The 63,790-nt window shown below is 48.2% G+C and overlaps 1 protein-coding gene across 5 annotated transcripts; it reads right to left on the reverse strand.

Moving 5' to 3' along the window:
- Positions 1-4,677: 4,677 nt before the first annotated feature.
- ARHGEF37 (Rho guanine nucleotide exchange factor 37) lies at positions 4,678-60,652 on the reverse strand. Of its 5 annotated transcripts, none has more exons than XM_025867269.2 (13): positions 59,830-60,111; positions 43,189-43,385; positions 41,854-41,977; positions 40,287-40,434; positions 32,426-32,625; positions 30,966-31,096; positions 30,185-30,289; positions 28,347-28,457; positions 27,217-27,546; positions 24,598-24,726; positions 21,620-21,815; positions 19,868-20,025; positions 4,678-4,959 (listed from the first exon to the last, which is right to left on the reverse strand). In XM_025867269.2, exons 2-13 carry the CDS (start codon positions 43,372-43,374, stop codon positions 4,951-4,953), a joined length of 1,827 nt encoding a protein of 608 aa, XP_025723054.1. In that variant the 5' UTR covers positions 43,375-43,385; positions 59,830-60,111; the 3' UTR covers positions 4,678-4,950. The 5 variants fall into 5 exon arrangements, with proteins under 5 accessions (XP_025723054.1, XP_025723053.1, XP_025723050.1 ...); XM_025867268.2 differs by lacking the exons at positions 4,678-4,959; positions 59,830-60,111 and adding exons at positions 14,421-17,318; positions 60,377-60,652; XM_025867265.2 differs by lacking the exons at positions 4,678-4,959; positions 59,830-60,111 and adding exons at positions 14,421-17,318; positions 60,129-60,320.
- Positions 60,653-63,790: the final 3,138 nt, after the last annotated feature.

Here is a 63,790-nt window from a genome sequence, read left to right on the forward strand (position 1 = left end):
TCCACGCTCGGCGGGTTCTGCTTCAGATTCTCTTTCCCTCCCCCTCTATCCCTCACCCTCTCTTTCTGCCCTTCCCCCTGCTCCCACACGAGTCTCTCTCTCAAATAAATTTAAAAAATCTTAAAAAAAAAAAAGAAGAGATCAATAGAGTCCAGGTGCCATGACACCCTCGTACCCCCTGAATCCAGCCAAGCCCAACTCTAGACCTAAGTGTTTCAGCTACAGGAACCAATCAATTCTTTTTCACTTAAGCTAGTTGGAGGTGGGGGGTTTGCCACATGTAGCTCAAGAAGTGCCAAAACATGGGACATCTAAAGAGCCTTCTTACCCAGAGTGGGATTCCAGCGTTCTTTCCTGGGTGCTGCTTCCATCAGGCAATGACCTTCAAAAACGCTCCAGAACTGAACAGCAGAGTTCGTCATTTAGTTCCCATCTTCTGCTTGTTGATGTGGGGTGACCTGGGGGCCAAGACGGGCGAGGACTGGTCCTGAGTCATGCTTACAACAAGCCAACGGGATATCAGCCCTTGGCTCTGTCAATAAATCCACTCATACCAGTGGGATGATAACAGCCAGCAGTGCCAAGATGCTGACCGAGTCCCCTGCTCAAGGGCACCCACACCAGGACAGGGTTCGCTCCTTCAGCACCAGAAAGGGCTTCTTTGCCCTTTGCTCAGGGTCTCGGTTTCTCTGCCATTGAACAAACACACGCATGAGTGTTGTTGTCATGATAAAAACCATAAATGGAGTGTATGGACATAGGAAACGATTTTTCAGGAGACAAAGATGAGCTGAAAGCGGAAAATGAAGCCTCCGGTAATCACCACCCCGCACTACCGGCGACAACATTTGGGGAGCATATTCTTTTCTGTTTGTTTGCTTCTTCTATGAGGATTTCTATGAGGCAAGGTGGGGACCTGTCCTGGGGGACCCAAACTACCCTCTGAGGAAGGAATGGGGGTGAGTCTTGGAAGAGAAAGTCCATCCTTGGGGGTTGTGTCAGACAGGGCTGCTGGAGCAAGCACCAGAATTTAGAGAATAGGAGCTTTTGGGGGGAAGGCCGCTGGAAGCTTATACAACAGATGAAAGACTAGAAGAGCAGGTTTGGGTTAGCGGGAATTAAGGGAACTCGGAGGGCCAAGAAGCAGGAAGTAGGAAAAGCAGCCATTGCCTTTCATCGGGACAGGGGCATGGATGTTTTCGGTGACCCCAGCACTGCCTCTGCCCAAGTAAACTATTCCCTTGCCCTTGTCAGAGCCAAAGTCCAGAGAAAGAGCATTTTAGATGGTATGTTCCCCACTGATTCACCCAGGTGAGTGAATCCCTTTGACTTTAACTGGAGGAGGAAATGGTAGGAGGATGGAGCCAAGAATCCCCCTGCCCAAGACAGCCAGGGAGAGACAACTTCCCTTAATGAAACCAGGGAGGGAAAGGGTTTCCCAGTCTCCAGGCTCAGCTACAAACCAAGAGCTACCCTCTAGTGAGCCTAGAGAGGGCAAGAGCCTGGAGCTGCTATTTCTAGGCACAGTTTGTAGCTGAGCCTGGAAACTGGCTCCAATCCGGCTACCCTAGAGCACTGTTGGCATACCTGGGAAAATAAATCAGTTGCGTTTGAGTATCTGTGCATAAATAAATAGCTGCAACACTGGATGTCCGGGTCTTTGTGTCATGGAGCGGCCATAGGTGTGTGAGAGATGTCTTTTCCCTTCCCCAGTCCCCTTGAGAAACACCAGCAGGACCAGCCAAATGGAATGCACCTTGATCAAGAAAGTGGTCTTGTTAGGGAGTAGGGACTGCATCTGGGGCTGGGCCTATAGTTCTGTTGACTGTGTTTCCAGGCTCCTGCCGATGGTAGTAGAGCCCTGACACCCCACCTCAGAAGTAGGGCAAGATTTTTGATTCATGGACTCTTGAAAAGGAGTTGAGGGTGGAGGAGTTCTCCCCAGGTGGGAGACGGTTTAGAGGACTTGAGGGGACTGGGGGAATATAATATAGTGGCAGCATATGATATCCATTTAAATGCGAAATATAATGTGCTGTCACCAAAATGAGTACAATTTCAGGCTGCATTAATAGAAGTAGGTCTTGTGGAAAGAGGGAGGAGAAGTCCTTTGCTCTACTCTGGCCAGCCCATGTCCTATTCCAGGCAATTTAACAGGGATGTAGACACAATCGCTGGCATCCCCAGACCTTCTCATCAGCTGTACTGGGTTTCTCCTCACCCTCATCATCCCTGGCCCCTAGAAGCTGCTGCTAATCCTCAACAGTTCCTTTCTTCCAAGCATTTTCAATTATGCAGAACTCTCCCAACTGTCCCCTGGTGAGAGTGTGCCTGGAGGATGAGTCCTGTATAGGTCAAGAATCCTGCTTTATCAGAAGCTGCAAAAACATCAACCTGTTCCCGAGGGCAAAGCTTAGCCTGTTTGGCAACTCCTGGGATCACCTGGCCTCGGGAGATCCTGCATCCCCCAGTGGTCGCAGAGACTGGGTGGCTGGTCTCAATGTCTTCAAGCCCCGTGCGATGGTGTCTCTGGCCAAATTTCCCAACTTCATCTCCCATTACTCCCCTTGACACACATATGACTCAGCCAAAGGCAAGCACAGTTCAGCTTTTCAAAAACACACGCTGTATTAGCTGGTTTTTTTTTTTTTTTTTTTTTTTTTTTTTATTACAAGGGGCAGAATGCCCATTGAGACCAGGTTGACCAAGAAAGGAAAGGGAGATGTACATGGTTGTCTGGCACCAGGCCCAGTTGGATCCAGCAGCTTAGGGTCTCTTGGTTTCCATCTCTTGGCCTTGTGTTCGGTTCATCCTCAGGCAGCTTTCCCCTAGGAAGTTGCAAAATGGTTGCTGAAAGCTTGCAGCTCAACAACTCTGGTAGAAATAAAATTTCTCTTGCCTCAAGGGTTAGAGCCCAAGGCCCAGGAATTGACTTTCATGGAGCAGACTGGGGTTATTGTCCATCCTAAATCAAGTCCTGTGGCAAGAGGCATTGAATACAGTGATTGGACAGGCCTGAGTCTCCTGCCCCAGGATGCAGGGGAAGAGGCGTCCTAAGAGCTGGAGTTAGCGCAAGGATCAGCATAGCTTACACCACATAGCTTGGGAGTGGGAGGGGGTGGGTCCCTAAGGAACAATGTGCATTCTGTAATTAGAAGCAGGGGAAACGGGGGACGGGCAGGCAATAGCACTTGCCCACCAGTACACATGCCCTATCCATCCTCCCAGCAACCCAGCCAGCTGGTATCAGTCCAGCAGAAAGCCAGGGAAGTAAAGCCAGGCAGAGCAGCTCTGGGTATTGGAGGGAAAGTCCTGTGTTTCCTCAGAACGTCTTATTGGCTGTGGGGGAGGACAGGAAGAATGGACGGGGAAGCCACGTGGAGGATTTTGAACTTTGAAAATTGTTCCTGTAAGGATCATGCCTAATGAAAAGACAGATGCTTCTGGAGCATTCTGGAGCATTCTGGGCTTAGAATCAGGAAGGGAGACCCAGCGAGCGGGAGAGGAATTGTGTGGCAAACACTGCTCAACACCCTTTGTCTCCTTCTTTCCTTCTGGAAGAGCCCTGTATTGTTCAGGTGTCTGCTCAGCCCAGCTTCAGGGTGACTCGTGATTGGTCCACGCCCATTGTGATGCTCCCACCCCTCCTGCCAACCAATGGACTAGGTATAAACATGTGACGCAATTCTGACCAATGATAGGAGGGGTTTTTGGGGAACCATTTTTTTTCACTGATGAAAGGACCCACAGAAGAGACAGACCATCTACCTGTGCTGGTCATTGTCATGTTTTTTGTTTTTTCTTTTTTGAACATTTTATATTTATTTGAGAGAGAGAGAAAGAGCACGGGGGTGGGGGGCGGAGGGGCAGAGGGAGAAGCAGACTCCCGGGTGAACAGGGAGCCCAACCTGGGGCTCGATCCCAGGACCCTGTGAACATGACCTGAGCTGAAGGTGGCGACTTAACCAACTGAGCCACCCAGGCACCCCCGGCATTGTCATGTCTTGAAGTGTAGCAACTATCTTGTAAACAAGAAGAAAGCCAGCTTGAAGGACAGTCGACACTGAAGAGAACAGAGCAGAAAAATGCAAAGAACCCGAATTCTTGATTATGACACCGAGTCACCAAATTAACCTGGATCCATCCTACTTTGGGGCATCTTAGAGTGTTGCCTGAGTGGCTCGGTCAGTTAAGCGTCTGCCTTCAGCTCAGGTCATGATCCCAGGACCCTGGGATCGAGCCGCACATCAGGCTCTCCGCTCAACGGGGAGTTCTCTTCTCCCTCTCCCTCTGCCCCTCCCCCCGGCTCGTGCGCGCGCGCGCGCTCTCTCTCTCATGCTCTCTCTCTCCAATAACTAAATGAAATCTTAAAAAAAAATGCAGTGTAATAAATTTCCCTTACTGTTTAGGTCAGTCACATTGGAGTCCCCTCCTATTGTAGCCATACACTAAGTGACTCAAATAGGCTTTGCTTATAATGAAGAGAGAGGACATTTTCAACACCAGCTGTTGAGGCTCTAGGCAAGCTGAATAACTATTCTGGGGAAGTGTGGAATCCTGGAGAGAGGATAAGCCTCAGCTGCGTGCCCTTGAACACTTACACTCACCCCTCTCAGCCTCAGTGTTTTCATCTGTAAAATGGGAAGAACGACACATTCATTTGTCACTGAGGTGTGGTGAGGATTGAGACCACATATACCATTCTGACATACAATTACAATGGCTATTTATGGAAGAATCACTTTTATCTGTGCATCACTGGACCAGGATCTCAATGATGTCCAAACAATGACTTATAAGGTGGTGACACTTTATCAGAATTCCTTTACAAGCCTTTTTGAAAAATCTGGATTCCTGGAATCCATCCAGGGAGCTCATGATTCAGTAGATCTGAGATCGGGGTCTGTGTAGTAGGCAGGACTCTCCATTGCAAGAAGCAGAAAACCCAACTCAAACTGGCTAAAGCAAAAAAAAAAAAAAAAAGCAATTTACTGGCTCATGTATATGAATAGACCAGGGGGATAAACTTCAGACATGGCTGGATCCAGGTGCTCATAACATGCCACTAGGAATGTTTGTCTGTCTCTCTCTGGTCCTTTGTCATCATGGTCTGCCTCTGTGTTGGCTTTATTCTTAGCCAGCAGTTCCAAGCTGACAGCTACAGCCTAGGGACTCCGAGAAAAGAGAACATCTCTTGCCCTATGGCTCAGCCAAAATCCTGGGGCTGCCAGAGCAGCCATGCTTTGACCTGGGCTGACCACTGTCTCTATTGGCTAGGGAATATGCTCACCCCTGGAGACCCAGGGGAGTCTCCACCCAAACCACACAGGGTTGCATGTGGGGTAGGGATGGCTCTCTAAGGTGACATTGGAGCTCTCCTTGTGGAAAGAGAGAATGGGTGCTGAGTGGGCAAACATGCGATAAGGGTCAGAATCTGTATTTCTGACCAAATCACCCAATCGGTTTGGATTCACGGGGAGGTTTGCTAATGACTGCTGGATAGATTGCTGGCTTTAGGCCTTATTAGAGTCACGGAATCCCTTTCTTCCTAGGAACTCTTAAACAGGAGCCAATAAACAAGGTTGACCCAAAAACGGCCCTGTCCTAGCGGAAGGAGGGGTTTAGAAGCCTCCGGTTATTCCCCAAGCAGCCCCTAAGGCACTCCAGGGGCTCCCCTAAGCGCCCTCATTTCTTTGCTCTCTGAGGTCCCTTTGGCTCTGATTCTCCAGCCCTGCATTTGATGCAATGGGGGGACGGGTTAGGGGAGAGTCTCAAAGAGCTCACCTAATGCAGAGTCCCCACCTCCAGCCCCTGCACCTGTGTTAGAAGCCAATGCCCAAGGAGCAAATCAGGACAGGAGAGGCCAGGGGCTGGCTCAGAAGGTGCGTCAGACATGCCACATCGGATGCTTCTGGCTTTGAAAGCCTCTCCTGGCCCGAGGCCAAACAGCCTCCTGGGCTCTGCAGAGCACTGGGCCCTGGGGCTGCGTGGGTGTGTGGCCCGCCTGCCTGCCGGGGACAGAGGGGCTGCAGACGGTGCCGCACCCATTGCAGCCGACCGAGACGCCACGGGGACACACTGGCTGGGGAGACGTGGTGGAGGATGAAGCCAATTTCACACTTTATTAGTCAGTTCGGGGCCAATTAAGGCCATCCGGAAACGGGGCTGAGGCCTCTTCTCTGCCTCCTCCCTTCGCCAAGAAGAAAGGCCTGGATGGCCTGAAACGCTTCTTGTTGAAGGAGCACAATTTTTTTTTCGACTCAAACCCCCCACAGTATTCAAACCAGGAGTCGAGATCCCTCTTACTTTGCCAGAGACTGCAAAGCAGGAGAGGTGAACAAATACAGTGTGTGTTGGGTGCAGGGGCGGGGGGGGGTGGGCGGTGGAGAAGGGGAGAGGAGTTGAGTCATGTTGTTTATTACTTCATTTATTCATCCGGCATCCTTTCAACGATGTGTAGTGGGAGCCTACTATGTGCCGGCAAACTGAGCTTGGCGCTTAGTGTAATCAACCGTAACGTCCTCAGGGAAGCCTCATTCATTCCCGTGCTTTTCACTGAGCACCAACCCTGTACCCTTTGCCAGGCTCCAGGGGTGCGGTGCGAATAGGCGGACGTGGCCTCTGCCCTTGTGGAGCTGACCCAGTGGGGGAGACCCTCAAGTAAAGAGGCAATTTCAACAGGGAGGGGGAAGGACCCCAGTTAGAGGTACACATGGGAGAAGCACCTGAACCGAGCAAGGAAGGCTTCATGGAGGAAGAACGTGTCCCTGAGACTTGAAGAAGGACTTAGCAGGGTGAAGGGGATGGGGAAGGGTGTATCACCCAGAAGAAAGAGCGAGTGCCAAGGAAGCCAGAGAGGGCAACGGATCCAGTTCAGGGAGAGTGCAGAGGTCAGGGAGGGGGAGGGACAAACAGGGGCCACACCATGAAGCCATGGTCGGGAACCTACCCGGGAAGGCCCTTCCAAAGCTTGGCTTCAGGTCTGTGTTTCTGAAAGCTGGCCCCGGCAGCAGCCTTGTGAAGAAGAGAGGGAAGGCAGGAGGAAGTGGAGGCGGGAGCCACAGTCAGAGGCTGTTACAAGATGGCAAGTGAGCACGTGGGGGCCCCCCAGGGGCAGTGTTCAATGGCAGTGGGGCTGGTGAAAAGTGGGTGATTTGGGGAGATGCATACTCTATGGGGATTCTCGGTAGGTCAGAGGGTGAGTTCAGGGAACAGGGACGGGACTGGGAGTCAGATGAAGCTAGGTATAGAACCTGCTCTGTTCTTAACGTCTATGTGGCCCTCAGCAAATCCCTGTACTTTTCCTCTCTTCCCTTCACGAGCTTCATTCTCATGGAATCATGTTCCCAAGATGTGGGACCATGGGCCTCAAGTAGGGTTACCAGCTAAAACACAGGGCGTCTAGTTAAATTTGATTTGCATCTAAACATGAATAACTTTTTAGTGTAAGAATATCCCATTTGGGACATACTAACACATACTTTGATTTAGGATTGAATAAGACCGATAAAATCCCTACCTTTGAGGAACTTTCTTTTTTTAAGATTTTTTTTTTTATCCCCTGAAAAGTATGCATTTTTTTTCCAGCAAAATTGCGTTGGGGGTTATGTTATTGAGGAATGAACTGAGATGAATATGTGGAACTTTTATTTAATGGCATACTATACTAGAAATCTGAAGACCTGCAGGAGACTTAAAATTCCAACTCTTGTTATAACTTTTTAAAAGATGGTGAAGTTATAAAAATGCACATGAATCAAGTTTTAATATACTGTATGATGGGTGGGTGAGGCTGTCCATTGTACCATTTCTTTCTTTGAATTCTCAGGCATGGTTTGGCAGTGCAAGAACTCTGTAACATTAACAAATTCAATAAAAAGTAAATATATGGGAAAAAAGATTTTTTTTTTTAATTTTTAAGTAATCTCTACACAGGGCTCGAATTTACAATCTCAAGATCAAGAGCCATGTGCTCTACAGACTGAGACAGCTAGGCATCCCAAGGAACTTACTTTTTAATGGGGGGAATCAGACAACAAACAAACAAATAAACCAGAAAATAAGAGGGAGTGATAGAGTCTGTCATGATGGTAAGATGCGGTGATGCAGGAGTGAGGGATGGGGTTGGGGTGGGGAGCGCTGGAGGCCCCCCAGAAGGAGTGGTCAGCAAAGGTATCACTGAGGAGCTGCCCTTCCTGGCAAGAAGTTAAGCCTGGGGCAGATCTGGGGGAAGAGTGGCCAGAGGAGGGAAGGGCCAGTGCAGAGGCCCTGAGTCAGGAATGAGCTTAGAGTAACCGAGGGATAGAAAGAAGGAAAGCAAGCGCGGCCTTGTGCAGTGACCAAAGGGCAGGGAGGTCCGTGATGCGGTGGGAAGGGGGCAGGGGGCCATCACCCGGGCCTTTTAGGTCAGAGTAAGGAGTTGGGACTTTGTTCACTTTTAAGCAGGGGCATGCCATTCTCTAATTTACTGTTTTGAAGAATCACTCTGACTGCTCCGGGGAGAGTGGGCCGAGGGCAAAGACAAGGGTGGCAACGGAGTGGCCATCAGGAGGCTCCTGCAGGGGTCCAGCTCCCGGCGTCACTGGGAGAGCAGGCGGTGGAGACTGGAAGAGGAGCGACTGCAGGAAGGTTGCCTGGCCTCGCTGAGGGGTGGAACGTGAGGGGCTGAGCGGAAGAGGAAGCAGAGGGCATACCCGGTACTGGGCTCGAACAACCGAACGGCCAGGGGTGCCATTTCCCGGGAGCAGAAGGCTGTGGCCTTTGGGGTGGTGGTTGCAGGCTAGGTACTTGTTGCTGCTGTACTTCATAAGGAGGCAAAGAAGTATGACAGTCTCTTGGGGAGGAAGTGATATAATTCAAATTCCATATTCAATTTTATGAAAAATAACGTGATACCCACATATGGTGGTACATTAACAAAAAGCACATTATCATTGCATTACGACTGCAGAAAGGAAATGTGCACCAAGAGTTTTTTGGCTGGTGGCTGTGACTCTCCAGGTGGGGGTGGGACCACAGGACTCCCAAGGGGTGTGTCATTGCTTGGAATCTCTGTCCTGGGAGGTGGCCAGGGGTGTGAAATAAAGGAGAAGACAGATGTTGAGAGCTTTTTCCCAAGAGTGTGTGTGTGTATGTGTGTGTGTCATTGTGTTTGTATTTTTATTTTATGCTTGCTGGTCTGTCCCGTAGCTTTTTTGGGGGGTGAGGGGAGGAGTGTGAAAAAGAATGTGAGGTAAAAACATTTAGGAATTTGAAAAAAAAGGGGGCAGGCATACTCGCCAGCGCTGGCTTTATCTATATCGGCAAGGCTATCTGCCACGGCTCCCACCGGCTGCTGGGGAAGCCTCCCCGCAGCATGAAGGAATTCAAGATGGCTGACTCCAATCACCAGAGAGTATCTGAGGATGTGGTCCCAATTACCTTCCCTGGGGAACAACCTTTGGCCTCTTAAGGCATCCACTTGTTTTCAGTTTTGAAAGTGCTCACACTATGAGGAGATATTTTTCAGAGTTGGAGGTGGTGAAGGGTCAGGAAGACAGACATTAGAGGAAAGGTGAAGGCACAGGGAGTGTGAGCCCAGAGAAAAGAAAACTTGGGCGCAAGGTCACTGCCTGCCAAGTTTGGGAGGGATCCCATGGAGGGGGTGGCTGGTGTGCTCAGGGATCCATCACTTATTCAGCACTCAAGACAGCGCATCATCAGATACAGTGCCAGATGCTTCCATGTCAATATCCCAACATCCCTTTGAGGTAGGACCATTTCCTCATTTGCCCACAAAGAGGAAAGTGAGGTTTTAGAGGGATGGAGTAACTTGTTCGTGGAGGTCACACAGCTGTTCGAGCCGGGATTTGAACTCGGGCATTTTGCAACAGGAAGCCTGGGCCCCTGACCACCACCACCTCTTTCTCCTTGGTCCAGTCCACTGTGCTCGCTAGGTCCGATTCTGCCCTCAGATAGGGGGGTTTCAAGCAGCTCTAGTCCAGACCCCAGGGTTCAACATCAAGTCCCAGGTGCTGCAATCTTCGGACCTTGAGCCCAGCTCTTAGTCCTGTCTCCTGCCGGGATCTCTGTATCCTTATCTGGCCTGATCACTGAGTTCCCACAGCCTGGGACTCGAACCTCAACCCAAAGACTAGGCCCCTACTACCCCCATCTCTGACCTGACCTTGATCTCTTTCCTGCCTGGGCACTAGGAGATCGCTGTCCTCAAGTGCCCCCATGGAGGCTCTCAGCGCCTGCTGCACACCTGAGGCCTCACCCACATCCCCCATGGAGTGTGCCCTCCCACCCTCACAACTCCTTCACCCAATTCAACCCTCTTTCTTGGCCTGGCAGCTGGATCTGTGCTCCAGCCCTGGCTCTGTCCCAGGAGAGGAGCTCGGGGCTCAATCCTAACTAGGACACCAGTATGTCTTACGAAATGCCTACAGAATGAGTTCTTCAGTGATGGCTGCTGGTGAGATTTGTGTTTGTGTTTGTTTGTTTGTTTGTATGTTTTTAGCCTGCAGCACTTGAGAGCTTGCTATGTGCCAGGCACTGAATTAATCATGTCAAATCGATTCCCTCATGGAACCCTCTAGCAGCCCTGTGAGTCGTGAATAGACACTGCGCAGATTACTATTCATGCCCTGGTCCTTCCCCAGGCCAGAGGCTCTGCTGATATACTCAGAAGCCTTGAGACCCCAGAATCAAGATAAGCAGCCTCTTCCCTGGCCACGAGCCCCACCTCCACTTCCTATCTCCCTGACTTGGGGCTCACTGCCCCTCTTGAGCCAGGACCGGACTCCAGGCACTGTGGCTGGAGGGAGGTGACCCTCTCCTGCCCGTAGCCTGGCTTTGCTCTCATACAGCTAGGTGCCTTTGGGTCTCTGTCTGCCTAGGGCCCTGCAGGAACACCCTCAGCTGGCCAGGACCAGGGGCGGCCCAGCAGATTCTTACAGCTACTGACCCTGTGCATTGCCCACTCAGCTGCTGTCTGCTGCTGAGGACACTTCCAAGAGCTCCAAGGAGGAGGGCCGGATAGCCTCCTGAGCCGGGGAAGGTGCGGCAGGCCTGGTGATGGGCCCCATCCTCCCTGAGGGGCAGGGGCACCTGGGAGCCCAGTATTTCCACTGCCCTGTCCCTGCCTGCACCCCTAGCTACTGAGCAACCTATCAGTCACTAGCTGGTCAGAAGGAGAACCACTCTGCATTTTGAACAGAAAAATTTAATATAGGGAGGAGGCTACACAGGTGCAAGCAGACCCAAGAAGCACCCCAGAGATTTGCAACAGCAAACAGATGCTCCAGTCCTCAGGCTGGAGAGACACAGGGGAGACACAGTGTTATGAGTGTCCAGTATCAGAAGCTACCTGACAGGACCTGGCTGCATAGCCAGGCCTGTCCAAGGGGACTGCGGACCACAAGGGAGGGCCCGTCTGACTAGTCTGGGTGCAGTGGACAGCAGAAAGCCCTGTTTGTGGGAGAGAGGCAGGAGAATCCGGGCTGCACATGCCCGTGAACATTGCCCTGGATGGGAAACACGTGCACTCTGACCCAGCCTGGCAGCGCCACAGATGGCAGAGCATGGAAAGTTCCAGCAGTGCCTTTGGGGTGTGACAGCAGCTTCCAAGGGAAGGGCTATGCCCAACCGCAGCCAGGCCCTCAGGAGCCAGGTTCAGGGGTCTTCCTCTCCGTAGGGGAGTAGCAGGTCTTGTCACCCTCCCACATACAGGGAAAAAGGCCCTAGGAACCTTCCTCCAAATGTCATGCCATCTAAGGTCCCCATCAGAATGATAACTGTGTTTACTGAGCACTAATGTGCCCTGTGCCGTGGTAAATGATTTTATATGTTTCTCATTTATCCTTAAAAGAACTTTGTGGGATAGGTACCATGGAGATCTTCATGGGTGGGTCAGAAAATATGGCCCACATATGGCCCACAATCTAATAAAAGTTTGAAGATGGCAATAGGAACATGAGCATAAAAGGAAGCAGCACTCCCAGAGGCCCAAGGAAGGGGGATTCGTGTCTGAGTAAAGTGGAGAAACATGAAGGCATTTCACAGGAAATAGAAAGATTTGAAACGAATTCTTCAGAGGAGATTCTCCACCCACAACAGTCCACCCACACTCGGCCAGAAGATACAAAGGGAAGCCTGTCATGGCCCACACAATCCCTACACAGATTTCACATCAAAAAATAAGAACAGGGGCACCTGGGTGGCTCAGTCAGTTGAGCATCTGCCTGGGATCATGGGTCCTGGGATCGAGCCCCACGTCGGGTTCCCTGCTCAGTGGGGAGTCTACTTCTCCCTCTCCCTGTATGCCTCCCGTGCTTGTACTTTCTCTTTCCCTCTCTAACAAGTAAATAAAATCTTTAAATAAATAAATAAATACAGACAAAACCCTGGTTTCTGGCTTCTCTTGAAAAATCAGAATGTCTGGCACCACTGGGCCCTCATTCTGATGTGGAATGGTTGGAGCCAGGAAGCTACTAGCTCCTTTGGACCGTGGGCGAGTGCTCTGGGCCAACGCAGTCCCCACCACTCCCTAATGTCTTTCACCTGGTCCTTCAGCTCAACTGCGCCCCCTGCCCAGCCCCACGGGCACTTCAGGCAGACCCTCAGCAGACTGGTAGTGCCCCGCTGCCACCTGGTGGCCAGAGCTCACACTTTCCGTCATGGCGTGGCAGTGAGGCTCCTGACCTGCCGTGTCATCCATGACCACCCACACTGACTGTTCCATTTAATCCTCTCACCCACCATGTGAGAACAGGAATTGTACCCATCTTACAGATGAGAAAACAGAAAAGGTAAGTTCAGAAATTACCGATGACAAAACAGATGAGCAAGGTTAATTGAATGGATTGTTCAGGTTACCTGTTCTTCCTGATATTGCCAGGAATGGGAATGGAATCCTGCTCTTTCCATAACCCCGGCACCGGGTACTTGAGGCTCTGTCCTGCCACAACAGGCCCTACAATGACTTCCACGCTGGAAGGGAGGTCCCGGTGAGGGAGCCAGTGGCTCGCTGGGATAAGCCAGGACTCTACAAGGAGGACTTTTAGAGGACAAGGCAGGCTGGGGACGCTCATCATACTTCTTCACATGCAGAAACCATAATACGTGCATTTGCTACCTGTCTCTGGTTAAGTAGGCCTTGAGCTCAGGATTTCTAAGGCCAAGGCTGGGGCCACCACCATGCTGCCTCCCTAGGCCCGAGAAGGCCTCTCTTTCCCTTTTGCTTTTCCCAATCCCAATTATCCCAAAGAGCCCAGCACCTGCCCTGCCTCCGCCAGGAAGCCTCCCTGATCACCTCAGCCCCCAAAACTCCCCCTTACCTGACCACCTAAAAGCCTGGTCCATAGTACCACTCTGGGGCTGACAGCATCCTGCCCTGTGGTACCAGGTAACTGCCTGATGCCCGTGTGTCTTGCCTCTCCAGCTGGCGGGGAGATTTCTTCGAGGCAGGGCTTCCCATCCCCTCTGGGATGTTCATATAAGCAATGTGCGTTGAAAATCTATTCCCTGAGCCATGTGACAGAAGCTTGGGGAAATTCCAGAATGAACTGGAGCTTGCATCCTAAAATACGACCCTGGGCATGTCACTCCTCTCACTTCAGTCCTTTTGGTGGCTTTCCACTGCCCTCAGAATACAACTCAGAGCTCCTTCCCATGCAGAGCTCTCTAAGCCATCTCTTACCACATCTAGCACTCCTCCACACACCTTGTGTTTTAGCTCTACAGCATTTTGGTTCCCTGATGAAACATGCTTATGCCTACCTCTGGACCTTTGCATGTGCCCTCCCTCCCACCTTCACCCTACTCAAGTTACCCGCTAAGCCTCAGCTCGCATATTACTTCTTTCAGGAAGCCTTCCTTAGCTGCCCAGTGTCAGTGAGGGGCTGACTCCTCCACTGGGCTCCAGTGGTACCTGTCATTGCCCTATTCTAACACCAACACTGCATGTAACAGATTACTGACTTGTCCGTCTCCCTCCCCAGACTGTGAGCTTTGGGAGGACAAGGCCCCCATCTGACCTCTCTGACTTCTCACTGTATCCCAGCAGCTGAGGCCAACTCCTAGAGGCGTCAGAGGTGTGTGGTAGACCCTCATCAAATGAACACATGAGGGGCGCCTGGGTGGCTCACTCGGTTAAGCATCTGCCTTTGGCTCGGGTCATTATCTCTGGGTCCTGGGATTGAGCCCTGAGTTGTGCTCCCTGCTCAGTGGGGAGTCTGCTTCTCCCTCTGCCTCTCCCTACCCACCCCTCCGCTTGTGTGCACGCGAGCTCTCTCTAAGTAAAATCTTTTAAAAAAGAAAAAAATGAACGCATGAACAAATGAGGTCGCATTTTTATGAACAGTAGGTGTCCAGTGAGCGCCTGTCACACTGGGGCATCTGACTATCCAATGGTTAGAGTTCCGCAAACTCCAGAGACATTTTCATCTTTGAAGTCCTTTATTCTCCATGGTTCACGTCACTGATTCACCAAGCTAGAGCTCCTCACAGTAAGCAGACTTTCATTCATCTTTCCTCCATATTGTAACCTTGTCCTCATGTTCAAACCTGGGCTTGGGCCCAAAAGGTTAAAGAGGTCACACCCTGTGGCAGGGAGCAAGGGCCACCCTGGTGATCAGCCTTGTTTGGTTCCCAGGCAAATACCTTAGCAAGTTCAGTATGTGGCAGCCCCGAAGTGCAATACTTAAGACAATGCAACGGCTCCAGGCATCGGGGTGGGGGTGGGGGGTGGGGGGAGGCACATTATGTAGAGAACCCTGGAGAAAATCCAGGCCATTCACTCTCAACATGCATTTTCTTAGCCGTCGGTGATGCTGGACTTCCTTCCCTGGTCTACAAGAAACCACAACCCGTGTGCTACTGAAGACATTTTCATTTTCCCCTTGTGAGATAGATGTGGTTCCAAGTATATTCCAGGTTTCTCCCTTCTGCCTTTAAGAACATCCAGTTTTGCTCAGGTCCCTCTTAATGGCACTTAATAAATATACATTCTGGGACCGACAGAACAGGCTGTCCTCTTTCAAAGCACCTTTAAAACTGCCTGTTCAAAACATCTGAGCCAGGACAGAACTCAGAAGGGGCACATCCTACCTAGCTTACAGCTGGTGGCCACTTCTGACCGCAAGCCTGTCTCGTACACTACTGCGTGTCTAGGGTCGAGGTCCCCAGTCCTGGTGACACACCAGAAGCACCTGGGGAGCTTTTTGAGCTCCTGAGGGCCTGGCCACACCCCAGACCAACTCTATTACAATCTTTGTGGGGGCGGGGGGCGGGGAACTGGCAAGCAGCCAGGCTGAGAAGCCTGAGCGGGGGTTCTAGTCCACAGGAAATTCTCAGTAAGCACTGAGGAACCCACAAATGGATTTCCTATATTATTATCTGCTCCCCTATGCCTCCTATTTGTATTAGAAATCTGAGTAGGAAAAAGAAAGGAAAATGAGTCAAGAGCATCTCATAGAGTGGATGTGGTGCTGGGACAGGGCCGGTGGGGACTGAGTTTCTCATGCATGATGCATCTTCCCACTTGCACAAGCTGAGGAGTCGGGTGAAGATCTCACACAGGCATGTATATATTTCTTCAAAGCCCTCCAAAAGCCAGAGCTAACAGCGTTAGGCACTACAGTTATAATACCATGGAGATGTTCTTGGAAATAAGTCTAAACTACCATTGGATTTTCCCCCACACTCTCCAACTTGGGTCGGTCCCCAAATATATAATTTGTATTACAGATCAGACTGGACCACCATTTCCCACTTCTGTGAATCTTGAGATGTATCTTAGCTAAACTGACAACCTGGAGAGGATGATTCAACACTGGCTGCACCCAAAATGGCCCCATTGGGTCAGTCTGCCTTCAACAGGAACTGTTTTTCCATTTCCAGGTCCTAGAAAGGGATGACAATGGGTTTGATCTCACCAAGTTCAAGAGACTGGCTACCTAGAACGCAGCATGGAGAAGGGTCCTGAGGTGCCCCTGGGCTGAGGGGAAAGGTCACCACACTGATTCCCAGTGTCTGCCATGGCCTGGGCAGGGCCAGCAGCAGCACGCATGCTTGTCTGCAGCTGGGCCGGTGGAGGCTGGAGCCATCCTGAGACCACTTCCGGGTGCATCCTGCTACCAGTGGCAATTTACATTTATATCACGCTTCACAATTTACAAGGAGCTTCCCTCAGGCCATTCTCACCACAAACCTCTGAGTTAGGTCTTTGTGGATGGGAAAACTGAGGTTGTGTCCTTTGTCTAAGGCCCTACAGCCAACTGACATCACATTCACCTGCCGCCTCCAGGCCCTGAAACCACCCGGGGATCCCCCTGGCTCCCGACTTCCATAAAGAGGAAAGCAAACCAACACCCAAGCTCCCCCACCCACCAGGCTGTTGATCACCTGCTGCACAGAGTTGCCTAAGCAATTTGCATGTCCTTTGTTCCCTAGTCCAGAGAACACAACAGCCTCATACGCCCCACGTAACACACCCTCAAAATCTCCCGTTCCCTGGAACAGTCTCTGGATTTGCCTAAACACATTCCAGAACTGTGACCTGGCCACACCCGCTCTGAGACTCAGCCAAGAATCTCCTGGGAACCTTTCCGTTGCCCTCACAAGCCCGTTCTCCTCAGCTAGAGAGGGTTCCGAGGGGGTTCACTGCCCAAGATAACTCAGCTACCAGTGTGGGTCGGCTGCGGTGTCTCCTGATGCCACACGGAGGGAGTGCACCATCAGGCCAGGCAGCTCTGGACTTGTCCAGTGCCCCCCTCCCCGCAACCCCATCGCACACAGGTAACATTCACCTGGGTGACCCACTCTGGTGGGCAGGGCTAGATGAGAGCACAGGTAAGCTAGGCCATAAGCCACAGCAAGTTCTCATCGCCTTGACCTGCCAGCCAGGCTGTTGTGACCTCAGATGGGAACCACCTTTTCTGCAGACCTGACGAGCGGTTCTGGCTGGAGCCTTTCTTGCTCACCCATGCCAGGCACTCCTGCAAGGCCCACCCACCTCTCTGGTTGCCCTTCACCCTACCTCGGCCTGATCTTCCCTTCCGCCCCCGCAGGGTCCTAGCATCTAAGCCTCCCCGTCCCTTGGCAGCATGGGCTCCGTGGCGGGCACCCTAGGAGGGCACACTCCAGCCCCATGGAGCTGGGCTCGCGGCCCTGGCCAGGAAGCTGGAAGGCACATAGCCCCGCTGCTCGTTCACTTCCACGAGGCTCCATTCCGGGTTCCCCTTCTTGTCCTGGGCCTCCAGGACAGTCACCAGCTGGCCCGCCTGCAGACTCACTTCATGGCTGCTTCTGGCCACAAAGGGGTACACTGCCACCACCTGAAATACATGGGAGCGACATAGAAACAGCCAGAGCGGGGAGACAGACAAACCCAGCGCAGAGACACTGTTCATCCTGCTCACCCCCCGCCCCGACCCGACTCAGTCCCCAAGGCTGGGCAGTCACCGCCTCCCAAGGACATCCTCATGCTAAAGATGAAGGCTGCTGCTTCGTCTTCCGCCAGCAACACCTACTGTGTGCCAGGCTCTGTTCCAAGCGCTACCTGGCCTTGACTTTCACCGTTCTATAATTCCATTTGCCCCGTTTTTCAGATAAGGAAAAAGAGACTCAGAGAAGTCAAAGAGCTTATTCAAAATCACATGGCAACGAAGCCAGGCCTGTCAGAATGGGTGCCCTCGGTCCACTGCTGCCACCCCACTGAGCAGAGGACATGGCACCCTCTCCCCCAACACCTTGCCCAGATCTGATGGTGTCACCCGCCCAGGCCTGCTTCCCAACTTGGAGTAGAGACTAGCGGTTGGGGGACTTGGTTAATTTTTAGGGAAAGGCATTGAACTGGACAAAAAACTAGAGGGGAAGGCATTTATTAGGCTAATATTTCATTTCCCTGGCCTCAGTTTCATCATCTGCAAAACAGAAGTAATAATGTCCTCCCCTCCAGGTAATTGTGGGAATTCGACAAACGATGTACGCCTGTGCCTGGTACATGCTCAGGGCTCAGTAAATGCAGGCTGCTCTGGTCCTGTTTACCGTCCCTGCTGTCAGAAGCTGGGGAGGACTGGGATGACCCCACGAGTGTGGACCTGTGAACAGAGGAAGCAGCTGATGTGTCTGAGAAGACGGACAGCTGGGCTCACCCACAGCAGGGTTCCTAGAGACGCTGCCCACACTGGGTGGAGCTGGGGCCAAGCGGGGTGGCCAGGCCCTCTGGGGAGCTCCTCGTGGGTCCTTTGCTGAAAGGCAGGAATGCCCAGCAGGAGGCAGCCCCGATGCACCACTCGTAGCTAATGCTCCAGGCACTGGCCCTCAGAGCCTTCCCAGGGATGTGCCACAAGCCGCACACCTCGGATTCCACAGGCTTCTCTGCAGCCCCACGCCACCCACCTGAGGCTCCTCCCTGGCCTGAGGGCTCCCTGGGCTATTCACTACCAGCCTCTGGGCTCCCGCTGCTGCTCCCTGTCACTGCTCCTGCCCTTTCTGCTGCTCACCTGTCACCGGTGAAGCCCTTTTCTAGCTGGGAGCGTGGCTGCCGTTTACTGAGGCTCACTTTGGCCCGGCCTGGCCTTCCTATCTCATCCAGCCCTCACAGTGACCCCACCGAGCTTCTCCTCCCTCGAGGACTCCATCCCAGCCAAGCCAAACCCTTTCATGGCTTCCCATCACCTTTTGTTTGTTTTGAGATAGAATTCAAATACCGTAACAGTCATTTTTTCAAAGTGTACAATTCAGTAGTTTTTAATAGGTTCAAAGGCTGTACAACCATCATTACTAATTCCAGAACATTTTCATCCCCTCAAAAAGAAACCCCATACAAGATAGCAGTCCTTCCCAACCCCCAACCTCCCCCCTGCCCCTGCCCCGGTGCAGCCAACCACTACTCTACTTCCCATCTCTATGCATTTGCCTGGTCTGGGCATTTCACATAAACAGAGTCATACAACACGTGGCCTTTTGTACGCAGTTGCATGTGACAGCACATACTGGCCCTTCCTTCTTTTTTATGGCCGAGTAATATGCCATTGTATGGATATGCCACATTTTGCTTATCCATCCATCTGCTGATGGACATTTCAGTGGTTTCCACTTTCTGGCAATTATGAATAATGCTGTTGTGAACATGCATGTAGGTTCCCCACTGCTCTGAAGCGAAGGCTGACACCCTTGCCAAGGCCACAAGGCCCTGCCTACCTCTCTAGCAGTACCTCACCCCTACCCTCTCTTCCCCGGCCACACCCCCTTCATTCAGTTCCTCACGCACCCCTCCTTTGTGTGTACACACACACACACACACACACACACACACACACCGGCCCCTTTGCGTTCACTAGGCATGCTTTCTGGGGAGCTCTTCACACCCACAGCCTGGCACAGTCCCTTTATCCAATTAATCCCTGCTCACCCTTCAAATCTGAGAAAAACCACCATTCTTAGAAAAGCTTTTCCTGAACCTCTCCCACCTAAGGCTCTGGCATTTATCACTGCTCTAACTTTACAATGATTCACATGATTATTTTATTAATTGCTGTTTTCCCCACCCCCAGATTATAAATCTGAGGAAGGCAAGGACCAAGATTTACTTTTGCTCATTATTCCATCTCTCATCCGGCACATTGCCTGGCAAATACTGAATGAATGAATGAATGAATGAATGAATCCTACTTGCCCTGCTGATAGGGAGCAAGGGTTTGTTGATGTGGCAGGGATGGGAGGCTCCTTTTTCCAGGTTCACTCCTGACCAGGACACTGGTGTGGCCACTGACCAAGGCCCTGGCCTCACAGGATGGTAGCCTCTTCCAACAGGAGGGAAATCAAAGCCCCACTCCAGGTGGCCATGGGGAGGCAAACCCCACCCCTCTCCCACACTCACCTGGGTCACCACTGGGACAGAGGGAACGGGCGCTGGAGTGGGCTCTGGCGTTAGGTGACGGGAGTCCTTGTGAGGCCACTCCTGCTCTTTGACCTCCTCCTGCCTGGGGATGACGCGGTATAGATCCAGTTTCCCAGCTGGCACATACCCTCGATGTCCTACAGGACATGCAGAACGTTATCTGGCTGCAGACCACCCTTCCCATCCCTTTTAGTGACAGAGGAATCAGCCCCATTCAGGGATGTGAATGCCTCCAGCACAGCTTCCCAGCACTAAAAGGGACCAGAAAAAGTCATCCAGGCACCTCCCACACCCACCCCTAACCAACCCACACTCACTCTTTCCAGCTTCTACTTGCACACCCCCAATGACAGGGTGCTTATTCCCTACTGAGGCAGCCCACTCTGTTTTGAACAGCTTTGACAGACATAAGAAGTTCTTCCTTGGGCTGGTATAAACACAGCTTTCCTGGTGCTGGGCCCACTGATCCCTTTCCCCTTGAGCAGAGGCCTAGAGCAGGGCTGTTTCCTCACCCAGGATGGCCTTTTCCAGGAGGCAGCCACTGCCTCTCTCTTCACTGAGTACCCTCAGTTTCTGCTCATGAACAGCTACTCCAGTGCTGTCCTGGTCGCTATCACTGCACATGGCCAACACCTCCTGAGAGTTTGCTAGGTGCCAAACTGGCATTCGATTATCCAGTCTTCACATCAACCCTCCAGGTCAGTACTGTTGTTTCCATTTGATGGCTGAGCCACTGCAGCTCAGAGAGGCTCTGTAACTTCTCTGAGGTCACACAGTTAGTAAAGTGGCTGATTTGGAATCCAAACCCAGTCTTCTTGACTACAGCGGCCAGCCTGAATCCCCGTTCAGCTGTTTGTCAACTTGAGTCACGAGACTGCCCTTTCACGGTTTCTGCTGGATTTGTACTGTTTTCTTAATTTCTTTTAAAAATAGGCTCCATGCCTAGCGTGGAGCCCAACATGGGCTTGAACTCATGACCCTGAGATCAAGACCTGAAGCAAGATCAAGAGTCACCCACTTAATTTTTTGATAGACTCACTTTTTAAAACTTAGACTTGTTCTATTAATAATATGAATAAAATCACAGGTTTATGTACTAGCTATAGTTTCTCTCATATGCAGAAAAATATTTCAGTAACAATTATGATAAACTGAAGGGGGAAAACTCTCTGTGGGTCCCCTCCCAATAATCCTGTGTGACCCTCATCTTGTGGGTCACAGGCCCCTTTTTGGAAGACATGGCTGGGCCATCTCCTCTTGGGTTCAAGGTGCCACCTGCCTCCTGCCCAGTTACACTGGGGCACCCAGACCTGAGTGGCACATCCAAGGGTGGGACCAGTGCACGGGAGACAGGACCACACATCCTCGTTCTGGACGCCAGATGTTTCCCTGCAGCTGGGATCCAAGCGCGCCCTCTCCGCATATCTACATCTTTTGGGGTGATGCTGGAGATCTCTCTGTACATTTCTGTCTACCCCAACGGTCTGTGAGGTCCCGAAGGCACACAGTAGGTGCTGAATAACGGATGTAGCAATGTAAGACTCACTTCCTCTTAGTGGCATGTCACAGGCCACACTAAGCTGGCTGTGCCCCAAGCCCTGCACTTTCACCTATGTCAGTTCCCATCCTGGATTTGCACAGCCAGACCCCTGCCCACACCTGGATCTCCCCACTGGTTCCTGTTGGGGGGTTTCCCAGAGGGAGGGGAAGAGCCCATGAAGCCCCACGTACCCCCGGTGTCCACCAGCCAGCGACTGCTGTTGCCTCTGGTGTCCTTGTTTTGAAGGAGAGCCACGATTTGGCCCCGTGGCAGTGTCAGGTCCAGAGTCCCAGCCCCACTGACGCTGCTTGTCACCTGGTACAGCTTTTCGGGGCCATACCTGCTCAGGAGAGCCTGCACCTGGCGTTCAGCCCCTGGAAGGAGTGGCTGGGAGGAGGGAAGGGACAAAGAGAGACACAGGTGCCTGAGTTGGCGTGTCAGAGCTGGCGCCAGCGTATGCCCACGTGCTGACAACCAGGAGTCCCATGCCGATCCTACCTCTGCTGCCAGTGGGCAACAGTCTCCTCGCTAACAGATGGCTGGGTTAGAGGAAGAACACACTCTTAGGATCCAAAGGGATCTCAAAAAACAAACAAACAAACAAAAAAACCCACACAAAACACCCTCTCATTTGACCTCTAACATCCCTCCTAGGTCTAAACTTCCTGGATTTTCTAAAATCCTAATTCAGGTTCCGAAAGTTCTCAGTTACAGAACTCTAGGATGGGGCCCTAAATTCTGGCCACAGCATCAAGCTAAATTATCCCACAGGAAAAAGCCTGGCACAGGTCTTTTGGCCTGAATGAGCAGGACCATGAGCGTCACGCGAGCAGCAGGCGTGTGGCTGCTTTGACGGCCGGCAGAGGGTGACGCGTGCAGACCCTCCCTCACGTGTGAAGGGAGTGCTAGCTTTTATTCCACAAGTATTTATTGAGCACCTACTGTTTACAAGGCACAGTAAGCCTTGTGAATGGGGTAAAAGAAACACAGAAGGGGCGCCTGCGTGGCTCAGTTGTTAAGCGTCTGCCTTCGGCTCAGGTCATGATCCCAGGGTCCCGGGATCGAGCCCCGCATCGGGCTCCCTGCTCAGCGGGAAGCCTGCTTCTCCCTCTCCCACTCCCCCTGCTTGTGTTCCCTCTCTCGCTGTGTCTCTCTCTGTCAAATAAATAATAAAATCTTTAAAAAAAAAAAAAAGAAACACAGAAGACAGCTTTGCCCTGATGGAAACTGCCATCTAGCTGGGACGAATGCCTCAGTGGCGCTGTCCATGCATCCAAAAATCTGGCATTGCCTTTGTTTTCTTGTTCATTGCTTCCAGCAAAAGTATCACCAAGAAGAGACTCAGCGGTGACTGTCCCTTTTTGTAAAACAAAGAAACTAAAAATGTTGCATATAGATTCACTATATACTCTGACTATATGTGTGTGTGTGTGTGTGTGTGTGTGTGTGTGTGTGTGTATAGAGATCATATTCTATGTGGTTATTTCTGTGGGGAGGTGGTGCTTGGTGTAGGAAAAGCAGACAGAAGTGCCCTTCAGGGACGTCTCGGCACAGACTCTGCCAACTCTAGTGGGGTTCACTAGTCAGGATCAAGAGCTAGGAGAACCTGATGTTTCTAAACAGGCCCTTAGGTGGAAGTGGAGACAGCGTAGCTTTTTTTCAGAATAGAGGTGTTACCCTGAGTATGAAAGCCAGCAGTGTAGAAACATTTGCCTTCTTTCTCAAGTCTGAGAGGCCCCCGCAGAGAACAGCAGTATTCCCTGGAGGGACCAAGGGGAGACATGGGAAAATATCACGAGGACTGCTTCTGTCTAGGTGACCACCTCACTTCTGTGGGTTCTGAACCCTTAGCCAAAGAAGTCAGGAATTTATAAGAGGGGTGTGGGGGGGGCCAAAACAAAGGTGGAAAGGAGGGGGCGTCTCTTCTCTTCCTACCAATTTGCAACACACATTGGGATTATGCTGTTCCCATTTGTTTCTCTTTTTTGTTTCTCTGTGTCTTCTCTTTTTTCTACAATCAGCATGGAATGCTTTTCCAATAAGACAAATGTTATTGTGTCTCAAGTAGCAAGAGAGAGGAGCTTCCCAGGACTCATCCCAGCAGCTGCTCTGCTCTTTACTTTCTTTCTTTTTTAAAAAAATTTTTTTTAAGATTTTATTTATTTGAGAGAAAGAGTGAGTGAGTGCTCTTTACTTTCTGCCCCATCCTCGCCCCACGCTGCAGGGCCCATGCCCCCGCCATGGGACTTCTGGCTGGGACAGCCTCGGTGTGGGGGAGGAAAGGCGGTGGCTGTGGCCCAAGGAAGAGTCCACTCTCCTCCTGCGTCCCTGATGGCCTCTGGCCTTCTCTGCGTTCCAGTCAGGTGTGCAGGCCACCTCTATGGGCCAGCTCCGCTGGGCTCCTTTCCTTGTCTCTCTGGGTTTCTGGAGCCCCCTTCTCCCTTCTGGGGAATCCTGGCTGTCTCCCGGCCCTTCACTTCACATTTCACATGTGACTGAACACACAGTTTCAGGATCCTCTCATCCAGGTCTGTCCCCATGTGGAGCCCCCTCCTCCCTTCAGCTACTTCAGTTCCACTTCTGAAATATACTCCCTGGGGACATCCTTCAAGTGCACTGAAAGATACCCTTTCCTTCTATTTTAGGGAAAAATACTTTACCCCAAAAAAGCATTTGGCCAGTCAAAGTCTGTAAACCATAACGCAGCTGAAATACTGTCTTTTGCAATTAAAAATTCCATAGCAAAAAGAAAATTTAAATGATTTGTTATTCCAACTTTTTATTCATCCTGAATGCTGGTATCTGAAGCCAGTTCAGTCAGATGGTGAGGAAACAGGGGCTTTGATTAAAAGAATGTGAAGTTCCAGGTTTGGGGATGCTAATGCCACTTGTCTGTGATTATGTCTAATTACACTAATATTCTACTGTTCTGCTCTTATGCTTATTGGCCATGAAGAGCATGTGTGTAGGTGGTGTGAATCCCAACACCCCCTCCAGCTTACAGACAGAAAGAGAGGGAAAGGGTACAGGGAACCCTGGGGGAGGAAAAGGAAAAGGAAACGGAAACAGGATTGGGCCTGACCCCACTGGCAGGTGAAGGACTGGACAGTCTGCGTTCTTTGGCCTCCCCCAGGGAGTATATTTCAGTCTGCGGGGTAAGGAGACTTACTTGCATGGTGGGAGGTGGCAGCACTTTCTCAAAGTTCTCTTGAAAGGAGCGAAGCTGGTGACCAGTCTGGCCCAGTGCGTCCTCCACCAGCTTCCTGAAGGCTGGCTCCGAGAGGTGGTAGTGGGGCAGCTGGGTGGGACAGACACTGTCGTCAGAGCCATCTCCAGGAGAAAGGGGACAGAAAGACTCTAGCAGCCTACATCCTAGCCCCAGATGTGGGAAGATGGGTCTTTACGTCTTTGTCAGCTGTAGTTTTTGTCTGCTGACTGCCCCACTTGGTGTCCTTCAAAAAAGCATCCCTCCGTGGGAGTCCAGGAGTACTGCCCGCCGTGGGGCACCAGCCCCAGGGCTGGCAGGCACGGCCTCCCTTCTCCCATCCACTGCGAGCAGCCCACAGACTAAACAATGAACCTAAGCAAGGCCAAGCACAAGCCTCCCGTCAGAGTTAGTATATGAAGGCTGAGAATGAGAGGAAAACTTTTCCTTTAGATGCTGAGGCATAAAATCAGTCTCTCCCACTGTGCAGAAAAAGGTTGGCCTGACAGTGAAGCCAGCCCAGACAGGGAAACAGAGCTAGGAGGTGGAGCGAAAGCCGGAGCCCTGACAACATTGTTTGTACTGAATGCACCCTGCCCGGGGCTCGATCCCCTCCTGGGCCTCCCAGTTATGCAAGTCAAGACGTCCTTCTTTATGCCTCAGCTGGTCTGGAATCCAAGAAGTTCTGAGTAATGCTCCATCCGGAGACCCTGGCCCTGCTAGCCATCTCCTGCATTCTTCCCACACAACCTAGGAATGAGTAAGACCCACAGCTAAGAGAGACATGTCCTCTCTGCTTGTCACCAAGCTCGCTGCTCTTGGGTCTGACTTAGAGCCTTTCCCCCTGTCCCCAGGATGCAGACAGATTGAGGTTCTACCTCATGCAGGCCTTTCCCGGGGTCCATAGGACTGGTCCAGGGGGATGGGCCATGGGACACAGACAAGGAAGCTGGCACCAATCACCGGCAGGCTCTAACATTCTAAATGACAGGCCCAACCAGGAAAGGCCCTCTTTCTGCTTTTATAAAGTTGATCTTCCTGCTACTGGCATCCTGCAACACTCCACAGCCCGCGCATCCCAGTCTGAACACAAGGGGCCTGGCAGCCCAGGAGACAGAACTAGAGGGCGGGAAGAGAATGACAAGATCATCTAATCAGATTGACCCTCTGCCTTCAGGAAAGAGAAATGCTTCTTTTTGCAGATGGTTCAGGCTTAATTAAATTCAAAAAGCGTGTCTGAGACAGAACTCTGTACTAAATGCTTTGAAGGCCAAAAAGAATAAAAGCCTATAGTTCCAGCCCTCCTCAATAAGGAGAAACAGCTTCATCCAGCACCCCAGCTGAAGGCAGGCTCTGCGAAGTGCTTAGCACAGCACCTCCTAAAGGCTGTTGGAGTACACACGATGGGGAGACGGGCTCTCCCAGCTGCAAGGAGGGGGCTTCTGAGAGCTTCACGGAGAGATTCATTCATCTGTCACATATTTGGGGAGTTCCTACCATGCACCAGGCACTGTGAAAGGCATGGGGAGGGCACTGGGCTGGGGGGTATTTCAGGCCAAAGAAGCGGTCTGTGCAAAAGGACGTGGTCCCACTCAGAAGCAGTGTGCTGCAAGTGGGAGCACAGGGCGGACTGGGACCAGGAGCCACCAGGGCAGTGGGGCACGTGCATTTCAGAGGAAGTTTCATGCAACACACTGCACGGGCGTGGCTGCGCTGGGGACCATGAAGCCCAGGAGACAGCGTGTGGTATGAGGAGTGCTGGCCTGCCCTGGGGGCCAGGCGCACAAGCCCCTCAGCTCTGACGCTGACATCAGAGACAGATCTGAAAGCAGCTTGGTCTTCTTCCCCGCATCAACCCCGGTCTTCTTCCCTGTGTCAACCCCTGTCTTCAAAGCTCTGAATTCAAAGTTTGCACTTGGAAGTTTGTCCAAACTTCTTTGCAATCTATTTCTGCTTTCAGCAGATAGCTCTTCTAATAGGCTGCCAAGCACTCTTCAGAGCCCAGGCTGCGGGATGTGAACTGCCAGGGTTCGAATCCTGCTGTCGGCTGTGTGGCCTTGGGCACGCTGTCTAACCCCTCTGGGTTCGGCTTCCTTTTGCAGTGAGGTTGCCGATGATAACTACTCTGTAGGGTCAGTGTGAGGAAAACTGGGATAACACAAGGAAGTACACCGTACGCGCTCACGAGGACGCAGCGGCTAGAAGTAGTAACAGCAGCGGGAACGCCAACTGGAGACACTGACTCCCGACCGCGTAGAAGGGGCCTGGCCTCTGTCACCGACTTCTCATACATTCCAAGGAGGGGCCCCAAGGTCTGCTATTTTCCCAGCAAAGCCTCTTCTGCTTCTGAATCCCAGAGCCCAGGAATTGCCTGGAGTCCCAGTTCTATCCTTGTTTGCATGATCGGGTCCCATTACTGGAGGGACAAGCACAAGAGAGGTCCAGAAGGTGCCCGGGGCCGCCTGCTGCACACCTGATGGCCTAATGTCCCTCCATCCCAACCCCCGCGAACAGCTAGCTGCAGGCGCCCTGAGGCCCCGCCTGGCTGTTCCCCAGAGGCACCCCGGGTCCCAGAGGCCTTACCTGGGCCAAGCTGCCCTCTGCCCTCTGCAGAACTTGTTGAGCAAGCTCCCTCTGGAGGCCCACGAATGTGCGCAGGATCTGGCCCAGCCAGCGCGTGGCCAGCTGGTTCAGCTGTGGGAGCTCGGCCACTAGCAGGGAGTTGAGGGCCTGGTACGTGTGTCGGGCCTCCTGCTCCTCGTACGTCACGCTGCCCACCTCCAACAGCTTCTCTTCCACCCTCTCGAAGTCCAGTAGTTTGTCCAGACGCTTCTTGATCAGGTTCTGAGGGCCAGCCAGGGCTTTAGCCAGGCTGCACAACGGCTGCCACACCAGGCCTTTCAGCCTCTGCTTCTGCGGGGAGAGGGGAGCTTGGGGTTGGGGAAGGAAGCGGCAGAGGCCAGGCACCGGGAGAAGGGGTTTTGGAGGGAGCTAGGACCGGGCTGTAGTCCCACCCCCACCGACTCGCTGTGACTTCTTGCATGTTATCTAAACTTTCTGGGCCTCAATGTGCCCATCTGAACAATGGGGACAGTGCATGTATGAGCTTAGCAGAGGGCCTGGCACTTCCTAACATCTGTGCACAGCTCTTAAAAGATTTTGTAGAGAGGAGTGACCACAAACACAGTCTTTGGGGCTCAGATCCCATCTTGCCACCGACCATCTGAATTACCTGGGAAGTCACCCTCTCTGAGCCTCCACCTCTCACCTGCAGAATGGGACTCTTAACAGCATCTACCCCATAAGCTGGTTGTGAGGATTAATGGAGATGAAGAATGTAAAGGGCTGAGCAGCTTATCTGCCTGGCAGATAGTGAGGCACAGCAAACATCAGCTGGGGCTATTTTTAATCAGTAAAATGCATTAATAATAATCTCTGCTCTGCTGGCTACTCTGGGCAGTTATGGATATGACAATCATATAAAGGGCCTGGCTTCTAAATAGTATTCCTTTTTTTTTTAAGATTTTATTTTTAAGTAATCTCTACACCCATAGTGGGGCTCGAACTCACACTGAGATCAAGAATTGCATGCTCTACTGACTGAGCCAGCCAGGAGGCCCCTAAATATTACTCTTTTTTTCTCCTAAATATTATTCTTCCCAGGCTCTGCCACCTGCCTCACAAAGAAAGGAGAAAGGAAAAGCTCCACTCACAAAGTGTGGGAAGGCCTGGAGCTGGAGGTCTCTCATCAGGCTGCAGTGCTGTACCACAGGCCCCCCAGGGATGTCCAGATCGTACTCCTGGGGCCTGAAGCGGAGGAAAGCCTGGACCCAGAGCAAAGGAGAGACAGCCAATCAGAACCCATCATAGCCCTCTCACGCCCGTCCCTCCCCCGCCCCCCGAAGAGGCTGTCCGGGTTCTCTGCACACCCACCATGACAGGGAAGCACACAGCCTATTCCATCCTTGCACAACTTGGGTGATTAAAAAGTTCTTCCTTAGACTAAACCAACATTTTTCTCCCTATTCCAGTGCTGCTCAAACTTCGTGTTTGCATAGCACCTCTGTGATTTTACTGCCATGTCTATATTCCACGTATTCTATTAATACTTGAAATCAACAAACCATTCCTATTTATATCAATGTATTTTTAAAAATCACCTTATGACACTACCATAATGGGAAAACCAGCAATAACTGCCACACATAGCCATGCAAGAATAACTGTGATAAAAACAAACAATGTCATTAAGTTCTGTCCAGACATCCCTGCCTGCAGAAGGCTCCCAGCCCAAGACCTGCTCTGCCTGTGTTAAAGACATACCAGCAAAAGCAGCTTCTCCTGCACTCAGAGGATTAAAAGAGGGAGTCACGTGCTTGCTGTGGGATTCCATGTCAACAACTGTGTTGTCATGAAAGCCTGCATCTGGGGGAACATAACCTAAAGCTTCCAAATATCTGTCCTACCCCACAAAGCCAGATGGGGCTTCCACGTGCCTCTGCTTTCTCTCTCATGGCTTCTCCATCCTCTCTCGCGTGGGCTCAGGGAGCTGCCCCTTCCGTCTCGCTGCACTGTGACAGGATCCTGCTGCCTTCTGCCGGGGGGGGGGGGGGCAGGAAGGAGCCAGAACAAGCAGGGGCATCTGCCCCACACAGAGGGGTCTGCAACTACAGCCTCCCGCGTTCTCCACAATTCCCCTAAGGCCACCCCAAATCCCATTATCCAAGAGCCTGTTATCATCTGACCAAGCTGCTTTGCACAAATGGACATGACGGAGGACAAAACCACAGAAAAGGGACGGAGTGGATGGAATGAGTCAGCATCGATGAAACAGTGAAGGGTATCGGCATAAGGAAAACGATGTGCCGGATGGCATGCAAACTGGTGTTCCTGTGGGCTGAATTCAGCCTGTAGAAATGTATTTTCTTGGGCCTGCATAGCATTTAGGTTTTCATTAAATTTGTTGCTCACGTGGACATACCACGAGATTTCATCTGAAAGGTTTTTTTCCCCCCCCTAAAATCAGAACTGGCTATGCTGGGTCCACATTTCCAAACAGCAACAGCTTTTCCAAGCCAAGTAACAGCTGCCCCTTTAGATTTTATTCACCCATGCATTCAGTCAAATTCTAAATATCAGAATGTATTTAACTCTACCGAAAAGTTTCATGAACAGCCTGTTAGGCATTAAGCCTCCGACACTTGCACATTTCACTCAGTAATATTACCTGCTTGACTTTCTCAGGCACCTGAGTGTGTCACCTGCTCCGGGTCACAGACTGGCACGGTCCCTCTGGAGGGCTCGGACCCCAGTGAATTTTAACCCCTCTCAGTGGGAACCTCACCCCCTGAGAGCTCAGTGGGCTCAGAGGCTGTGGTGTGGGGAGTGCTTGCCTGTGGCCCTTCTTCTGACCCGCAGCCAGTGACCCGGTGACCTCTTCCCTTTCGGTTCCTGCAGCTGATGCATTTGCCAGCTTGTCGGATGGGCCCCACATGCCTCCTGCCTGGGGGACCCAGCCCAGCCCAACGATTATTACGGGCAGGATCCTCACCTCCAGATTATCCAGGTAAACAGCCACATTGTTCTTCATCTCGGTCACACACAGCGACACCCAGTGGAACCTCTCTTCTAAATCATCAAATTCCTTATCTTCTGTCTGAGAGGAGAGTGACGTTTGTGAGAGCTGAGAATATCCATGCCCAGGGAGAGAGGGGACTAGTGTACACCAACATCCTCGTCCCACGCTCTCACTGGAGACCACCTTTACCACAGCCCCGCCCATCAGAGCCAGTTCTTCATCCCCAAAGCTGAGTGGGACGGTTAGAGGCAGTGAGTGCTGCTTAATGGTTTTGTACTCAGATCATGGAATCAGATACACAAGCATCCGAGTTCTGGCTCCCTAGCTGTGTGACCTTGGGCAAGTGTTTTACCCTCCCTGAACCTGTTTTTTCAGGTGCAGATGGGGTAATAAAAACACCTACTTTATTGTGTCGATCAAATAATGCCTGGTTCAGAGTAAGTACTCTGCTCCTAGTGGCTATTCCAAGCTGGTTCTTCGCTCAGACCCAGAGATTAACTCTCCTATCTGCACACAAGGATAATCAGAGAAAGAGCACACGGGATGCAGTGGAGAGAGCCCTATCTGGCCCTTCAGAATCATGTGAAGGTGCCAACTTGGCCTCCTCCTGGCAACGCGGTGCTAAGAGGTCACTTCGGTCCCTTGGCCCCCGCCTCCTCATCTCTGAGAGGACTCTATGCCACCTGCCCCATCCACCGCACAGTCCTGCCCCGTGGAACGGCCAGGATGCCACCCGTCCTCCGCCTGCGCTCACCCTGGGCACGAGCCCCGCCTCCTGCTTCAGCAGCTGGCTCAGCCGGGTGGTCTTCTTGGAGAGGGTGTGCGTGTTGAGGCGGGCCAGCCGCTCCCGGAGGGTCAGCTGCTCCACTTTGGTGTACTTGGAGGCTGCACCAACAGAGGAGAGGGAAGGCACAGGAACCAAAGCTGACCCAGGAAAGCAGGCATCCCGGACACACCTGGCTAGGAGCCCACTTGGACCCTTTTCTCAAACATCAGCAGTACGCCTGTTCGAACGGCCACTCGCAAGAGGGAGAGCCCAGGCCTTGCTGCAAGGTGTGAGCCCTGGCTACACAGCTGCCCGCCTGCCCAACTTTGGCAAGGCGCCACTTGTTGGGCCTGTTTCCTCATTCATAAGTGAGACCAGCCACCTTATATGGTTGCTGGGAGGATCACATAAGATAGTGGGTCTGAATGTACTTTCTAAAGAACTCACTGAGAGGTGAGTTGTGTGAGGCTCCTGGGCCAGTGTCAGCCAGGCCAGGCTGGGAACCACACTCCCCACTCGGGTGCAGGGCTTTCCACTGATCTGTCACCCCGGACCTGAGTCTGAAAGCCAGCTCTGCCTCTCACCAGCTCTGGGATCTACAGCAAACGATTTAAGCTTTCATTTGACCTGACTGTGAGATGGCGCTACCGGGGCCAGCCTCTGAGTGTGACTGTAAGGATCAAACCAGATAATGAATGAAAGATGTGTCACAGGAACTAAATTATCACTATTATACCATCTGGATCGTGCAGTTGACTTTGCTCTCTACTTGGGACGCTGCTTCATTTTCCAAACTTTCCTGTTTTAACAACCTGAGAGTTCCCCACCCACTAGCTGTCCTTCCCAAGGTATATTTATATATACTTGGCCTCCTCCATATTCATTTCTCCTCCACAGTATAGCAGCCATGTGGTTTGCATGGGACTGATCTCACTTTGGTTCAAAAGGTGGGTGCTAGCTGAGATAAGCAAATTCATAGAGTCCTAAACCCCTGGCCACAGTGATCGATACATAAGCCAGGCCCAAGCCAATTAGCTCATGGCATTCCCCTAACCATGGTAACTGGTTCAGGGTGAGCACATGAGCCAAATGGGTCCTTTCAGAATGATGCACCAATCTAATTTATGACTAAGGGGAGAAAGGCCCTGTCTTATCCTAGAGGGTATGATATGCAGATGTGAATCTTGGAATGGCAATAGCCATTTACTACTATGAGGGAAGTAAGCCTGAAGATGAAGCTAACACACAGTAAAGAGCAGAGATAAGAGAATTATTGGGAAATGGAGCCATCACCCTGATCAAACTCTACCTAAAGTCCATATGACCTCTGGACTTGTGGTTACATGAGCCACTACATTTCCTTTATTAATGAAGATAGTTTGAAATGAGTGTTTTTGTAGCTGGAAGCATTCTCACTGACATAGCCCCTAAATTCCCCAAGTCCTTACCCACTTCCTTGCGCCTCTTGTATTCATTGATGTTGGTGTTCACGTCCTGGAGGGCAGAGACAGCCCTCTGAAGCACAGGGTAGGCACTGGCATCAGGGACGGTGTTCTCCAGGATTTTCTGCAGCAGCAATGGGTACTTGGTAATCCTCTGCAGAGGGATTACCAGTAAGAAACTGAGGCCAGAGGGCCCAGCTTGTGGCCTGAGGGAGAAGGCTGGCGTTAGGTAGGGAAAGCCCACCATTTTGGGCCACAGGAGTCCAGGGCTCTAGGCCCAGCTCTGCCTTTTAACTTGCTGTGTGCTCTCAGGCCTAAGTCACCCTCCTTACGTGTTTCTCAGTTTCCTCATCTGTAATGCATGAGGTCTAGATGCTAGACAGGCACAGCTAGTTCTCACTGTATCCTTTTCTGGGCCCTGGTTTCCCATCTGTACTAAATGCAACGGTCAGTTCTCTGTCCTCTGCTTCCTTGGCCTCTCAGCAGCAGACAGAGCTGACCAGTCCCTGCTCTTGAAACACTTTCTTCTTTTGGCCCCAGAGATGCCCTTCATCCTGCTTTTCCTGCTCCATGGGCCATTCTCTTCGCCTCCTCTGCTGGCCTCGCTCCAATGCCAGGGCGCCCTGGGGCCTTCCCTCCCCTCCACTCACTCTCTTACTGACTTCATTTAGTCTGATGGCTTTAAACACAGCCCCAACCCAGACCTCTGTTCCCAGCTTCTGTCCCGAGCTCCAGACTCACACAGTCAACTGCCTGCATGACATGTCCACCTGGCTATGTCCCAAGTACAACTCTGTATGCTGGACATCCATTTGAGATTTCATTCAGTAAAATGGTTCTGTGGCTTTAAAAGTTGAAAGTTTAAAAAAAATAATCACAGGAACTTTATATGTTTATAGAGATGCATTTAAATTATTTAAGGGTAGGGTGCCTGGGTGGCTCAGTCGGTTAAGCATCGGCCTTCAGCTCAGGTCATGATCCCAGGGTCCTGGGATCAAGTCCTGTGTCAGGCTCCCTGCTCTCCAGGGAGTTTGCTTTCCCTCTGCTCCTCCTCCCACTTGTTCTCTCAATCTCTCTCTCAAATAAATAAAATCTTTAAAAAAAAAGTATTTTTTTAAAAACTTAGTTAACGATAAAAAGTCATGATGTCTATTATTTGTCTTTAAACAGTTCAGCATAAAAATAGATGAGGCAAAATATTAATACTGGTTAATTTTAGGTAGTGGTATATGTTTGTTACATTCTATTTTTCTACAGGTGTGAAAATTTTCACTAAAAAAAATAAAAAATAAAACAAAACACAAGAAGGAGTAGTGTCAAGATCCCCTCCAGATGCACTATTCGATGAATGGATGACTTTTTCTAGTCCCTTTCTTGCTGATATCAGGGATTTGCAGAAAAACTACCCAAATCAATGGCATCTGGGAAGAGGCTCCCACAGTTTTCCCTTGATCATGACCAGAAGCCCTCAGACCTGCCTTTCAAGAGGCCCACGAGGGTTTCAAACCTGTGTCTAAGCATGCCTCATCCAAGAAGACTCATAGATGCTGCTCACAGCCCTTCTCTGGCCCCCTCTCCATGGTACCCTTGCCTCTTGCTCTTCCTCCTAAGGAAATATTTCCAGACCAAATGTCCAGGAAAGATCAGTCATGAGGCTAAGAATAGGTAGAGCAGGTGGGTGTGCCCTCATTAGCTGCAGGGGGCTGTGGGGGAGGCAAAGGTAGGATTACCTGTCAGGACATGCCTACGTTGACCATCTGCTCTCACCACGGGTTTCCTAGCACTTGGCTGACCACAGGCAGGGGAGATGGAAAAAGTCACCAGATATTTGCAAAACTCTGTTCTCTGGGCTTACTTTCCACGGGAGAGGGCCAACTGCCTCATGGGGACATCTGTCCACAAATAAGAGCACAGCGCGTCTTCAAAGAGAGGATCACAGCTCTTCTCCACAATTATCAAGGAGTCATGATAGAATTACAGCAGCTTTTTACCATTACAGCTTTTCTAAGGTAATCTGAAGGAAATATATATATATATTTTTTTTTTTTTTAAAGTAGGCCCAACAGGGGGCTAGAACTCACAACCCTGAATTCAAGACCTGAGCTGAGATCAAGAGTCAGATGCTTAACTGACCGAGCCATGTAGGCACCCCTGGAGAAAATTTTTTAAGTGGCCTTTCAAACAGGCAACAAAAATTGAAAGATAATCCCCCCACACACAAAAAAAGGAGAGGAGAGGGGAGGGGAGCAGAGGGGAGGAGATGAAAGACCAAAGCAAAGACAGATAATCCCCAGAGCTGGGTGGATATGGGGAGACAGGCCCGCTTACATTTTCTCAGTGGGAGCCGTGATTGGTAAGATCTTTTTAAAGAGCTGTTTGGCAATTTGTGAAACGTACAAATCCTTTGTTCCATCAGTCCCACTCCAGAAATGTCAACTCAAGCGAGCAAAGATAAAGGCAGAAGTTACCAGCAACTCTACTTATCACAGTGAAAAGCTACAAACAAGCCAGATACCCATCAGCAGAGGGTTGGTTAAACCACCAGAGTCTGTGAGCTGCCTTGGAAAGGAACTCTGTGCAGCCATTAACAAGAACATGGTAGAACTATTCCTAGTGTTGTGAAAAGATATTCATAGCCATAGTTAAGTGAAAAAGTTGCTGGGGCACCTGGGTGGCTCAGTCAGTTAAGCGTCCGACTCTTGACTTCAGCTCAGGTCATGATCTCAGGGTCCTGGGATCGAGCCCGTCAGGCTCCTGCTCAGTGGGGAGTCTGCTTCTCCTTCCTCTGCCCTTCTCCCCTGCTTGTGTCCCCCCTCAAATAAATTTTTAAAAAACTTAAAAAAAAATAAAATGAACGAAGATTGCCAATAAAGGAAAACAAAGATTATTTGCCTTCCCCAAACACTGCCTCAGCCGTCATTCTGAGATAGTGGGTGCTTTGTGCTGGACCGATTGGCCTCTGCGGGGCAGCCTCTTCCCTGCTGATAGCTGCAGAGCTTCCTGCCTACTGCAAGAGCAAGGCTTTGATCCCCTTGGGCCTCAGGTGGGAGCTGAATTAAGAGACAGGATAAACTGAACACCCTACCCACTCACCCACCCAAATAAAAGGGTAGCAGGCAGCATGCATTTTGGAATCACAAAGAATCTGATTAGTCTCATCCATCCTAACTGGATAAGAAGAACCACTTACGAGAACCACTTACTACTGGTTGGTCTGGTGATTCTAGTCGGCTAAGCTCCAGAAACAGTCCCATGATCATAAGCACAAGAAGGCCAGGATTACTGTTTCAAGAGAGAGGAGATGGAAAGCAATGCTGGCAGGAAGAATGACATTCCTGGGGCAACATTAGACCAGGGGCTCTCATCGAGGGCACGGTGGAAACTTGCAGGCACAGGGCTGCTCCAGGCACTTGGTGGGCAGGGACCAGGGCAGCGGCCATCTGCAAGGACAACCCTGCTCTGTGAAGAGTGCGAAGTCTCCTAGATCCCTCTGGACGTGCACAGGCTGAATGAATGCCTCAAAATGTGCCGCAATTTCAAGAGCAGAGATGTTTTTGTGACACTTCGACTCCACCCAGTCACTTACCATAGCACTGCAAATTATTATGATGCTACCTTTCATAAACAAGACCCAAGCAGATCATCTGCTAGAACATCATACGTCCTACCTCCTCTGCCCCCCAGAGCGTAATGTTATCCCTATGTCATTTATGTTGAGGTTTGCTTATCATACACAAGTAGGTCAAATTTGCTCTCATTGCTACTTGTCATTCTAGGGCACACACATTCTCTGCTCTTTCCTTTTTCGATACGTCTTACATGGAATGGCTTCTGACTTTTCTTTCCTTGAATCCAAACTCATTTATTGTATGTAGGTGCCACCATCTGATTCCTTCATTAGATTTTCTAGGGTAGTGGTGCCCAAGCATCGGCACACTGAAATACATATTACTTTATTAGACATTATTTTCCTTTTACTTCTCCTTTTTATTACAGTTAAGCCATTAAATTTTCTTTCCAGTTCCGTATACAGGTAGAATATTTATATGTATTTCGAGAATATATGTCAGGATAATAATTTAATGTTTGTTATAAAAAAGGAGCATTAAGGAGCACCTGGGTGGCTCGGTTGAATGGCAGGCTCTTGATTTTGGCTCAGGTCATGATCTCAGGTCATGAGATTGAGCCCTGCATCGGACTCCGTGATGGGCGTGGAGCCTCCTTAAGATTTTCTCTCTCCCTCTCATTCTGTCCCTCTCCCCTACCCCTCACTCCCTCTCTTAAAAAACAAGGGATGGGGGTGCCTGGGTGGCTCAGTCGGTTAAACGTCTGCCTTTGGCTCAGGTCATGATCCTGGAGTCCTGGGATCGGGCTCCCTGCTCAGCGGGGAGCCTGCCTCTCCCTCTGCTGCTCCCCCTGCTTGTGCTCTCTCTCTTTCAAATAAGTAAATTCTTAAAAAAGAAAAAAAAAAGGAAAAAAAGGAGCATTGAAATCACCAGAGCTGAGAGCCACAGTGTGGTTTCAGAGAAATACAATCCCTGCCTAGTCAAGACAAGGATCATAGCTGGGGTTTACAGAGTATCACTTGGGTACAAATGAGTCCAAACCCCCATGAGGTATAGTTATCACTCCCCCTTTACACATAAGGAAACCAGGTTCTGAGACATGAAACGGCTCTGCTAAGGTAAGTTAGGGGCAGAGCCAGATCTGCCACTGGGCAGTGTGGCACCAGGTCCCATAGAGTCCAGACTGGTCTGGCTGGGAAAGACCAGTGTGTGGAAGGCATGACAAACCGCAGCCTCTGTGCCAGCTAGGGCCCCCCAACAGTGCTTCTAACATGTCTGAGCTAGATGCCAGTATTTGGTACCTGGGAGATGTTATATCAAAGTTTCTGACTTCTTTTCAAATATCAGAGGATCTGGCCACAGTGGACTCATATTCCTACATGGCAACTGAGGCGGATGGTTTGTAAAATAGGGCTGTAATTACTCTACTCACAGTATGCACACCCTTTGTTGTGATGGCTGCTGTATCCACTTTGAATAGGACCCCAGAGCCCCTCCGCTTGAGAAGTAGGGTCTATTTTTCCACCCCTTCGGTCTGTCACAGAATGCCAAGACCTCCAAAGGCCTTCCCCTGCCCTCCACCTCCCTTTTCCCTCCCTCCTGCCCTCTCCTGTCTCAACCCTGTGACCGCCATGTGAGCAAGCCTGGGCCACCTGCCAGATGATGAGAGGCTGTATGGCCAGAGCTGAGTCAGCTCACGCATCTCAGATACATGAGAGAGCCCAGCCAAGATCAGCAAAGCTGACCTACAACTGATCACAGGCACGTGAAGGTGCTCAGCCAGGGCTAGAAGAATCTTTTACTGAGCCCGGCTATATTGCTAATGTGCAGCAGAGTGAGCCAAACAGATGTCTGTCTTAAGCCGTTCTGTTTTGGGGCAGTCTGTTATATAATGAAAGCTACTCGATAGAGCAAACATCAGCAGAAGCAGCTGCCCTCTACATGGGGTCTGTTGGCTCTGGTTGGCCATAGTCTCCCCTGCTCCCTTTTGCACCAAACCTGCCACCCTGCTTCCCTCATTTTCGTTACCTGCCTCTCTCATATTGAAATGTATTTAGTGACCCTTGCAAAAGCCTAAATTTGTAAGACTCTTGGAAGGATGAATCAAAGGGGGAAGTGAATGTAGTTTTTTGTGGGGTAGAAGGGGCCAGGACATGGGTAACTGAAAAGGAGGCTTTAAGGGGTTGAGGGGACAGGCAAGGGAGAAGGGGAGGGGAGACAGCAGGAGCTCCCACAGGCAATAACATCATCTTCAAAGATCAAAATCTACACAGTCTTTCTCTTGGGTGTAAAGGGAATGTCTAAATAAGATCAAATAATAGTAGCCTCTCATCCTCCTACACTATTCTGATTTCCAGAAAATGACCTTCATCTATCTCCATTTGGGGAGTTAGTCCTGGGGAAGATAGAAGCCTTTTTGAAACAGAAAATCCCAGGCAAGGAAATATAAACGACTCTTAAATATACAAAGAAATGACCAACTTTAATCATGAGAAGTAAATGCGAAATGAAACCACGCTGAGACACCATTTGTCACCTCTTTCAGTTGCAAATATTCTAAAGTTTAATGACACACTCTGGTGAGGCTATGAGGAAACAGACACGCACACCTTGCTCATGGTATAGCTTTTATAGAAGGAAATTTTGCTATATTAGCAAAATTATCCATACATACTTTCTTTGACCTAGCAAGTCCATGACTGGACATTCACCTTACAAAAACACTTGCATCTGTGGGGAACCTGGGTGGCTCAGTTTGTTGAGCATCCAGCTCTTGATTTTGGCTCAGGTCATGGTCTCAGGGTCATGAGATCAAGCCGTGCATTGAGCACCACAGTAAGCACAGAGTCTGCTTGAGATTCTCTCTCCCTCTCCCTTTGTGCACACTCCCCCACTCATGCACACTCTCTCTAAAATAAATAAATAAAACCTTAAAAAAATACTTGCACTTGAGTAAAATGACATATGCTCATGAATAATCACTCAACACTATCTGTAATCTCCAAAGAAAAGAAGCAAATCAATGTCCGTTAATAGAGACCAGTTAAATAAACTGGGGAGCAGCCATGTGGTAGAAGAACGTGCTGTTCAAAGGCTCATACATGTATGTATTGAAATAGGAAGACGTCCAAGATATATGGTAAGTGAAAAAAAGATACAAACTTTCTTCAAAAAGGCAGTAAAATGAGAGCATGTATTTGTATTTGCTTCTATATGCATAAAGGAAGTCTGCAAAGATTCACAAGCAATTTACAAGTGGTTGGCTTGACTTTGGGGCTGGGGGTAGTATTTGGGTAGAGGAAGGGACAGGATTAGACAGGACAGAATTGTGCTGCACAAATTTGGATGTTTTAAAGCTTCTGAACCACGTAGCTCTTCTCCATTCAAAATTTTAATTTAAAAAATATCTGTTCTCTACATATCTCTATCTAGAGTTTCCACCCACTGGTGCTAGCTCTGGGTGGTGAGCTCAGCCAGGGCAGCTTTGTTCCCATTTCATGGGGCAGTTTTCAGCTCTCTGTGGAGAGGCCTTCCGAGGTGATCCGAACCTGCTTCATGCCACTGCTGCCTACAGCACGTGGTTCCCCCCCCAGCTCACCACCCTTCCCATGGGAGACATGAGTGCTGTCCACCGGATGTTTCTGCTTTTCCACCTCTGGACACCCAGGCAGGGTGGCACACCCTGGCCTCCGGGCAGTTGGACAAAGTCATGGGATTTGTTCTGGCCTCTGAATTATGAGAAGTGATGAACATCCTTTCTGGTCTGGAGCACTTGATTACCAGCATCAGACCTCCCAGAGCTCTCTCTCTTGTTTAAAAGGTTTTATTTATTATTTGAGAGAGAGTGAGAGAGAGCATGAGAGGAGAGAGGGTCAGAGGGAGAAGCAGACTCCCCACTGAGCAGGGAGCCCGATGTGGGACTCGATCCAGGGACTCCGGGATCATGACCTGAGCTGAAGGCAGTCGCCTAACCGACTGAGCCACCCAGGGCCGCCCCTCCCCACCCCAAGAGTTCTTTTGCCCTTCACCACCATTACTGGCAATAATCCAGAGAGTGGCTGCTCTCTGGAGTGAGGATGGCACAGAGAAGAGCCTCAGGTCACCCGCAGTGGAGCATAGGAAGGTATAAACCCTGTTACTGGAAGCCACCGAAAGTCAGGAATTGTGTGTCTCTGAAGCCTGACCTGACTGAGACCCTCCTGCAGCAGCATGAGCCTCACCAAGGAGGGGTGAGACCTGGGCAGCTCCTGACTCCAGGGTCAATGGCAGCAGAGGGGCATGCTCACTGGTCTGCTACTCACACCACAGCCTCGATGATGCTCTGAATCTCTCGCTGCAGCTCTGGCTCCCTCCGGTAGGTGTCAAGCAGCAGCAAGGCCTGGTCATAGCTAGCGCAGTACACCTTGTAGACTCGCTCCAACTCCTCATGGCATTCCAGGAATAAGTTACCTGATGGTGCAAAAGCAACAAGGAGCCCTCAAAGGCATATCTGCATGTCCCCTCACTTGGGAAATGGAAGTGGTGAGTGAGACAGCTAAACCCTCAGCTTGGGAGGGAGACTGATAGGCCTAACCAGTTCTGTCACTCTGGGCAAGTTACCTCTTCTTCCTGAGTTTCCATGTTTTCATCTCATTTCAAAAGGCTGCCGTAAGAATTATGGGACAGAATGATGCAGAGCTCGGGCTGCTGCCCTGGGAGTCTTAATAAAGTGTAGTGATATTTACGGCAATAATATTCAAAATTCTCATATTTGTACAGAGCTTCACAGCTCTTTTCTACCCGGCACCCCTACACCTTACCTGCCTGACTCCACTCAAAAACCCCTGACCCTGAGGTTCTGTCATGTGACCCAGGGCAACAAGTGAGAAGAGACTGAGGGACACAGGTGTGAGGTTTATACCGACGCATCCCTCCTCCTTTATGCTCTAGAGGGTCCTCCTGACCATTCCAGAATGAGGACACTCCCACCATCACTCACCAGGGTGACAGTGAGGCCCCTGCAGGTCTCATGCTTCCACGCTTGCCATTCCCTCACAACCCACTGTCCACAACAGCCAAAGAGGTCATCAAAAACATAAATGGGACCATATCGCTTTCCTGCTCAAAACCATCCAATAGTTTTTCATCACATTCTGCATAAAATCTGAACTCCTTACCATGGCCTAGAAGGCCCTACATGATCTGGTCCTTCTCCGCCTCTTCCATCTTATCTCCTAACACAATCCCCTCACAAACTCCCCTGGAGTGACACTAGACTTCTGTCTGTCCTTCAAACATTCTAGGCTTATCCCTGCCTCAGGGCCTTTGCACAGCCATTCTCTCTGCTCTCCCTCCACATCTTATAGCTGTCTCCTTCCTAATATTCAGGTCTCAATTCAAATGTCCCCTTCTTAGGAGGACTACTCTCATGCCCAAAGGTTACTACATTTGTTTCTTTTCTTCAAATTCTAAATTATTACCTAAAATTCTCGTTTATCTGTTTATTGTCTCTCACTAACTTGTCAAGCCTTAAGAATGGGAACTTGGACTCACTTGTTGATGCTGTGACCCCAGCACACAGCATAGTGACTGGCAATGCTCAGTATATAACTAAGCTTAGTAAATAAGTAAAGGTTCAACTGGGTCACTGAGCAGTTAGTCCCTCCTTGTCTCTGGACCCCGGTCTCCTCTTCTGTAAAGTGATGGGATGGGGCTGGATATTATTTGAGGGTCCTACCGGCTCTGAAATGCTGTGTTTCAGGGATTCCCCAAAAGAAACTCCCATTGAGCTGCATTTCCCTGGAACTCTGGAGACAGTTCTGCAATACCCACATGCTGAGGACAATTCCACAGGAATCTAGGGCTGATGATGGCCTTGTCTTTGCTCACCAATCAAGTGCACTTGTTCCTCCTTCCTGGATGCTGTCTCTTGCAGATCATGAAGAAATCTGCTGTTCACCTTGATGACATCATCGATGTTTGAGAACAGGACATCCAAATCTCCCTGGGGCAGCTAGAAGGAACAAAGAAACCATAGGAGTCTCTGGAAATTGACAAGAGTGACTTTATTTGCAAGCTTTGGAGATCCGTCCAGAACATTCACACCTTCAGGGTCCTATTACTCCTGGGAAGATTGCTCCAGTGGAATGTTTGCAAGGCTTTGATAAACCTTATAAATTAGGTATAAATTAGGTGTTCTCATTACTCTACAAGAAGAGAGGAAGAGACGGAGGGCTCAGCATGGAATGAAAGCTGAATTGAGGTTTTAGCCTAGATCTGCTGGTAGCCATCATGTTTCTTGCCTCAGTTTCCCTATCTGTCATATTAGGGTGTAAAGCTGGACTTCCTTCCAGCTCTGACATACTTGGCACCCACCACCATTACCTTGAGATGTATTCTGAACCCCAGCTACTATACACTGGCAATACCACTGCAGGACATCTATATATGTGCATGGGTGTGTACAGGAGATCGTGTGTGTCTGTGTGTGTGTGTGACTATCCTGGATGCACAATCAAGTAGGAAAACCTAACTAGAAAAATCTCTAGAGTATGCTCTTATTTTTATTAGAATAAGTAACAATCTGTAGTTGTTTGTTTAATGCCTAGAGAGAAAAATCCTAATTTCTGGAGGGTAAAATATGAGAGGACTTTCACCTTCCACATTTCTTACTTTAGTATTTCCTTCATTCATTCAAGAAACACTAATTGAAGTCTCTGATTTATGCGTCCAGAACTGGGGTTATATTGAACTAAACAGTCTTTGCCCTAATGGTGCTTACATGCTAAGGGATACTTTACATTTTATAGAGAGAGCCTGTATTATTTCTGAAATCAGGAGGAAAAAAAAAGATGTAAAAACCCATCATAGTGATAACCTCTTCCTGTTGCCATCTCCTAAAGGAGACAATTAGAATATAGGTCAGTTTAAGCAATCTGTTCTAAATTTGATAAAGGGCTATTTTATCCATTAGCTCACTTAATTCTCTGAGGTGACTATTCCTCTCTCCATTTACCAGATGAATACACTAAGGCGCCGATGTGTTAAAGGCCCTGCTGAAGGCTGCATGGCCAATAAATGGAAATACCCCAGCTTACATCCAGGTGACTTCACAGCCACCACACCTTCCCCTCTATTAAGCCTGCCCCTGGAAGAGATGTGGGGTCTCAGAAGCCAGGACCCATGTCTGCCCCTATTACGGGAGGCTATGTGCAGCCCCAGTACCTGCTGCAGGCAGCTCCTGATGTCGGAAGCACAGAGGCGGAGCATGTGCAGGTAGGAGAGCTCAGTGTCAATGAGCTCCCTGACAGCCAGCCTCTGATGCAGCAACAGTCTCTCCCCAGAGACCCGGCCTTCTCCATCGGGACTCCCTGTTCTGGAGGATGGCTCATCAGTCTCATGGTCAGCCATGTCAGCAGGTTCTAGGAAAGGCAAACACATGCCAACTCACTTCCGGGAGCTCTACTGGAACACGCTGTCTCTAATCCAAAGACAACTATTCATCAAGCGGCCTAAAAACATCTCTAGCTTGCACACTGCAAAAATGAACTGTGTATTAGCATTTGTGGGCAGTATCTGAACAATCTTAAAAGGTAGAACATGGCTCATAATTGTTGACATTTTCCAGGATTCAGATAATGTGCTTGCCTAGCTTTTCTTCTATTTTTCCCCCAGCTCTTGACCCAGATTTATTTGGTTCAGCCAAGTCTCTCCCATCCTCTCTCCCAGGGGTTCCCTCCTCTCTACCCCCACTACCCCACTCAGGCCTCACGACCCCCCTGGGCTCTTTCCACAGCCTCCAGGAGCACCTTTCCAAGTCTAAAGTCCTCTCCCTTTTGCTGCCACCCACACCCATGCATCCTGGAGGTGCTTCCAGCTTAAACTTCCTGAAATAAAGCTTTTTTTTTTTTTAGATTTTATTTATTTATTTGACAGAGAGATAGAGAGAGAGCACAGATAGGCAGAGCGGCTGGCAGAGGGAGAGGGAGAAGCAGGCTCTCCGCTGAGCAGGGAGCCCGATGTGGGGCTCGGCCCCAGGACCTTGGGATCATGACCTGAGCCGAAGGCAGACACTCAACAGACTGAGACACCCAGGCCCCCCCTGAAATAAAGCTTTTGATCTTGGCATTCCATGCTGTGAGGCTTGAACGGCTCCCTGCTGCTCTGTGGTCTGGCTCCAAGCTCATTTTCCCTTCACAGACCATCCTCCAGCCAAAGAGAGCTACATGTTTTCCTCCAGGCCTGCATGGTCATTTCTTGCCTCTGTGCTTTTGCACCTGCTGGGCCCCCTCCCATGTCTCTACCCTTGGATATTCATCTTCCCTTCCTTTTCCTGATACTCCCAGCCAGATGGACTTTCCGTCCCTGAAACTCCCACAACCCCTTTATCTCTAGGCTTAAAAGTACAAGTGACAGTACTGTGGACAACATGGCCTGAAAACCCTCCCTGCTACAAAACATCCTAGACATGCTGGGTCAGGTATAACCAACTTCTTCTTCATGGCCCGGCAGGGCTTGCAAGAGAGGAAAGGAAACAGCAGGGTCCCCAAACAGAGAGAACTGGAAAGCAGAGCAGGAGCAGCTGAGCGGATGTGCCTGGGGCCCTGAGCAGAGGGGTGGGCAGGGACAAGGGCATCGCCAAGTTCAGGCAACCAGGGACTTGGGTGCAGGTGTTCAGGCAGGAACAGGAGACAAGCTTCTTTACAGAACTGGGACCCCCAAAGACTCCAGTGAAATGGTGAATCAAAAAAAAAAATGTCCCCCACTCACACAGAAGATGAAGTCCTCTTGGCTTGGGTCCTACATGAGGACAAAAAGTACCCTCTGAAAATTCATAAAAACAGGCCGGCCCTCGCTGGGTTTTAGGTTCAAACTGGTAACTATACATGTGGCCCAGGTAACCCAAAGCTGAGAAATCAACAAGAACAGCTCTGGACTAATGCTACTCTGAGTGCTCATAGAAATAAAATGTCTCCAGCAGCTAACCCTGTCCTGAAGATGAGTCTGCACTCCAAAATTACAAGAACTCCACAGCAATGAGCAGGATTAGACCCCAAGAACATCAGAGAGTCAAACTATCAGGTAAAAACTAAAATAAGCAGGAGAAAAAAAAAACCCATATTATAAAAAAAAAATAAAGACCTGTATGATTTTGATTTTTTAAAGCACCAAACAGAACTTACAGAAATTAAAAATTAAGCCTTTGAAATTAAACACTGAATAGGCAGATTAAACAGACATCTAGAAAAGAAGGGCATACAGATCTGAAGAAATTATCCAGACTGCTAAACAGAGAGAAAAGCATGGAAAATATGAAAGAGAGTTTAAGGGATCTGGATATTGAAACAAGAAGGTTCATGCATCAAATCTGAGTTCTAGAAGGCAAGAATAAAGAAAGTGAGGAGAGGCAATATTCAAAGAGATAAGAGTAAGAATTGTCCAGAATTTATAACAAATATGCATTCTTAGATCCAGGAAGTACAAGTCCTTAGCAGGATAAGTTTTTTAAAAATCCACACCTAGACACATTGAGGAGAAATTGCAGAACCTTGAAGGCCTAGAGAATTTATCTTTGTATGTTCCTCTTCTCAGGAAACTATGGGAGAATGTGCTCCACCAAAATAAAGAAATAGGAAAGAGGAAGACATAGGGTACCGGGGACTGGTGATTTAATGTGAGAGGGGCCAAGGAAAATCCTAGGATTGATCGTTGGCTACAGGCAGATGGCAAACAGTCTACAGTATTTCAGAAGGTGCTAGAATGTCTTGAGAACAGATTTATTGAATTGGTAAAGAATATGGTACATCTTTAGAGATAATCACACAGATCATACATACAAAACTAAGAGACAAACCATCGAACAAACACAAAACAATTGTTAAAAAATTGTGTAGAAAAAATAAAAGTAATTGTATGTTACTGCCTGGTTCAGTTATAAATACAATTTACATACATTATAATGCAAGTGATCTAAACAGGATTATGTATAACTACACTGGGAGAACAGGGTAATGGGAGGGGCATATATGTGTGGTAGAGGGGGAGTAAAAAACCCACTAAATCCTCATCTTCCACAATAGAAAGTCAAAGAACAATACCTAAACCAAAAGCTCAACAAACAATGGTACCTGCATGCTCTTTAAAGACATGGAGGGACACCTGCATGGTGCTGTCAGCTGAGCCTCCAACTCTGGTTAAAACAGAATGACTTGTGTTCTCTCCAACTAAACTCTAGCTGATACAGGTAATTGACAAAGGAAGAAATTTAAATGACTAATACACAAATGAAAAGACGCTTAGTTCACTAGTAACTAGGCAAATGTGAATAAGTAAAACCACAATGGGGGCACCTGGGTGGCTCACCTGGTTAAGAGTCGGACTCTTGGTTTCGGCTCAAGTTGTGATCTCAGGATTATGGGATCAAGCCCAGCACTGGGCTCCATGCTCAGCATGGAGTCTGCTCGGGACTCTCTCTCCTCTCTCTTCCCCTCTACCCTGCATTCGTGCATGCGCTCTCTCTCAAATAAATCTTTTTAAAAAACCAAAAACAAAAAAACCACAGTGAGATGCCATTTCATGCCCATCAAACTGACAAAATATAAAAATGTTGCTGAGACTGTAACGAACAGAAGTCTCATGTACGGATACGGATACGGTAATGTAACCTGTTGCAACCACTCCAAAGAACAATTTGGCAGTAACTAGAAAAGTTAAAAATGCTCACAGTGTCAAGCCAATCAGTTCTACTCCTAGATGTATCCTACCTTTAAGAAACTTCACCTATACACGAGGAATGGAGACAAGAATGTTCACTGTAGCACTGCTGATAACGACAGGAAATTAGAAACAAGTTAGATGTCCATGACAGGAGAGTGGGTCATTAACTTTAATATATCCATACCATGGAATTCTCAACAACAGTGAAAATGAACAAACTACAAAATCATATATCAACATGGGTAGCCTCACAAACACTGTAAAGAGAAAAAAGGAAAGTTCCAGAAAGGCAGATAGAGTAGAATACTATTTTTTTTAATTTAAAATATGTAAAACAATGCTAGGTAGTATTGAGATACATACATATGGAGCACCAGTATTAAAAATTTTGTGGACGTGATTAACAATAAATTCAGGATGGTAGCAACCTCTGGAAAGGGAAGCAGAGGAATGGAATTGAGGACATATCAAAAGGGATTTAGGGCGCCTGGGTGGCTCAGTTGGTTAAGCAACTGCCTTCGGCTCAGGTCATGATCCTGGAGTCCCAGAATCGAGTCCCATATCGGGCTCCTTGCTCAGCAGGAAGTCTGCTTCTCCCTCTGACCCTCCCCCCTCATGTGCTCTCTCTCGCTCTCTCGCTCTCCCTCAAATAAATAAAATCTTTTTTAAAAAAGGGATTTAATGGCATCTGAAGGTGTTTTGTTTTGTTTTGAGTTACATTTTTAATTTTGAGATAGAGAGTCACATGCAGTTATAATAAATAATACACTGGTTCCACGTACCCTTTACCCAATTTCCTCAATGGTAACATCTTGCAAAACTCTAACACAATCTCACAGCCAGGATACTGGCACTGATACAAGCAAGATAGGGATCATTTCCATCACAAGGATCCCTCATGTTGCCTTTTCACCCACTTCCCTCCATCCCTACCCCATCCCTAACCCCTGGCCACCAGGAATCTGTTCTCCATTTCTATAATCTGCTCATTTCAAGAATGTATGTAAACGGAATCATTACAGTGTGTAACCTTTTGAGGACTGACTTTATTCAATCAGCATAATGCCCTGGAGATTGTTGTAAATTGTTGCATGTATCAATAGTTCCTTCCTTTTTATTGCTGAATATAGGAGAGGTTTTATTTGCTTAAAAATAATGAAGCACATAGGGCAAAAATGTTAAAATTAAACAAAGATAGGTGGTAAGAACATGGTATTTCTTTCATTGTTCTTTGTTCTTTTCTGGATGGGTAAAATATTTCCTAATATTTAAAGTGGCACACATCCCGTTCAAACGTGTACTTGGTTATTTAGGGTAATTTAGGACCAGGCCTCAGATTCCTTGCCAGACACTAAGCGCTTAGAGACAAGATGACCACCCATTCACCTGGTTCCTTCACTATTCCTCACAATACTGATGATACTTGCATATATCAACGGTCCTTTGGGAAGGACTAGTAGCAGCAGAAGTTTCTGTCCTGGGCCATAAGCACTGTGGATCAGATGATCTATAAACTGAGCAGGGAGAGCAAAGGGCCTAGAAAGATCCCGGAATGCATCTGTCTGGTGCACCACTCTATTCCAGCTCTCGAACACTGTGGCCTGCTGACCTGTCCCTGGCCTGAGTCGCTGACACTCACCACCCTGTGCATAGGTTCTCTAGAAAGATCCCAGTAGGCTTTCAGGAGAGCTACTCAGAACTGTTGCTAAATAAACAAAAAGCATACTTTATAGAGAACTGCTAAATATTTAAAATAGCATTAATTTGCCCTTAGGTTAATTGCAAGCTAGACCTCCAAGCAGGCCCGGCAAAACTTCTCTCTGTAACAGCATTTTGTTATCTTAGTTTATAGTCTGTATAATGGAAATAAACACACTTTTATTTCTTTAAAAACACTATACATTATTTGGCAATGAAAAGGAATGAAGTACTATGGATATGTGCTCCAATGTGGATGAATCTTGAGAACATTATGCTAGGTCAAAGCAGTCAGTCACAAAGGACCACATGTTTTATGATTTGATTCACATTAAATGTCCAGAACAGGCAAATCTGTAGAAAAGTAGATCACTGGTTTCCTAGGCTGAAGGGATAGGGTATGGAGTGTGGTGGCTACTGGGTACAGGTTTCTTTTGGGGGTGACAAGAATGTTCTAAATTTATTGTGGTGATGCTTGCACAACTGAGTGAATAAACTAAAACCACTGATTCGTCTACTTTCAGCAGGTGAAGTATATGATATGAATTATAGCTCAATAAAGCCATTAACCAGAAAAATATTATATAGCATTAACTGCTGGCAAGGATGCAGGAGAAACTAGATTGCTCATACATTACTGGTAGGAATGCAAAGTGGTACAGCCACTCCGGAAAACAGTTTGTCAGTTTCTTTAAAAAAGAAACATACACTTACCAGCAATCATACTTCAGGGCATCTATTCCAGAGAAAGAAAACTTATGTCCATACGAAAACCTGTCCACAAATGCTCACAGAAGCTTTATTTGTAATAGTCAGGCTGGAAACAATCAAATGTTGTTTTAATAGGTGAGTTTAACAGGTGAATGTTTTAGGGGCACCGGCTGGCTTATTCAGTAGAGCATATGACTCTTAACCTCAGGGCCATGAGTTCAAGCCCCATGTTAGGTGTGGAGCCTACTTAAAAGAAAAAAAATTAAAAACAGGCAAATATTAAAAAAACAACAACAACAACTGGTAGATCCAATACAACTGAATACCCAGAAAGAACAGGGAATGAACTATTGATAAACTGCAATAACCTGGATGGCTCTTGAGGGTATTATACTGCCTGAAAAAAAAACTAATCTCAAAGGTCACGCACTGTGATTCCATTTATGTCCTGTACAAAATTATAGAGACAGGGAACAGATTAGTGGTCACCTAATTAGGGATGAGGGTGAAGAGCAGGTCGGTGTGACTATAAAGAAAGAACACCAGGGAGGGTTGCCTGGGTGGCTCAGTCGTTAAGCATCTGCCTTCAGCTCAGGTTGTGATCTCGGGGTCCTGGGATCGAGCCCTGCATCAGGCTCCCTGCTCTGTGAGAAGCATGCTTCTCCCTCTCCCACACCCCCTGCTTGTGTTTCCTCTCTTGCTGTGTCTGTCTCTGTCAAATAAATAAATAAAATCTTTAAAAAAAAAAAAAAAAGAAAGAAAGAAAGAAAGAACACCAGGGAGAACTTTGTGGTCATGAAATAGTCCTGTGTCTTTTTTTTTTTTTTAAGATTTTATTTATTTGAGAGAGAGCAAGAGAGAGTGGAGGGCTAAACTGATTTTAGTTCTAAATTTCCTATCATGGGGACGCCTGGGTGCCTCAGTCAGTTAAGTGTCTGCCTTCCGCTTAGGTCATGATCCCAGGGTCCTGGGATCGAGTCCCGCATCGGGCTCCCTGCTGAGCAGGGAGCCTGCTTCTTCCTCTGCTTGCCACTCCCCCTGCTTGTGCTGTCTCTGACAAATAAATAAAATTTTTAAAATAAATAAATAAATTGCCCATCATGGGACATGAAAGAGATCCCAGGACTGCACATGACTGGACTACAAGGAAAGCCACACTTCCCAAGCTTGTCCTCTGAGACAAGCCTCCTTATCAGGCCAGACCAGGAAATGGAACAGGGACACCCAGCCTGCTCTCCCAGGCTTTTGAGCGGTACTTGTCCAGAGGGAGCTGCAAAGATAGTGGATAAGTTAAGCTATGTGATATTTTAACTTTTTATTTTGAAATACTTACAGACAGGTATAAGACTTATAGACTTATTCAACAGGAAGTATCAAGGACAGTACCAGAATTTCTGTGCACCCTTTACCAGGGTCCTGTAATGGTTACCTATTATTTAAATATAGCACAATAACAAAACCAGGAAATTGGCATCAGTATACTTTTGTGAATGATTGCTTTATGCCATTTTATCACATTTTAGATTTGTGTAATCAGCACCTCAATTAAGACACAAAACTAGGGGCACCTGGGTGGCTCAGTTGGCTAAGCGTCCAGCTCTTGATTTTGGCTCAGGTCATGATCTCAGGGTGGTGGAATCAAGCCGTGTGGTACGGAGTCTGCTTGGGATTCTCTTCCTTCCCTCTCCCTCGGCCCCCCTCTCAAATAAAAACAAAGGAATATTTTTAAAAAAAAGAAGAAGAAAAGAAAAACAAAGGGAAGAAATGCCTATAGAAAGAAGTGATTATGAGCAACTCTATGCCAGCAAATTAGATAACCCGGAAGAAATGGATGCATTCCTAGAGATGTATCAACTACCAAAATTGAACCAGGAAGCAATAGAAAACCTGAACAGACCTATAACCACTAAGGAAATTGAAGCAGTCATCAAAAATCTCCCAACAAACAAAAGCCCAGGGCCAGATGGCTTCCCAGGGGAATTCTAGCAAACATTTCAAGAAGAATTAATACCTATTCTCCTGAAACTGTTCCAAAAAATAGAAATGGAAGGAAAACTTCCAAACTCATTTTATGAGGCCACCATTACCTTGATCCCCAAACCAGACAAAAACCCCATCAAAAAGGAGAATTACAGACCAATATCCTTGATGAGCATGGATGCAAAAATTCTCACCAAAATACTAGCCAATAGGATCCAACAGTACATTAAAAGGATTATTCACCATCACCAAGTGGGATTTATCCCTGGGCTGCAAGTTTGGTTCAACATCCGCAAATCAATCAATGTGATACAATATATTAACAAAAGAAAGAACAAGAATCATATGATCCTCTCAATAGATGCAGAAAAAGCATTTGACAAAATACAGCATCCTTTCTTGATCAAAACTCTTTAGAGTATAGGGATAGAGAGTACATACCCCAATATCATAAAAGCCATCTATGAAAAACCTACAGCGAATATCATTCTTAATGGGGAAAAGCTGAGAGCTTTCCCCCTAAGGTCAGGAACGCGGCAGGGATGTCCACTATCACCACTGCTATTCAACATAGTATTAGAAGTCCTAGCCACAGCAATCAGACAACAAAAAGAAATCAAAGGCATCCAAATCGGCAAAGAGGAAGTCAAACTCTCACTCTTTGCAGATGATATGATACTTTATGTGGAAAACCCAAAAGACTCCACCCCAAAACTGCTAGAACTCATACAGGAACTCAGTAAAGTGGCAGGATATAAAATCAATGCACAGAAATCAGTGGCATTCCTATACACCAACAACAAGACAGAAGAGAGACAAATTAAGGAGTCGATCCCATTTACAATTGCACCCAAAACCATAAGATACCTAGGAATAAATCTAACCAAAGAGGCAAAGGATCTGTACTCAGAAAACTATAGACTACTAGTGGAAGAAATTGAGGAAGACACAAAGAAATGGAAAAATGTTCCATGCTCATGGATTGGAAGAACATTGTGAAGATGTCAATGCCACCTAGAGCAATCTACACATTCAATGCAATCCCCATCAAAATACCATCCGCTTTTTTCAAAGAAATGGAACAAATAATCCTAAAATTTGTATGGAACCAGAAAAGACCCTGAATAGCCAGAGGAATGTTGAAAAAGAAAAGCAAAGCTGGCGGCATCACAATTCGGGACTTCCAGCTCTATTACAAAGCTGTCATCATCAAGACAGTGTGGTACTGGCACAAAAACAGACACATAAATCAATGGAACAGAAGAGAAAGCCCAGAAATGGACCCTCAACTCTAAGGTCAACTCATCTTTGACAAAGCAGGAAAGAATGTCCAATGGAAAAAAGACAGTCTCTTCAACAAATGGTGTTGGGAAAATTGGACAGCCACATGCAGAAGAATGAAACTGGACCATTTCCTTACATCACACACAAAAATAGACTCCAAATGGTTGAAAGACATAAATGTGAGACAGGAGTCCATCAAAATCCTAAAGGACAACACAAGGAGCAACCTCTTCGACCTCAGCCGCAGCAACTTCTTCCTAGAAACATCGCCAAAGGCAAGGGAAGCAAGGGCAAAAATGAACTATTGGGATTTCATCAAGATAAAAAGCTTTTGCACAGCAAAAGAAACAGTCCACAAAACCAAAAGACAACTGACAGAATGGGAGAAATATTTGCAAATGACATATCAGATAAAGGGCTAGTATCCAAAATCTATAAAGAACTTATCAAACTCAACACCCAAAGAATAATCCAATCAAGAAATGGGCAGAAGACATGAACAGACATTTCTGCAAAGAAGACATCCAAATGGCCAACAGACACATGAAAAACTGCTCAACATTGCTCGGCATCAGGGAAATCCAAATCAAAACCTCAATGAGATACCACCTCACACCAGTCAGAATGGCTAAAATGAACAAGTCAGGAAACGACAGATGTTGGCGGGGATGCGGAGAAAGGGGAACCCTCCTACACTGTTGGTGGGAATGCAAGCTGGTGCAGCCACTCTGGAAAACAGTATGGAGGTTCCTCAAACAGTTGAAAATAGAGCTACCCTACGATCCAGCAATTGCACTACTGGGTATTTACCACAAAGATACAAATGTAGGGATCTGAAGGGGTATGTGCACCCCAATGTTTATAGCAGCAATGTCCACAATAGCCAAACTGTGGAAAGAGCCAAGATGTCCATCAACAGATGAATGGATAAAGAAGATGTGGTATATATACACAATGGAATATTATGCAGCCATCAAAAGGTATGAGATCTTGCCATTTGCAACAATGTGGATGGAACTGGAGGGTGTTATGCTGAGTGAAATAAGTCAATCAGAGAAAGACATGTATCATATGACCTCACTGATATGAGAAATTCTTAATCTCAGGAAACAAACTGAGGGTTGCTGGAGTGGTAGGGGGTGGGAGGGACGGGGTGGCTGGGTGATAGACATTGGGGAGGGTATGTGCTATGGTGAGTGCTGTGAATTGTGCAAGACTGTTGAATCACAGATCTGTACCTCTGAAACAAATAATGCAATATATGTTAAGAAAAAAAAAGAAGAAGAAGATAGCAGGAGGGGAGGAATGAAGAGGGGGAAATCCGAGGGGGAGACGAACCATGGGAGACGATGGACTCTGAAAAACAAACTGAGGATTCTAGAGGGGAGGGGGATGGGGGATGGGTTAGCTTGGTGATGAGCATTAAAGACGGCACGGAGCACTGGGTCTTATGCACAAACAATGAATCATGGAACACTACATCAAGAACTAATGATGTAATGTATGGTGATTAACATAACAATAAAAAATTAAAGAAAAAAAAGAAAGAAGAGTGGCCACACTGGGGTCCTGCCTGATGTGCCTGGTTTATAAAGCCATATACAATAGTCAAGGAGAAGGGTCCCAAACAAAGAGCTTCCAAAACTCTAAAAACCCAGAAGGATCTGAGATTGACAAAATTATAAGAATAGCTTCCAAAGCTCTGCCCCGACTATGATTGCCATGTATATTTTAAGATTGATGTTCAGAAAAAGTAAGAAATAGGCACACTGTTTGATGGCTTTGCTTTCCTCTTCTTAGCCCTACACAGGGACTTCAAGAGGCATTGTGAAGTCTTGGAGTCCATACCCCAGAGCCAGAAAACCTGATTTCAAATTCTCATTCTACAATCAATTGGCTGGCTTTCCTGGGATAATTATTAACCTTCTTTACAGGGTGGTTATAAAATTTTATAAGATAATCCATGTAAAATATCTAACAGAGTACCTGGTACAAGATAAGTTCTCAGTAATTGTAGCAGTTGCTTTTGTTACTACTACTATTAAACTGTAAAGGATAGCATTACCATGAATCCAATGGATCAAGAAATTGTCTAAGGACACATGGCTGATCATATTCAAGCAGATGGTGAGAACAGCTGATCATGATGATAATAATAAGTAATAGGAATGACACACCAGAGCCTGACTCAGAATGCAGCTAACACCAAAGAAATGGAGCTAAGGGTGGAGCCATGAGACTGAGTCCTGATGACATTACTCAGTCCAGCCATGATGGAGACTGACTGTCTTTGGATTTTTTAGAGTGGGGGGAGAGGGAGAGAGAGACTCTTAAGCTGACTCTGACACAGGGCTCAATCTCACAACCCTGTGATCACGACCTGAGCCAAAATCAAGACTCAGACACTTAACCGACTGAGCCACCCAGGCGTCCCTGCCTTTGGATTTTTTTAGGAGCTAATACATTGTCTTTCCCCACCCCTCTTTGGCCTTAGCCATTCTGAGCTGGGTTTCTGCCATTTGAGTAAAACAGATGGTCCCTCAGCCTTTAGAAAGGGAAAGAGACATCACTGGGAGTCAGCATAGGTTAGCAAAAAACAAAAACAGAATAACAGGTCGTATACCAGACTATCCTCATTCCCTTACTGAAAGGCAACTAGGCCAGTAGATCAAAAGAATGCTGTATGCTAGTGTAACTGGCTCAGCAACCAGGTGCTGATGTCTTTCTAAGGAGTCTCTCTAAGGAGCAAGACTTGGGTGATGGAGATGGATGCATTATATAGATTTACCTATGTGCATGTTAAGCATATGGCTCTGAAACCTGTTTCTTTTTCCAGTTCATATACAACATCTATAACAATATCTGTAACATGGACATCTTTACATACCTGTGCCTATAGAGAAACCTTATTCTTTTTCTTGGCTGCATGGTAGTCCACGGTGTAGACACAGTGGAACTTATTTAACTATCTCCTCTGACAATTATTTGGGCTATTTCTAGCTCTTTACTTTGATTTTTTAAAAAGTCACAATAAACAATCTTATGCATGTGTCTTTGTGCACTTGTGTATGGATTTTTTTTTAAGATTCTATTTATTTATTCATGAGAGACAGAGAGAGAGAGAGAGAGGCAGAGGGAGAAGCAGGCTCCCAAGAAGCAGGGAGCCTGATGCGGGACTCAATCCCAGGACCCTGGGGATCATGACCCAAGCCAAAGCCAGACGCTTAACTGACTGAGCCACCCAGGTGTCCCTCTGGATCATGTCTACTTTATTCACCAACACATTACCTAGTGTCTACTCTAGATCAAGCACATGGTAGGTGCTCAATTAATTGAATGAATGACATGGATAAACACTGGCAGATCAAACTGCCAATGACACTGTAACAAGAGGAGGTGGACTAATATAATCATACACAACTCTTAAGAGCCACCAAAAAGTTTAAGATCGGGGAGAGATAGCAACTCCCCTTGAATTTTATATAAGTGGAATTATAGAGTATGTACTCTTTTTGGTCTGGCTTCTCCTTTTCTTTTCAGCAAGATTATTTTGAGATCTATCCATGTTGTAGCAGTTCATTATTTTTTAATGCTGAGCAATATTCAATTGCAGGGACATAGCACAGTTTGTTTACCTATGCACTGGATAAACAATTGGTTGTTTTCTACTTCTCTAATTCAATAAAGCCAGACCTAGGGATGAAATGTCTGGATCACATGACAGGTGTATACTTAACTTTTTAAGATGTCAAACTTTAAAGAAGTGGTTGTACCATTTTACATTTCCACCAATAGTGCATACAAGTTCTAGTTCCTCCACATTCTTATCAACGCTTGCTATAGTCAGTCTTTCTAATTTTAGCCGTCCTCATAGGTAGGAAGTGACATCTCAATGTGGTTTTGATGTGCATTTCCCATCTTGAGCATCTTTTCAAGTGCTTACTTGCACCCATAGGTTTTCCCTGGACATCATGGTTTGTTTCAATTACAAAAGAGGCTCTCACTCATTACATAATTTAGAAAAACAATAAGGAATTTATAAGGAGTATATAGTCCCCCACTACCAATCCCCACCCCCAACACCCACACAGATAACCAAAGGTGCATAAGAATCACTGGGAGCACTTGTCAGGCATGCAAATTCTTGCCTCCACATTTGAAGATTCTGATTCAGGTGGTCAGGGATGGGGCATATTTCCACAAGCCCCTAGGTGATTCTTTTTTAAGGTTTTTTTTTTTTTTTTTATTGATTGATTGATTGATTGATTGGACAAAGAGAGAGCGAGCACAAGCAGGGGGGAGCAGCAGAGGGAAGGGAGAAGCAGACTCCCCACCGAGCAGGGAGCCTGATGTAGGACTCGATCCCAGGACGCTGGGATCATGACCTGAGCCAAAGGCAAACGCTCAACCGACCAAACCACCCAGGCACCCCAGTCACTAGGTGATTCTGATGCAAGTAGTCTGTAGATCATTTCTTGGGAAATTCTGCTTTTAATCTCATCCTACTAAGAAATGTTGAAGGAATGAAGGCAGCGAGTCTGGAGGGACAAACATGAAAGGCGTCCATGGGCTGTATTCAAATAAGGAAGAGCCTTGGCCTAAGAGAGTATGTTTGCTCTATGTCATCCTATGGAGCACCAAATGTTTAGGATCTAAAGGTCAAATTAGAGAAAACTTTTTAGGAATACCTGGCTGGCTCAGTTGGTAGAGCATGCGACTCTTAATCTTGGGGTCCTGAGTTTAAGCCCCATGATGGGTATAGAGCTTACTTTAAAAAAACAAAACAGGGGCACCTGGGTGGCTCAGTTGGTTGGGTGTCTGACTTCGGCTCAGGTCATGATCTCAGGGTCCTGGGATCAAGTCCCACATTGGGTGCTCTGCTCGGTGGGGAGTCTGCTTCTCCCTCACACTCTCCTTCTGTGCTCTCTCTTTCTCAAATAAATAAAATCTTTATTAAAATTTTTAAAAATAAATAAATAAATAACAAAACAGGGATGCCTGGGTGGCTCAGTCAGTTAAGTGACTGACTCTTGATCTTAGCTCAGGTCTGATCTCAGGATCGTGAGTTCAAGCCCATGTTGGGCTCCACATTGGGCATGGAGCCTACTTAAAAAAACAAACAAACAAACAAAACCAACAAAAAAACCCCACAACTTTCTAATAGAGTTACTGTGAAACAAAATCAGGCCACAGAGCCAGGAAAGGGAAGGAACTTGCCAAAGTCACTGGGCTTGCAGAAAAAGGACTTCTCTGGGTTGAGAAATGACTGGGTCAAGGGGAGGCAAAGAGGGGGCAAGAGACATCACACACATACACATTCTCTGTTTCTGAGGAAAAACTCCTTTATAAACACCTGGAGAGGAATATAACCCACCAGACAGGTAATGTGTGTCTTAACCCAAATTAAATAGCAGCTGTTTGCCCTAAGCCATATTTCCCTGACTCTATTTGCAAGGCCTAAAATGGCAGAGAAAGGAAACAACACGGTATTTTGTAAGAGCAGTTCTTTTTATAGGCAAGTAGGCCTGCCCAGGCCCTGTCCTCACAATTTTGGATCAGCAGATTTTAAAACTCTTAAGCCTGGGGCGCCTGGGTGGCTCAGTCGGTTAAGTGTCTGCCTTGGGCTCGGGTTGTGGTCCCAGGGTCCTGGGACCCAGCGAGGGCTCCACACTCAGTGGGGAGTCTGCTTCTCCCTCTCCCTCTGCCCCTCCCCCCCTTGTGCGCTCGCTCGCTCTCTCTATACATAAATCAAATAAATAAAATCTTAAAAAAAAAAAACACAAAACCTCCTAAGCTTGTCAATAAACAAGGAATAGTTTTGGAACAATCAAGCTCAACAAATGCCATTTTGCTTCAGTTATAGCACTCACACAAACACACACACACACACACACCCCCATCGGTTAAATAAAAAGCCATTTATTTGATCTAGAACACAATTAACCAAGGCTCTGTTTACCACGACAAGCTGCTGATCCCCGAGGGATGAGAGCCAACTGCTAGCAACTCCTGTACCCTGGCAGAAAGTCAGATGAGCCCCCATCACCTGGCAAGACTGGGTGTTGCCCAGGTCCCCACATACGCCCTCCTCTTTCCTCTTATTTAAAAACAAGCCATACAGGTGCTGGTTCCATTCAAAAGAGGCAAGCAAGGCCCAATAAACAGTCCTGTTAGAATGTTTGGTCGCTTCTACTGTCAGCATTTCACCTTAGGCCAAATACTGACGTGGTGCACTGTTGCACTTTTATTTAGACGATCATCACCAACATCTGTGCTGTCGCTTGTAAGTCATTATAGGGTTCACTTTATAGTTTCATGTTTGTAATCTTTAAAATTTTGTGTTTTATTTCAGAGACAGACCAATTTCTTCCGGGTCATCATCTTTCCTAACTGGCACAACTGTGAGCCCCTGGGTTCTCTGCAACAGCACGTTCACTGAGCACTCCCTACGTGCCAGACACTGGGCTCAGCATTCATTCCTAAGCCTGACAATAACCTGAAGGATGGGAGCGCCTGGGTGGCTCAGTCTTAAGCGTCTGCCTTTGGCTCAGGTCATGATCCCAGGGTCCTGGGATCTGGCTCTCTGCTCCGCGGGAAGCCTGCTTCTCCCTCTCCCACTCCCCCTGCTTGTGTTCCCTCTCTCGCTGTGCCTCTCTCTGTCAAATAAATAAGATCTTTAAAAAAAATAAATAACTTGAAGGATGAAGCAAACAATCTTATCTCTATTTTCCAGATGAAACCAGGCCTTGGACTGAAATGAATACTACACTATATAAGTGAACTAACTTGAATTTAAATAAAATCTTGAAAGAAAAAAACCCCAAAAAACAAAAAACTGGGTCTTGGAGAGGTTAAAGGATGTGTCCAAGATCACACAGCTAGCGGGGTCAGGATACTGTCTGGACTGACAGCCGGTACTCTCTTCTTTCCCGCCTGCCTTCCTTTAAAAGAGCAAAAAAGTGCTCTAAACAGCACAGCCCGAGTGCCAGCCTTCCGTCATTTCTTACAGCAGAATGCTTCACGTCAAATCTGAAACTGTGTGCAAGGCTATGTGTGAACCCCTCTGTGGGGAGGGTCCCAGATTTCTAAGGGGTCCAGGATCCCAAGGTGAAGCCCGTGGGCAGGCTGCTGTTTCTCTATCCCCCTCCAAGTTCTGGGGGGGCGGATACAAGCTCACTGTACCCCCCGGGGGAGCCCGACAGTCAGGCTTCTGGTCCCAGCTTTGACACTACTTTGCCCGGGGTCCTTGGCCAAGGCGGCTCAACATAGGGACTGCAAATTTCCTTTCTCTTTCCCCCTGGCCTGTAGTCATAATTATATTTTCCTTGGCAAGGATTCTTTAATATTGTTTGTATTTATTTTCCCATTGTTTTAACCTATGAATTCTTATTAAAAGTCACCCCAAATCCTACGCCGCAGCGGGCAGGGATAAACAAACCGACGCAAGAAATAATAGTTTTTTCTAGACCACCTTACCTCTCTGGGCCTTAGCTCCCCACCTGTAAAAGGTCACGTGGATCAGGTTGCTCGCATTTCCCTCAGGCCCAGGACACAAAGCTCGACCGCGCCTCCTGGGACCGGGGCGTTGCGGCCCCCGCGACCCCCCACCCCACCTCCCCGCTCGGCCCGGGAGCGGCGGCGGCTTCCCCGCGCCCCTCGGCGCCCTGCCGGTCGATCCCGCCCCTATCGCCGGGCACACTCCCCGCGCGGAGCTCGGGCGCCCGGGACCCGCCGCCGGGGCGGGAGGGGCGCCCCGCTCCCGACAAGCGCCGCACCTGGGCCTCGGCGCCGCGGGTCCCACGGCGGACGCGGGCGGGCGCGGTTCTGCCCACGCTGCGTGCGTGCGTGCGCCGCGAAGGGGCGGCCCGCTCGCCCGCCTTTGTCAATTGTCTGCGGCCAGGTTGTTTTCCACTCGCTGCTCCCGGGACCGGGCCCGGCCGGGGGTGGCCCTGGCCCGCCGCCAGCGCCGAGAGCGGCGGCGGCTCTGAGCGCCGCGCAGCCGGGGAGGGCGGGGGGCACCTACCCGTGCCTTCTCGTTCCGCCGCCTTCTCGCTTGGGCTCGGCACCCCCAAAACACCGGCCAGTGCTTAGGCCACCGGGTGGGAGTGTTGACCTCTGGGTCACTGAAAATCTGTATATACGTGACCCGGCTCGAAGCACCAGATTTTAGGGCGGGACCTCGATTTCATTCCCAGGGTCCGCTGCCTAGGACTTACGGGTTCTTACCCAGCTCTCCCACGAGCACAGTCTTAGACAAATCTGCCAGTCTCCCTGCACCTCAGTCTCCTTTCCTGTGATATAAAATATTCGCCCACTCTCCCCCTGCTGTGAAATGGGACAATGTTCTAGGCCCTAAGTACCATGGCAGACAAGGTCCCCGCCCCCTTGGGGGGGGTGTGGGGGGGGTGAGGGTGGTCAGACATTGAACATTGACATTGAAAAGTGAAAATTGCTATGAAAAAGTTTTGTATCAGGGAACGCAAACCTTGTTTGTGGTGTCAGGAATCGACTAGATTAACTTCCCTAAATCTTCTCAGTTCTAATTCTTATTCACAACAACAACACCAAGACCCAAAATATAACATTGCATGTCAACTATACAATAATCATAAAAAAGTTTTTTTTAAAGTCTGCATTCAAGGGATGCCTGGGTGGCTCAGTGGGTTAAGCAACTTGTTCAGCGGGGAGCCTGCTTACCCATGTGCCTGCTCCTCCCCCAGCTTGTGCTCCCTCTCTCTCTCTCTCTCTGACAAATAAATAAATAATCTTAAAAAAATTTTTTTAAGTCAGCATTCAAGCAGAGAGGCTTATCAGGAATGCTTCAAAGAGGGATACCAGAGGTGTGTGGTAGACCCTCATCAAATGAACACATGAGGGCGCCTGGGTGGCTCAGTTGGTTAAGCATCTGCCTTCAGCTCCAGTCACGATCTCAGGATCCCACAGCGGCTCCCTGCTCAGCAGCGAGTCTGCTTCTCCTCCTGCCCCCCCCACTCATGCTCACACTCGCACTCTCTCTCTCAAATAAATACATAAAATCTTAAAAAAAGAGGAATACTTCAAAGAAGAGTCCCATAAAAGACTGGTTTAAGGATCTCTAGGTTTCCTTCCCATTCTGTAGGGATTCTAAAGGGAAATGGAATCCTAGAGTGGTTATGTGACCTATCCAAAGCCCCCTAGGGAGTGAAGACCTAACCCCAAAGCAAGGCTGACTTCTAAATGGACTTCCTGTTTGTGGGAAGGATCTTGAGTGCTCAGCACCTCGGTTCTGCTCCTGTAAAGTGTGTGTGTGTGTTGGGGGGGGGGGGGTGTGATCAGTCTTTTCTTGGGAGTATGGAATCATCTGCTCTGCCTGTTTCACTTTACATTATTAATGTGTGCCCTTCTTCCTTGCTTGTGTTGAGTGTTCTGTGATTTCAGACACAAGTGCCAATACTCCCTGGGCAATTGCTATGTTACTGGAGTTCCAGAGGTAGCAGAGTTCCATGCCCCCAAGAAGTATTTATTTGGTAACTTAAGGAAAAGGAGACAAGCTGGCTAGTATTTTCACTTGAAACAGATGTTTCTTAGATTCTATTTGAGAACTCTGGGTTATCTTGAATTAAATTCCTAAAGTACTAACACTAGTGCCCCAACTCTTATCCTAGTCACAAATACTTTAATGGGTGACAATCTAATGGCCAACTTCAGAAAAGTCATTCTTTTCTCAGTGCTCCAGAGAACGACTTGTTTGTTTTCAACTGGAAAACTCTAACAAAGGAACCAATTATTTTGGGGGGATTGGTTTCTAGAACATTTACAAAGAAGTGGACATCACCTTTGCCCCCAGTGACACAACTCAAAGATAGAGTTCCTCTTCACTTCTACCCTCCACAGAGTGATCAATTTTTAAATTTCTTTTTCGAAAAGAAAATACATTTACCTGGTTCAGAATCCTAAAGTATACTGTAAGGTCTACAGCTTATTGATCTTTGGGCTCCTCTCAGTGCCTGGCATTTGCCTTGTATACAGTAGGTGCTGAATAAGTTTTTATTGACTGGGTGGATGAATGAGTGTGAATTAAGAAGTTGTGAGAGACAGAGGAAGAAGTTGGCTTAAGATGGGATAGCAGACATTGTGCCTGAGATGCATGGACTTCAAGGGAGCCCAGATAGAACTCCCAGGCCAGTTGCAAATTTGACCATGACTTTATCCAAAGATCTGCACTAAAAGCAGTGACATCAGGGGCACCTGACTGGCTCTGTTGGAAGAGCTTGCGACTCTTGATCTTTGGGGTCGTGAGTTCGAGCTCCATGTTGGGTATAGAGATTATGTCAATAAATAAAAACTGAAAACAAAAAATCTTAAAAGAATAAAAAAGCAGCAGCATCAGACTCTTGAGTTAAGCATTACTTAAAGACTATGTGCTCCCCCCCCAAAAAAAGATTATGTACCAGCCTGAGTCTTTTGGTTGCAAGCAATAAAAACTAATTCTGGTTGACTGAAGCAAAAAAAGGAATTTATCAAAACAGTATTGAGCTCAAAGAATCAATGGACAGGCTGGAGAAGCAGGCTGGGAATACAGGCAGGCGTGAAGGGAGGCTGGGGGGCCGGACCCACAGAGGAAACACACCGCAGGAAGAACACTGCTGGCGGACACTGGCAACACATGGAGGATGGGGGTCCTAGTTGCACCAGCTGCCACCACATGCCGCGTGCTTCTGATCCCGGGGTAAGTTTTGCACGTTGCCTGCTTCTCTGGGCTCCTATCTCCTGAATCACGATCCAGGTGGGATTGACTGAGTTCCAAGTAGTCAGTGATCAGGGAAAACTGATACATGTGCCTTTTGGCTTCCATGAGTGAGATGCAGGCCCACCTCACACAGTGGACTGTATTCCAAACTTATAAAGGCAATTTAGAGGCTGAGCAATCAGGAAAATGATAACTACCCACTATGTAGTTGTCTACTAATCATTTGTAGGCCCCAAACAGAAAGAATTAAAGAGCAGAATCTGTATAAAGGGCTGTATAATACAGCATCTGAGCTGAACTCTCAAAACCAGAAGAGGTAGCTATTATACTTGTTACTCAACCTTCTATTTTTTAAAATTTTTTTTAGAGTAAGCTCTATGCCCAACATGGGGTTTGAATTTTCAACCCTGAGAGCAACAGTTGCATACCTTACTGACCAAGCCTGCCAGGCGCCCCTTACCCAACCTTTTAAAATTTCAGCTACTCAGAGAACTTCTTTACGGCGCCAGTATTTTCTTCCCAAGCCTTTCCTTTTCTTTCTCTCTGGAATCACTTATAATTGCACAGTTGAGCAAAGAAAGGTTGAAAAGAATTAAATTTGTGCCATATTTGTACTTAGCAGCACAATAACGGCAGTGCCATGAGCCTAATAAATACGATTTGGTTTACCTTTCTTTTCTTTCTTTCTTTCTTTCTTTCTTTCTTTCT

Source organism: Callorhinus ursinus, unplaced genomic scaffold (assembly GCF_003265705.2).
Source record: "Callorhinus ursinus isolate GAN/ISIS: 27379988/994484 unplaced genomic scaffold, GSC_fseal_2.0 scaffold3, whole genome shotgun sequence".
Classification (NCBI taxonomy): domain Eukaryota; kingdom Metazoa; phylum Chordata; class Mammalia; order Carnivora; family Otariidae; genus Callorhinus; species Callorhinus ursinus.

Excerpts from the sequence above, each read along its gene's own strand:
- ARHGEF37 (XM_025867268.2), bottom strand. The coding sequence starts at position 43,374 with ATGGCTGACCATGAGACTGATGAGCCATCCTCCAGAACAGGGAGTCCC. Across the intron at positions 41,978-43,188 it reads TCAGGAGCTGCCTGCAGCAG|CTGCCCCAGGGAGATTTGGA; the intron begins GTACTGGGGCTG and ends TGTTCCTTCTAG. Across the intron at positions 20,026-21,619 it reads CTGGCTGGTGGACACCGGGG|GACATCGAGGGTATGTGCCA; the intron begins GTACGTGGGGCT and ends CATGTCCTGTAG.